Source organism: Seriola dumerili, unplaced genomic scaffold (assembly GCF_002260705.1).
Source record: "Seriola dumerili isolate Sdu_G_001 unplaced genomic scaffold, Sdu_1.0 BDQW01000138.1, whole genome shotgun sequence".
In the NCBI taxonomy this organism is placed as follows: domain Eukaryota; kingdom Metazoa; phylum Chordata; class Actinopteri; order Carangiformes; family Carangidae; genus Seriola; species Seriola dumerili.
The window spans coordinates 17,674,314-17,735,261 of NW_019174393.1; the positions used below are offsets into that span (position 1 = coordinate 17,674,314).

Genomic DNA, 60,948 nt, shown 5'->3' on the forward strand with positions numbered 1-60,948 from the left:
CATATGTCATGATTAGTGTCAGATTTTTCAGCGGATGAAGTCTTTATTTGCACTAAACCCCTTAAGAGGAAAATTACCATTTTCCTAAGTTTTAAACCTCAGATGATATCATGGATGGTGATGGTAAATGATACAGGCAGGCATGGTCTTGCTTCCAAACTTTCCCTGCTTGCCTAAGGATGTGTGTTTTGATGGTAATTTATGCATTATAAATATATATCGATATGAAACACACTGTTATGCATGTGGAAGGCTGAAAATATGCAGAGCGTGGTACACAAACATACCACAAAGAGTGTTAATGAGGAACGTTTATACTGATTTTGCATAGATTTTTTTTTTAGTCTCATGAGCCCGAAACATGATTGTACTTCATGCTAAACTAGAAATGCAGATGAATTTTATTCAGCTTTATTCTTGCATGAGTTACCATCATGGTTTGCAATGCTTTGAAAGGTGAATGGTCTTGTTGTAAAGCAGCCTTCATTATGGAAATGTGCAAATGTAATCACAGTAAACAGACTAGTTATGAGCACAACAGTAATTATGTGGTGGTTCTGTCGGCATGATTCCACTCAGACTGCACTATGTCTGACCAAACACAATACATTCTCCATTAATAATTAAGAAGTGTTGGCTGTCAGTTACCAGTTTTTAATCTCTGATGGACAATAGCAGCTACTTATGTAGTATTGAGTTGCTGGTTGTAGCCTTCATGGGGGGTATGCCCATGAGTTTGTAACGCAGTTTCTGGTAACAGCTCTTGAATGTGCTTNCCTAGACCCACCATCCAACCTTGGATCTGAGTGTTTACCTTAAATCTGCTATATTTTTAGTAGATCACTCAGAAAACAGTCAGCCAATCAGAAGAGAGGCTCAGAGCAGAATTGTAAGACAGATAAAAGTTGAGGTCCGAAGTTTGTTATTGATCCCTAGTTGCCACAGTGTCACTATCTATATATATATATATATATATATATAAACTTAGAAGGATTGTGTGTAAGTACTTAACCTTCGAATTTAAAACAAAAAATGAATACATACTTGCAAGAAAAATATTTACATTTATACGCATAGAACTAATCCATATGTCATGATTAGTGTCAGATTTTTCAGCGGATGAAGTCTTTATTTGCACTAAACCCCTTAAGAGGAAAATTACCATTTTCCTAAGTTTTAAACCTCAGATGATATCATGGATGGTGATGGTAAATGATACAGGCAGGCATGGTCTTGCTTCCAAACTTTCCCTGCTTGCCTAAGGATGTGTGTTTTGATGGTAATTTATGCATTATAAATATATATCGATATGAAACACACTGTTATGCATGTGGAAGGCTGAAAATATGCAGAGCGTGGTACACAAACATACCACAAAGAGTGTTAATGAGGAACGTTTATACTGATTTTGCATAGATTTTTTTTTTAGTCTCATGAGCCCGAAACATGATTGTACTTCATGCTAAACTAGAAATGCAGATGAATTTTATTCAGCTTTATTCTTGCATGAGTTACCATCATGGTTTGCAATGCTTTGAAAGGTGAATGGTCTTGTTGTAAAGCAGCCTTCATTATGGAAATGTGCAAATGTAATCACAGTAAACAGACTAGTTATGAGCACAACAGTAATTATGTGGTGGTTCTGTCGGCATGATTCCACTCAGACTGCACTATGTCTGACCAAACACAATACATTCTCCATTAATAATTAAGAAGTGTTGGCTGTCAGTTACCAGTTTTTAATCTCTGATGGACAATAGCAGCTACTTATGTAGTATTGAGTTGCTGGTTGTAGCCTTCATGGGGGGTATGCCCATGAGTTTGTAACGCAGTTTCTGGTAACAGCTCTTGAATGTGCTTTAGTGTCCCTTTACAGTTGAAAAGGACAGTGCACCAGTCTCATATAACCCAGTTGGTATACTTGTTATAAAGTATATATAAGTATATATGTATGGAAGAGCTATGTTTAAGTCTGAGATGTCAACAGGGTTTCTCTCAGATTGCAGCAGCAACAGCAGGACCGGCCCTTTAAATGCGAATGTCTATCCCTGAGTGACTGAGTCCAAGTATTAGAGTTTCCCCTCTTTTTGCTCTTTCAAAATCAATTGGCATGAACAGTTTCAAATACGTCATTATGGGGTATTTACAGGCAGTGTTGTCAACTTAGTGTCTTTGCTGCTAGATTTACAGTTTTTTTTCTTTTCTTTTGTCATTTTTGGGCTTTTTTGCCTTTATTATAGTCGCAGTGAGAGAGAGAGAGACAGGGAAGTTGGGGGGAGAGAGAGGGGATGATATGCAGCAAAGGGCCACAGGCTGGACTCTTACCCCGGCTGCTGCAGTATAAGGACTAAGCCTAAATAGTATGCAGTACCTCTACCAGGTGAGCCACCGGGGGTCCTGCAGAGTTACTGTCATTTCAGACACCTAGCGACTTTTTAAAAAAAAAAGCACCTCGCCACAAATCTTGCGACTTTTTGGACAAAACTACTTTCCTTCTACTTTCTGTAGAAGACAGTCGCCAGCATTGCCCTGCGAGCACAAGGTCGCCTTTCCCCTCCACAGGCACACTTCTCTATGCCTCTCATTCAATTGAGCGCAAGACAGCTGATGCAGACGTGAATGAGCTTCTAACTTTCTGTCTGAGAGATCATTTAACAAATAAATCACAGCACAGTCTTTGTCCTTAACTGATGTTTGGTGATTTTGTCACACAACGCTGTGGTTAGAAAATCAGTATTTTAGCAGTAGTAGTTTAGACAAGTAAATTGATTCTGATGACTGTAACTTCATTTTAAAAATCAGTGGAGTGCCCCTTTAAAACAGTAACATGGTAATTATGGAGAAAACTGAAAAATAAAAATAGTCCCAATCTGATTTGAAAGGTTTATGGAAATAACAATGATTAAATTAATATTTGATCCTAGAGTGACATTTTAACAATAGTGACATGAAGAAAGTATTAGTATTATTTCGGCGGCGGGGTTGGACAAAAGCAATCAGCGGTTGCTACTTGTGTGACTCTAGTGGAGACGCAGGGACTAATATAGCACCTAATCTGGCTTCCTCACAGACTGATGTGGCTGCTCCGCTGGTTATTTTTAGCCAGTAGACCAGTGATTCATCTAAGGAAAAGAACAATATTTCTCTGACCTCACACTTTCAGTGCTTCTATTAATTTAAGACGAGTGTTCTTGAAAAAAGTTTGTTTAATTACGGCCAAACTGCAGCTCTACTGAAGCTGTGAGAATTTGTCCAAATCACAGAGATGGAGCGTATTAATCTCACACTGGTGTCAGGCTGCTGGCAGTGATTTAATGAGCCAATTAATGTTAAACAGAGGATTTGCACAGATTAGGAGCAATTCATATGAAAAATTATTCCTTAATCATGTGTAACATGTAGATATACTGCACATGCTCCTCTCCCTCACTGGAATTAACAAGGAGCTGCTGCTTTGGATGGACTTGACTTGGAGATGATGCATTTAGGTACAGTCTTTATAATGCAGGAAATGGAACAAGTCTTTTTCAAAGTTTTTTTTCTCCTAGTCAAACATCAGAACAGAACAGAATTTAGTGGGATGTTACTAATTCCTACATTAAAGGTCCCAAAGTGAGATTTCCATGTCTTCTTTGATTATAAAGCAGGTCTAGGTTCTATTAATACCTAATACTTGTTTTTGTTATTATGGCTATTTTTCAGCACATTAATTTCTAAAGGTCCCATATAGTGTAAAGGTAGATGTCCATGTGTTGTTTGATTATAAAGCAGGTCTAGGTTCTATATTAACACTGTGAAAGTATCAAAGCCTCAGTCCACAGAGAAATGCACACAGCCTGTATTCAGACACTGAGCCTTAAAACCAGCCGTCAGGACTTCTGGAGCTTTGTGATGTCACAACAAAGCAGTCACCGCTCTCAGCCATGCCCCAAGCCCCGCCCACCTGGACCCACTATTCAACCTTGCAGGATTTGGTTTACCTGAAATCTGCCGTAATTCTATTGGAACACTTAGAAAACAGTCAGCCAATCACAAGAGAGAATCAGCGCCTCCACTCCAATGATTAAACCATATTTTAGTTGCTATAATCAAAATCTTTCCACAACTTTAATCATACTGTAGTCCCCATGTGCAGATTGAAGAAACACATTTACTTTTGCATTTCCACTGAACTGAAATACAAACTGTCTTCCCCTACTTAATCTACTTAATTTCACTTACACCCTCCATTAACACACTCTATGCTACGTTGACCGATAATTTTCACTTAATTTCCCAAGAATGCTTCTCTCTATTCATTGATGTCACAACTTAAAAAAGCTTAACAGAAACTCTTAGTGTTCATTTTCTTTGTGGAGCCAAAAAAAGTGTTTTTAGAGTGTAGTAGAATAAATAACATAGGTTTCCCGGCATGTGTCAAAATGATAGTTTTAATAAAATAGTCTTAACTCGAGCGCCAATTCAATTGCTTCTCAGAGCGTTCATCAGTAACCACAAACTTCATTTGCTATTGAAGGCCATGGAGCCCCATTACAACTAAACTAACTTAAGCTAGAGTACAATGTTTCAGTAGTTTAGCACATTAGCTGAAAAAGTAAAATGCTGCTGGTTCATGGTTGAAATCTGTTTCAGACCCAGAGTCAAGGTTCTGGGGGGCTTTCAAATAAAGTCAAATTGAAGAAAGGCGTTTCAAAGCCTTTCACATGCCATCTCATTCATTGTCATTGAATCATGACACACATGCTTATGGTTGTACACTCAATTAGTGTAATGGAATCTACATGTTTGATCTGAAACACAACAAAATGTTGTGTCCAAGCAAACTACGGACCAATCACGACCTTTGGACATGCCAGACAAGATTTCCCTTCTTCTCCTCTCAGCCTTTGTTCCCCAAATCTAAATCTAAAGGGTCAGGACACAACACACCCGTCTGAGCCTGATGCTTGAAAGACACCTGTAATTTAATGTCAGGATACTGTCATTTCACACATGCTTAGTGATTACAGGTGGAAACTCATGGAGGAAAATATGTGAGTCACAATGGTGCCCTTTGACGTAGTGTTATTATACAAAGGGGACCTCAGGTATAATAAACATCCTGACACCTGTGAAGATGAACTTCAACAGTACGTCCAAAAAGAGCAGGAGAAAATGTTCTTTCGGCACTCATTAGGCAGAGCGAGGGCTGTATTCATCAGTAAAAACACAGACAGTAAAAACATAATTTATTCCTGGTACTCTTTATAGACAAAATGCTGGAAATAACAATGTTGTAAACATTCATATGTCATATCACAATGACATCAAAACATGAATATCATAAAAGAAAAAAAAGAAGTCATGACAACATTGCAAGTCATTTTACTTAAAATAAAGTAGTCCGTCCAGAAGGGATAATTATGAGTTAATAACAAGGGTTTATAATCTATTTCCCCTTTTAAACCAGGATTATTAGGGCATCAAATTTAATTATACAGTAGGTTTCCCTTTGCTGTAGTTTTTCTAGGTGGTCACCCCCTCTGACGGATTGCTCAGTATGAGTACCTGAATAACGCTTTCTTTTTTATCTTCAAGAGCAATTTAAGGCTTCCTGGCTTCAATACAAGTGGGATACAATCGGCACCACGCCTCTCCTTTTATCTTTGCATCAGCTCAAATAAATCGACTTTATGCTAACTGCTAACACAGCATCAAACAATAGACGGACAAAGTTAGCAACTAGCTGGTCAACATTGAACAATTTCTGCTATTTCTTATAGGCCACATACTGTATATGTGATTTTGTGTCACTCGATTTTTTTGGTCTGACATTGTGTTCATGTTAGCCATTTCCTGTTCAGGTGGGGGGTTTGTTGTGGTTCTGTTCTGTCCTTACCAATTAGAAGTGAGTGACCTATCCATTCACCAACCACATTTTTCTGCTGACGTGTCAGTTGCTGTTGTTAAGAGTAGTTAACTTAAGAGTTGTTTAAGATTCCAGTAAGTAGTAAGTAAGTAACAACTTGCGCTGTGTTGTTGACTCATGTATGATTATTCTGTTGACTGTCCTCTGGCTCAGACACTAGAAGAAGGTAACACCTCCTTTCCTGCAAAGCCCTGATTGGCTGCGTTATTTTTCTAACCTGGGAAACAGCTGTCAATGAGTAGGAAACGAGCCCTACTGTATTTGAATCACTGAAAAAATGAGATGTGAGCAGAAATTCAGATGTCTAGCTATAGACTACACAGAGATCAAATGAATATCAATCTTCTTATTGGCGGTGGGTTTAATAGCAAACTGTATTTCCTGTATTTCCCTGTGTTGAACTTGTCCTTTAATTTTGGCAGATTGAAAAAACAAAAAGATGTTTAAAAAAAACAGGTAACCTCAACTAAAGCCATCGTTTTATATGTCATAGTCAACTCCAGACATATTAGAAGAACTTTTCTTTTCCATGCCATCTCACAGCATGCATTACCAGCGACCTATATTTTCACTGATGTAGGAGGCAAATGTGAGACAAATGTGTGTGCAGTGCCCAGAACAGGGCCACAATGGGACCAAAGCAATCCTTTTGATCTGTGAGTCTGGGCGATTACACATTGGTCGACATAATAGAAGCCCATTATTAAGTCGGCCGGCAGATTAATGGGATCGCCAACCAGTTTGAGACCGCCACTTTGTCCAAGCCAAAACTTTTAGCAGAGAGCAACCTGTAAAGAGGGATGTAAATATACTGTCAAGGGGGCCATCAGAGAAATATGTCAAAACTGCAGGAAGCTGCCATATTTACTATGTCACATATAACCCTCTACTAAACAGTTCCAAAATTAGGTGTATTATGAAACATGAACCAGTGGTTAAAATACAACTCTTGATTACACTGTTAACTTTTAGTCCTGTGTGCAATCAAGCTAATAGTTGGCAAAAAGGGTTGGTTGGCAGGCTATAGTGGCAAGCTAGTGCTAACTTGTCAATAGCTAGCTAGCATAAAATCAGTTAGCTTGCAAGGTGCATGAGCTTGACACACTAGCCCAACTAGTTACTTCTAGCACCACCTGTAGTGCGAGGACACATCCGAATATGACCAAAGTTTCTTTATCTCTCATCTCTATTCAGACAAAATCAGAGACTAACATCCTGTTAACATCCATATCATGTTTTTTACATAATACAAAATTGATTTTCATCAGAGTGGGTCCTTAGTTTAGAAAAGTTATTTCAGAAAACTGTAGTCAAAATGTATGAATAAAAATAAAACTTATGGAACAATATAGAGTTTTTTCTATTGTTACTTACCCAGGGGAGTTGCAGCTCTTTGGCTTCTTCTGCAGAGCTTTACCTCAGCCACTGAAATAATTTCTGCCTCAGAGAAACATTTATATCAATCTGTCATTTCCTTTGGATTTTTCTGTCATACAACTCCCCTGGGGCTTTGTCCTTCATGCAGAAAAAAGTGGAAACAGTGATGGAGTCTGTATTGGTGTGCTCATCCATCACTGATTTATATAGGCACACTATTTGTATGCAAATGATCCCTCATTCAGCTCTGAACGGGGCAGTTAATGGTGTTTTCAGGGCAATCTGTCACTCTGTGCACTTGACAAGGCTTCCTCATTCAATGACATGTCCTGCACTGTTGTATCCACGTGTCTCTTTCACAGAGAGGTGTGTTGTAGCTCTGATCACGGTGAGTGGTCTTTAGGTAACTGAGCAGCTCAATTACACATTCATACTCATTCACACACACTCTCCACCAGCTCTACACACACATTATAAGAGCAAAGAAAAAAAGCGAACTACAGAATGTGCAGCATGTGTGACTGGAAATCAGAGGTGTCTAGAACATCTTTCTCTTCGTGTTGTGTCAAATTATTGAATTGTAAGATGTACACAGGTAGTGTTCATTTCATGGTTACTGTGTCTAATTACATTACATCATTGTAGAGGATTTCGATTTTTATGTACAGTCCTCTTTTAAACCTTAATTCACTCTCAGGGCTTTTTTCTCTTCTCCATTATTTGGTTAATGTGAAGAAATGTATATGTATTAATCACTTTTTTATTGCCAATGAATGGATTGCAACATAACTGAAAAAATTAAGACTTCCTCCAGCTTTCTCAGTTGCGTATAACAGCCTGTGGACTGATTTACTGTATATTGAAGGGCTGAATTTTCTAAGAAAATATACAGCACCAACAGTGTGCAACGCTAGCTATCATTATCTTAGAAATGTAATTTGCTAGTATCAACAACCAGCTCCCAGCAAATCAAACTCAAAAAAACAAAACACAGTTTCATCTAGTGAAGCCCATCTGGATAAACAGGATCAACATCGGGGGAAAACAAGGGTCAACATCAATGATATTATGCTTTATAAATCCTATTTCAAAAAAACATAATGTTGATCGTCAAACTATAATTTTGCATAACCAGACTTATTTCTTCATCTTAGTGCTGTAGCAGTGCTAGAGAGTCAAATATTTTCTAAAATATAGTTTACAGTCAAACAATAATAACAGTATGATTTTAGTTACCTCATCTATCACCATGGTGTCAGTCAATCATGTTCAGTCTCATGTAGTTGGACTCGCCATCAGGACAACTGGGACAAAAAAAAAAATCTGTGTTTGCTGTTCCTCTCAGTCCCTTCACCGGCCCTCTCGGTACTCCTGTCATTTGGGGTGCACATAAGATCGTGCCACGTATGTGTTCCAGCGCATCATGCCTCGAATAGACATTCCTTTCACACACTTCACTACCACTTTAATCACCACAAGTCTCTTTTCCGGCACCAGGATACTCACTCATGCTTATGTGCGAAGTGCGAGCACGCGCACAACAGCGAGCAACAGCTCTATTAAGCGCCACTGGTGCCATTAATAACAAGAGTTTTCTGAATGTTACATATAGAAACAAAAGTAATCAACAGAAAAAAAAATGTCATGACGTGTGCTTCAACATTTTTAAATCAATCAGCTCAGATCAGTGGATTGTTCAGGTGGCCAAGATAAGCACAACACCACTTGAGGGACCATATGCCACGCTAAACCTCCAGAGGACGTTCAGCCACTGAACAACAATTGAACTGATGATCACTAACCAGCTTTTCTTTAACATGAGATATATCCATCAAAACTTTGATGTTTGACACTCAGCAAACCGAAGACGTACCACTCTAAACAACAGAGTATCCCAGCATAGAAATGTTCTGTCAACATAACCTTTGTGAGTGACAGTCACTTGATTCCACACCTGGCTGCTGGGCAGACTGACAGTAACAATGGTGGCCATGTTTTTCCCTCTTTAGCTGCCAGAGACGCTGAACTCGGGCAGCTGCCAGCCTGTTGAGGAGGCAGCCAAGGTCAGAGCCAAACCGAGCTGGGTTACCAAGCTCAGAGGCCTCATGAAACACAGAGAAAATCCTGCAGAGTATGAATTAGGAGGGATGCTGAGAAGCTTCACGGCCTGTCACCTGTTAAAGGCTCCCATCAAAACTGAGCACAACCATGCTCAACACCACCTGAATATTGAATTATAAATCATTTATGAGTCATTAATTAATCAAATCACATTGATAGTTGTTGTCCTTTAATGCTTTGACTTTGTGTGTTTGTGTCATTTCACTTATAGTGTAGTTAAAGTTGCAATCCTGATGTTTTCAGCCTGGCAGCTACTTTGTCAGAAATAGAAACAGAAGAACAATTGAGCAAATTTACATTTCAGGAAAGAAATCAGTCAAAAATAACTGCAACTACAATCTGATTTATTGCTGCAAACCACACAATAGTTTTCCTCTCCACTAGAGTCTTGCTTGTTCTATTATTTGCAAATATCAAAAATGATCTTCTAGAGGCAAAGTACTGAAAATTAGTCCCTCGCGTTCAGGTAGCCAATCTGAATCTGTTGCAGGAATGGCGGACACCACCACTAACAATGATAATGAATAGAGACATAATTACTAAATGTGAATATAGTGCAGAAATGCTGACCATAAATAGTATAAAATGGGGGTTGACTTCATGATATTCTAGTGGAATATACTTTTAAACAAGGTTAAATAATAATAGTATTAGTAATAAAAGAATGAAGTCAATACATTTTATCTGCATTACTAAAAGTCTAATTTATTATCAGATTTTTTTTTCTTTTGAAGTGGTTTTAAAGCTCAATATTTTCCTCTTCTCCTGTGTTTTATTTGAAGTGTTGATCCATAAGAAGAATTACATCTCCTCTCTCAGGCTTCTCTCTGGAGCTCTAGTAACAACAGGTCAGGCTGACTGTTTTCTGGATGATCTAATAAAAATATAGCAGATTTCAGGTAAACATTCAGAGAAACCAAATCCTGCAAGGTTGGATGGTGTGTCCAGGTGGCTTGGAGCATGGCTGAGGGCAGCAACTGCTTTGTTGTGACATCACAAAGCTCCAGAAGTCCTGACGGCTGGTTTTAAGGCTCAGTTTCTGAATCCAGGCGGACTGAGCGCTTTGATACTTTCACAGAATTAATATAGAACCTAGACCTGCTTTATAATCAAACAACACATGGACATCTACCTTTATACTATATGGGACCTTTAGAAATGAATGTGCTCAAAAATAGTCATAATAACAAAAAAAACCCACTTACATTTGGTTTAAGAGATTTCTGTTTCTATGAAATTCTAATTGAGGTCGTCCAACATCACAGGCAGCAATAGTGTTCACCCATTTGTGTCTCTGAATATCCAGGGCGAGCTTTTGATTGGAGTTACGTCACACATGCTTGACACTTTGGAAAGAAATAGTCATAAATAGTGCTGGTATAGTTCGCTGCTTATCCACAATTGAAAAAGGCCACTCACATCATGGAATTAGGAACATCACTGAAAAGAAATTGCTTCAGAAAATGCTCATTATCGTTCATCAAGGACAGTATGAGGAAACCACAAGTACTGGAGCTTTTTTTTTGACAAAGTGGTTTTGTTTCTCAGGGTGAAGCCAGAACTCCACTTAAATATGGCAAAGCAAATACCATTTTGCAATTTCTTTATTGGTTCCGGCTCACACAAAGACTCATTCTGTCCAGCTCAATCAACATCAGCCAAACCCCATTCCCTTCCTACATGGTTGACTACAGAAGAAATGTACATGAGACCCATCAGGTTTTTTATTTTATCCTCAAGTCATTTCATGTAAAGTTTAAGATAAGCAATGTAATGGGAAGATCGAAACAAGCTACAGGAGAGCAGCTACGAGGACTTTAGCTGGACCTAGGCAACAAGCAACAAGCTGTCATTTCTATGAAAAGAAGAAACACTACAAGCACTTGTCTAAAAGACGCACCAAACAGTTTGTCATCTCTAAGATGGTCACTATGACAGAACTGCATAGCATTTCACTGATGGTTAGTGATGTATTTCCATTTGCAGTAAAATAAAAAAATCGGAATCAGAATCTTAAAGCTGCACTAAATAATATTTTTATTCTTATATTCACAACAGGCTAAATATATGTCTAATGTGGAGAGTTTCACTCGAGTGACAACCCACATCTCTGAATCATTTTGTGATAATGTATGAAAAAGGAAAGAGATGGACTTTACTACTGAAGGATCTGTCATTATCTCAGCACTGTTATGGTCAAAAGGGAAGTCATCAGTTTTACATTATTATTTCCCACCTTCACCTATTTCTGGCCACTATGATCAATTTCACGCTTGGTTTGAAATGATGGCACTTTATTTGAAGTGACTGTGAGGATTTCTTGTCAGCCTATGATCAATTTCATGCTTCATTTGACTTGGCTTGTCACATCATTTAGGCTGCTTCTTCACTACAATGCAAAGTAGGAATATTTTAATAGGATTTCATTTGTTTTGTATGTAGAAGGAACACAAACATGTACAGAGGGCGTTGCTATAAGGACTTTTTGACTTCAGTTTATAGCGACACTGGAGTGGTGGTGTTGCTATAGAGATGGCAGTCCATTAAGTTTGTCAAGTCTGTTCAGTCCAGACTGAAACATCCCAGTTATCAGACTAAACTCCTATAATTTGGTCTGAGCATTTTAGGTTCTAAGTGGCTGAATGCTAACTTTGGTGAACCTTTGACTTTTCCGGCTGTTCAATCAATTTAGTTGATGAACAGGTACCTCTGTAACTAATGAGGACATTCCTTTCAGCTACTAACATGTTAGTATGCTTACATAATAACAATATAAATGTTAATTGTATGTGTGAACTAATATTAGCATATTAGCGTGCTAAGCTTAATATTCTAACATCCAGCCCAGTGCATAGTTGAGACAAAGAACAGTTTAGACAGTTGAGCCTGAAATATAGAGCTCAATCTGAAATGTTCTTAGAAACCCCATCCAATGAAAATCAAATTTTTAACCTTGATAACATGTTTTTTATATAATACAAGACATATCATGAGTATTTCCACCTTGAACTGCAGTGAACCAATGACAGTCTCATGAAAACAGATTCAGACAGCCAGGGTTTCATACGTCACAAAACTAAGGAACCAATCCTCTCAACTTGTGGGGACGGGGGGCGGGGCTAAATAAACCTGAAACCTTGTCAGTACAGAGAGAGAGAGTTAGCATTAGCACAACCACTAACACTGTGTCAGCCACTGCCAATTACAAGCTAACACACAACATAAACAAATAAAAGATGCTAACTATGCTAACCGTTCTGATAAGTCTGCTAGTCTCTCATTCTGGTCTCAACAGACTCCTCATCTGAGTCTGGGTCTGACTGAGGCTCAAACATGTTTCCTCCTCTGACCATCTTCATACTCTCTGCTCTTTCACCTGTCCAGCTGGAGCAAGCAGGTGGTGGGCGGGACACAAGGCCTGACCTAGAATCTCTCAATGAGGAAGTAAGAGGAGATGAGCTTCAGACCTAGTTTTGATTTTTTTTTTTTTTTTTTTTTTTTTTTTCACTTTTTTTGTGTGAAAACCATGTTAAACAAAAAAACATGTCTGGAGAGGAACTTCAATAATTCAGTCTTTTTTCAGTCAGTTGGGGCTCTTCAGCCAATTGCTACTTGCTTAGGTACAGCCAGCAATTTATCAGATTTCACGTGGCTCCCTATGGAAAAAGGTTTTATATAGGACAGGTTTGGGTCTCAGTTTTAGGCTTGTGTAGAACTACAATATAATTTAAATCACTGCAAAGGCTTTGGACAAATTGCATTCAGCTTTCCCTTTTTGTCTCTGTTACCATTTTAAATGAGAAGTGCCAACGAACAAACAAGCTAATACTGCAACTAATGGAAAACTCTGCAGGAGCCATTCCTCAGTATCAATAACAGGAACATGGGATAGCCTTTTGCACTGAAGTGACATCATCCCCTGAGGCCACACACTTTATGAACGTGATCCGTCATCTCTTTTCTCCTCCCAACTGCGTCGACTTTGTTTTGGTGAAAGTGATGAGTCACCGATTGTTCTCAGTAGTCCTCTGATGATGTTATCTAACTCACCTTTACTGCTGTTCTTCTGGCCACTTGCAGCAGCTCTAAGAACATGCGACTGTGAGAGAAAGAAACACTGAAAATTGCAACCTCTCTCTGCTCAGTCATGGATCTAATTGTGGTGGGGTTCTTGCCTCTGTCAACGTCTCCGAAATTAGCTCTGGGCTCTGTGGGTCAGCAGGGGTGCACCGATAAACTTAGATTGTATTTTACTTCTGCTCATGTGATCATTAGAGGAAGAAAACAGTTTTTGAACTGCCTCCTCCGATTTCCTGATTTGTGACTTACCGGGCAGTGAGCCGTTCATCCATGAAAGCTCACTGATAGTGGACAAACCTCAAAGAGCAGATGCTCGAGGAACGGTAGTGTCTGTCAAGGTAATGATAGATTTGTGGCACCCAAAGACCACATAGACATTTTTTATATTCGTTGACAACCTCTCTGGATGCTGACATCATGCACCACCTCCCCCCATCCTGTCCAAAGATACAAGTCTTTCAACCCTGGTCCTATTTGATCCAATGGAAATAAGAAACAGCGTGTTGTATCCAGGCAACAAGTTTGTTGCCAGGTGACAGATACAGAGGTCCTCAGACCAGAGACCGCGTGTAACACTTCCACATGAATAAGACAAGGCAGAACATCAGTCGCCTCCTGCAACTGGAATATCTTTGATAATCCTGCTTTGATCGCCTTTACCATTAAAGCAAACAATACAAGTCTGTTTGTCGTCATATGAACAGTAAACTACCTCCTTCTTCTTCAGTGGTAACACATGCAATAAACCCTACACATGAGCAGATGAAGTGACAGTAAAACTCAATTGCAGGAAGCTGATCTCCGCACCTTTCACCAACCTTAATCAGCTTGCCTAATTGCCGAACGGAATCATGATGTACACAGTGAAGGCTTATCAGAAAAGACATATCCGCCAGCAAATATGAAAACAGCCATAAGTGGTGGGATTATCAAACGTATTCCTGCCAGAATGCCGGGGCCTTTCATGTTGCAGCCATGAGCAGAGATAATGATCATTTCCAAGGCGCTTCAGCTGACAAATCCACTGTCACCATTAAAGGCTTTCATTCTCCCCTGGAGCTGTGGGGCGACTGTATGCTTTTATTTTGATTCAGATGCAGCTGCTTCAGTGGAAGCACATTTGTTTAAAAACGAAACTGTGTGCTAGTTTATGGACCCTGTTGTACATGGAACTTTAAAGCTGCACTAATTGAACACCAGAATTTCCCTTAACTCTTTTTTAGCTTTTTAGCCTCTTTTAGCTCATTCTTTTAGTTTTACGGCAAAAAAAACTGCTTTCATTAACCCTGTTTTCAGAAGCATCAAACAGCGGATGTTTTATTTAAGCAAAAAAAAAATGCTGATTTGTTTACTTTACGGTAATAATTGAATAAGGTGATAATATATCAAAAGTATTTACAGCTTATTCCTCTACCGGAAAAATCAGTTGATGCAGCTTTAAATAACACATTTTCTTAGTCTTCATAACACTTTATTTTACAAGTCAGTAAATCCCTAATAATTTCCTAGCAAGTTTTAAGGTAATAACCATGTAGTTTGGCACTAATTATAGGTAATTATACAGTGTTTAAATTGTGCTCTTGCAGTTATTTAATTCCAAGTAATTACTAAGCTAGGCTAACCTACAGTAGCGTGTTTTAGTGAACAGCAACAAGTTAGCAAAAATCTGCTATTTGTATACAAGAATACAATTCCACATATATGGAGAATAAAGTTACAAATAACAAATGAACGATCAATATTTACCATTTGCAGTTTTTTAGTGAAATTCCTCTGGAAATCCACAATAGCTTATAAATTTATTCCAATAAACTATCTACATTGTCTTCATTTTCTTGATAATTACTACCAAATTACACAGTTCATGCCAACAAACTTTCAATAAATTATAATAAAATAACAGAAATAATCCATAAACTAAAGCTTTATGAATAATTATGTCTGATATAAAGATTTTTTATGAACCAATTTTGTGTTTCCATTGTGTAAATTCAGTCTTGTAATGGGATGAACATGAATTAATGTTTCGGTGAAGTTCATGCTGCGCTGCCACCATAATCAGACCTTTGCTGCCATCCACCTATTGTGTCTGGTAAATGCAAGAATAAAGCTTTATTCAAAAAGATAGAGATTGTGCAAACCTGCCATGGTAGTGGTGTATCGCAGCTGATTAGAATGACTGTCATTGTACCAAAGAGCAACGTTCATCAGTGTAGACGAGTGTGAAATTAGGATCAGCCACAAACTGAATAATGAATCCACCTATCAGTACACATGCTCATGAGTTCCACAAAACACAGTCAACGATTGTCATAGGAACTATTTGTTTGGTCAGTGGATTATGCAGAGTACGCAGGACATTGTGTCTGCTACCTTTTACATCACAGTGCAGTGTCTGCTGTCACTGATGATACAATATATTGTGCTGCAATTTATTTTAAGATCAGTCAAGTGAATATCATTCTCATTCAAATGCAGTAGAACTGCAAGGGCCGCTGTCTGTACATGTTATTTCATTACCTCATTCCATCTTTTTTAAGCTTTATTTTTTTTCTTCTGATGTAAGTTTATTATTTATCTTTCTTACTTTAATTTCTGGGTCAGTCTGTTTTTGATATTAAGAGTACACTTTTGTCTGGTATATAGTAACTTCCATCACATCTGGTAAGCATTATTTTTTTCAAACATATCTAACATTTTCATCCATACCTAACATTCTATTCAACTGCTTTTTGTATTGTGTTCTTTTATTTGGTTGTACTTACTTCATCTTGTTGTTAAACTTTAGGTTGTCTGTCCGTGTAGGAAATAGTGTCTGCCATCTAGTGTACAACCTTCTGCATTACAATACCTTTTAAACTAGTATTTTGTCTTGTGGTTTTCTGACTTTATATTATGTATGAAAACAGATGTCATGATATACAGCCCCACAATTTAGTCCTGGTTCATATCCTGGCATATCAGACTGAATCTGTACCTAATGCCAAAAAGTAACTATAATAATTATTTTTCTTATGAGGAACATGAAGGAAGGCCAGTGTACAAACCACCTGTAATTTTACCCAAGTCACCTTTATTTATTTCAGACACAATTAAACGAATGAATCAAACAAGACCTTGTGATGAAAATTATAAGATTAGATTTGACAATCAACAACATATATTTTGCAACAATTTAGGTAAGTTTTTGATAGTTTTGATTTAAAGGCAAACAACATTTGCATCACAAATCAAACCAACATGTAAGTCTTACTCAGTTTATGTCTGATGAGATCTAATACATGCTGTATCAAACAAAAACAATATTTTAAATTCCCCTTTTATTGCTAAGGTAGAAAAGGACACTCAGGTTTCATTCTGTATTCATCACATATACAGTGCTTTCAGTGTTTCATGTTAACATTAGTCCAAGTCATCTCAGAGGTCAAACAGTCCTCAGAAGACCTCCAGGTCAGCAGAGTTGTAGACCACTGCTGTCTCCTCAGTCCCCACAGCAGCTTCCTCCTGCCCCTCCTCTTCCTCTTCCGCAGCCTCCTCCAATGACTCCAAGGCCTCATTGGTATCACTGGCGAAAGTCTCCCTGGAGACGTCGTCGTGCTCCTGCAAGTTAAGTGTGCCGATGGCCTGCTTCATCTTCTTGGCCACCATGTGCCGCCTCCTCTTCTGAGCAGCTTTCTTGCTCTTGTACTCTTTCTGGTGTTCCTCAAAGAATATCTTTCTGATCTGGGCCTTGGTGATGCTGGGCGTGTTTTTCAGCAGGTTGAGATACACCCCACCAGGTGTTCGTCGCCTGCTACCATCCATGGTGTATACTCCGCCATTTTCCTCCAGCGTGGCAGTCTCGCCAAGCAGTTCTATGGCTTTTTTCTTTCCAACGACTGTAACAACACGTTCTATCAGTTCTTTTTTAGGCTCTTGCAGCCTGTGTGCTATCTCATCTATCACTTTATCCTCAGGGTCATCCTCTGTGATTTCATACCGGCCCTTGATGTCCATCTCAGCTCTGGGGCCCAGTCTGTCTTTAGCTGCTCTCTTCCTTTTTGCATCACATCCTGCACTCTCCTCTGACCCCCGGCCCTTCATGTAGTCCTCCAGCTGGGAATCCAGCATGCTCACCTCTCCTTCATCCTTAGACTGCCTCTCCACCTCCCTCTCCTTCTCCATTATCTTACGTGCCAGGACAAAGTTATAAGTCTCCACATTTCTGCTGGACATGCTAACTTCACCTTCCATGCCAAATATGCCAAGCTCTGCAGTTATGGCTTCCTGGCACTGCTCCTGGACCACAGAGCCCCAAATGTTGTTCACCTTGCGGCCTGCCAGGACGCTAGGCACGGGCAGGCGCGTAGGACCTGGCCGGGTGGTGCAGGCAGGTGGCTGGGGAGCGTTGGACACTTTCTGGCGCTTCCGACGCCAGACAGCCGCCTCCTCGTCCGACGACTCCGGGTCACTGTCGCTGGACTCCACCGTGCGGTAGGCGGCTGGTGGAGGCTGGGCGGCGGCTCTGCTCTGGAAGGACTGCCCGCTGAAAGCTGGAACAATTTGAGGTCGGCCTTGTGCTGCTGCGGTTCCCATCTCAGTATCCGAGCCGGACCCGGAGATCTCCCCATCTTCCAGATCACCGTCCATTAGATCTCCGCCATCCGCCATTTCTTGTCTGGAAGCCACATCAAAGATAACGGCTGTTAACTGCTGTTTCAATGCATCACCTAAAGTCAGGGCTACTAATTAGCGATAACAGCTAACTATACACCATGAGCAGCTAACGATACAACAGAGCTTAATATTAAACCTGGCAAAGAATTGAACAACTTAAAAAAAATAAATACCGTCAGATGTCTGACACAGCAGCTCACTTTCTGCTCTGTATAAACTTCTGTTTTAGTCTTGCTCGGCTCTTCCACTCACTGTGAACTGCTATGATGAGGTTAACAATCAATAGGGAAACTTGAAAGACCCTCAGAAGAAAATTCGCGCTAGGCTAAAGTCACACTTCCGTCTTACAACTGTCACACCCTTTCAAAATAAACGTGACCAAGGAAGAATTTTCATCCAGTAGTATTTCAGGTTTTGCTTTTGTCAGTATAACGTTTGTTTATTTTAAGATTATCATTGTATTTATTTATTATATTGGCTTTTAGTCTTTAAGGTTTTTATTGTTGTAATAAAATCATCCTGCCGGATGTTGTGTACTGATTGCATCAGTGAAAAACCGCACTTGCGCAGTGTGACAGAAACAATATGGCGGCGTCCGTACAACGTCTCACGTCTGCTGGGAGATATCTCCTTCAAAGACATTTATTAAAGAAAAATTCTTTAAGTACGGTAAGATGAATGTGTTAACAGTCATATTTGTGATATGATACTCCCTCGACAGTTCCTTGACAGATGTCAGTGTACAGTTTCACGGAGCAAAACCTCCCGGCATGGCCTGTCAGGCTAAGTGTTTGCTAAAGTTAGCTAACAACTACGTCATGCTCGGCTATTCCAAGATGAATTCTTTAAGTATTGTTTGAAGTTTTTCCTATGTAATTCTGTGAAACTATTGACGAGAAAGTGAAATTATTGACCGCTGGCAGGTGACTGGTAACAACTGACGTCAGTGTCCTAAAAGCGAAGTGTCATCATGACTGTTAGTTAATTCCCATCTTTGCTCCGCCTCTCCAGCTCTCAGTTGGACCTCACAGACTCTTGGCTACCCAGGCTGCTCACCAGGTGGCTCTTAATGTTCCTGAAACCAAGGTGACCACTTTAGAGAACGGACTCCGGGTGGCTTCTGAGGACGCTGGACTTACCACCTGCACAGTAGGTTAAAGGTTACCTCCCTCATAAACAAACACGCAAGAGAAGACACGTATTTATTTATTTTGTTCAGCTGTGATAGCTATGCTATGAGGGACCTGCTTTGTGTGAATTGAAATACCTTATTATTAAGCAATATCACCCGATTGGGAGTGATGTTATACTCAATATCAGCACGACTTTTATACAATAGTTCTATGAGCGCCATATTAATTAAATAAGCAAAAACGGATAATGATTTGTTTGTTTGTTTGTTAATGGTTAATAGAATGCCTGTGAATTGGAGTGATAAATGTAGTTAAAAGTCCCAGTGCCGGTGTACTCTATATCAGCACTCATGGAATGCCTCTCTTCCAATCAAATTACGTGGTCAGAACTAACTGTTGTATAAAGATAATCATGATAGCCTTTAGTTTTTAAACCACATATTTATATTTACTCAGATGCTTTTATCCATAGCAACTTACAAGTGAGGGACAACACTGAAGCCTCAGAGCTGTAGGAGACCTTGGTGTAAGTACTAAGTACTACATCTGTTCAATAAGTGCAAGTAGAACAGGTAAAGAAGTGCCCAGAAAGTGCATAGTAAGTGCTAGTTAGGCATGTTAGGGTGTTAGAGGTGTTAGGAAGAGTTGTTCTTGAAGATAGAGAGAGATGCCCCTGCTCTGAAAGCATTCAGTATCTTGTTCCACCATTAGAGATCCACAGACAAGAACAGTATGGACTGTGATTGCTTTATTTAACTGCTAGACTAGAAATGTAACGTTAAGACCCTGTCTACCCCAAACTCCTTTCCATCATCAAATAATGAAATTCAAAACATTAGTCAATACATTAGTGCACACAGTTTTTCAAAATGCTTAGCAGGTAGGTTTTTGCAAGCATCTTGTGTCTTCTGTCTCTTCATGTAATCCCAGACTGACTCCATCATGTTGAGATAATGGCTCTGTGGGGGTTGTAGCATCTGGTCCTTGTTCTCCTTGCTGCTGAAGATAGTTCTTTATAACTCTGACTGTCTGTTTGAGTGTGTTGCCATGCTGCAGAATGAATTTGGGACCAATCATTTACATTTACTCATTGGCAGATGCTTTTATCCAAAGCGACTTACAAGTGAGGAACATCAGATTATTTAATTTGTAATTAAACTTGTATGTTGGTTTGCAAGTGTCTGCAGCATAAAAATCATCCAGCCAATTTAAAGAATAGTCTCATTCCACTGTTTGCTGGTTGGTAAATGTTGTAAACATAAAGAGAAGAAAGAATAGCAGAGACAGGTCAGGAAGTCAGACAAAATATTGTAATATTAAATATTGTAACATTTCCAGAGATGTGTGTCCATTGCAAGGTTGCATGTACAAGGTTCTCAAGAAGTTAAAGATTTAGGTGATAAACACAGTGGCTATGTCACTAAAATGTGTTACTTCCCCAAAATTTGGTAGTTCAAGTCAAGTCAAGTGCCTAAAAACATTTAGTTTCAGAGTCTAGCTCCATCAACACAAAACACATATACCTGAGGGACGCTACCTCAGGTATATGTGTGAAGTTATGGTGCGGTAACAGTGTGTGGATATAATCACTGAATATTAATCACTGACATTTCCCAGGTGGGGCTCTGGATAGATGCCGGCAGTCGCTATGAGAACGAGAGAAATAATGGCACAGCACACTTCCTGGAACACATGGCATTTAAGGTGAGATGGCAGGAGTGCAACAATATTTTACTACTGTTAACTGGACTTACTGGTTTGTCTTTAACTGTTTCTTATCAATTATAAAGAAAACAGTTAATTGTAGTTCTTAGTAAATGAATCTGTCTGTAATGATGCAAAACATATTACAAGGTTTCTTCACCTGTGTGTGTGTGTGTGTGTGTGTCAGGGCACCAGGAAACGGTCCCAGCTCGATCTGGAGCTGGAGATTGAGAACATGGGGGCTCACCTGAATGCCTACACGTCCCGGGAGCAAACTGTGTATTATGCCAAAGCTTTCTCTAAGGATCTGCCACGAGGTACAGTACAACAGAACACAGCAGAGCTGAATGTCAGAGTGAGATTAAGGCCTCACTGAGATGTAGAAATGACCATGAATGATGAGAATCCACCCATGTCAGTTCTCTTCACAGAATTGCATATTAGATTTAATATTCAGAGCATCACTTAACATGGTAGATCCCAGAATGCAATGCAGCCACAAAACATGTTGGGCTTCTGGTAAAAATGATGTCAGCAAGTTCTGGAAAAATCATTAAAAAAAATAAAATAAAACAAGGCTCTCACTCTTACCACTTTTAAGAAAAAACTAAAGAAACTAAAGAAAATTCAGACGGATCCTCTGGGGGGTTATCAGAAGGCATTCTGGGAAATGTAGGAAATCGTAGACTGAGGTTGATGAATGTTAAGTAAACCAAACAGTAAATTACACCATATTACATAATAGCACCTTGCATGTACTGAACATCATTAACAAATGTGTTTGAATAATGACAAAAAAAAAGTTTCTTTTATCCAATTCAAATATTTCCTGTGTTTTTGTCTCAAGCTGTGGAGATCCTGGCTGACATCATCCAGAACAGTACGCTGGGTGAGGCGGAGATCGAGAGGGAGCGAGGGGTCATCCTCAGAGAGATGCAGGAAGTGGAGACCAATCTACAGGAAGTGGTCTTTGACTACCTGCATGCTACAGCGTATCAGTCCACAGCTTTGGGCCGGACCATCCTGGGCCCCACCGAGAACATCAAGTAAGACCGTGCATTCATTTTTAATCCACAACTGCTTTGATTTGTGGTGATGAAGTCTGGCTTTTCTGCTGGAGACTGACTTAAGAAATGTTCTGAATATCTTTCTTTGTTTGTGCTGAAGGACCATCAACAGAGGAGACCTGGTTGAATATATCACCACTCACTACAAAGGCCCCAGAATAGTGCTGGCTGCTGCTGGAGGTCAGAGCTGTTTATCTCCTCACCTTAGGTTAATACGAGTCGATGTGTTAGTTTGATATGAACCTATAAAACAATATGAATTAGACAAATGGAAAAGATAGGAATCTTGGTGTTGGTGTGATATTCCTGTTGATTTTTCATGAACTCACAACGCAAACCACAGTCATGAATTCAAACCAAAACGAAATGTCACTTCAACATTGTACTTTCTGACCTGCTGGGTATTTCTGTGATCTGTGTTTAATTAGGAGTTTCACATGATGAGCTCATCGATTTGGCCAAGTATCACTTTGGAAAACTTCCTGGCAGGTATCAAGGTGAAGCACCTGCGCTTCCCCTCTGCCTCTTCACAGGAAGTGAGGTAAGGTCAAGTCTTCAGGCTCACACCACACATTGTTATTGTGTTCTAGGCCTCGGCTTTTAAAATTCAATCTTGTCATGTGAAATGTTTTTTAGTATTTTGAAAATTTTAAATGTATTATTTACTCTCATTGTCTATTATTAAATGAAAAAAAACATATAATAGACAATAGATAGATAGAGATAAAAGACGACTGTATTATTTGTCAGGGAAGGACAGTGTAATAATTACACCAATGACTGTGTCTTTCTGTTGCTTCAGATCCGCGTGCGTGACGACAAGATGCCCCTGGCTCACATCGCCATCGCTGTGGAGGCAGTTGGATGGTCTCACCCTGACACCATCCCCCTCATGGTGGCAAACACGCTCATTGGAAACTGGGACCGCTCGTTCGGTGGAGGCGTGGTGGGTACTGGTGAAACTGGCACAGAGTGACTCAGCTCTAATTTAACGTTCGGTTCAGATTTCTTCCTCCAAGCTGCACTAGAGAGTTTAAATACCCCAAATTAATTCTTGTAAATGATGCCACACCGTTTCTTCTTTTTTTGCTTTTTCTTTGTAGATGTATTGTGTTGTGCAAATATCTTAGGATAGGGGGGTTTTGTTTTGACAGCAAAATTTCTAGAATACAAAGACCACATCATTAAAAGGTACACACATACACACACGGTCAGCCACTGACTAAACACATAAATTGCCAGTTAAATTGACTTTTCTCTTATATCTTTGAGGATTTTTACACAGGACATAGTTTTTTTTGTTCTTGTGGTAATAATGTTACTTTGAGTTGACATAATTAGTACTGTGAGGAAAAGTAAAGTACTGACCACTTGTTATGTCAGAATTAAGATTGGAAGGAGATTGTGAAATGAGAAACTGTTTTCATCAAACAAAATAATTTTCCTATAATTCTGATAAAACATTTTATTATTTAATTTTATTGTTATTTAAATTGTATTGTGAATTCTTTTTCGACTATCTGTTCATGAATTGTTTTTAATATGTTTTTTAAGTTCGTTCAGGTCTTGCTTGAAAATGAGATTTCTATCTCAATGAGATTCACCTGAATGAATAAATAAAGGTTAATCATTTCTAATAGTGTATTTTTAAACAGACAGCACACACAGCTCAGGTCCTGCTTCAGTGTGTTCACGTCCCTGTCGGGTTCTGTCCTTTGTGAATCCAGAACCTGTCCAGTAAACTGGCTCAGATGGCCTGTCAGGGAAACCTGTGCCACAGCTTCCAGTCCTTCAACACTTGCTACACGGACACAGGCCTGTGGGGGCTCTACATGGTGTGCGAGCCCGGCACCATCAAGGACATGATGCACTTCACTCAGATGGAGTGGTAAGTACACTCACATACACTGTAGAGAGGGTTTGACCCATAAATGCTGAGTTTGTCTAACTGTAAACACACTGCTGAAAGTTTGTGTTGGGATGAAGAATGTCGTTGTTCCCTGTCAGGATGTCTCTTTGTACGAGTGTGACGGAGAGCGAGGTGGCTCGGGCAAAGAATCTGCTCAAGACCAACATGCTCCTGCATCTGGATGGTAAGACAGGGTCACGTCACTCAGCGCTGAAGATCAGTGAGGCATAAGGTCACGTGGGTTTTAATGTCGACTTATTTATTTATTCTCCAGGATCCACCCCCATCTGTGAGGACATTGGCAGACAGATGTTGTGCTACAGCCGCAGGATCCCTCTGCATGAGCTGGAGGCCAGAATTGATGTGAGTGGACACGGTTTTGTTTTATCACTCACTAAAAATACACACGGTTCCTCAATTTCAAAGCTTTTCAATGACTTCCAGTTTCATATTAGGTAAGAATCCAAGGCATTAAAATGATATTAAATGTCAAAAAGTGCTCCTCAGACTGTTTAGGAATATTGATGAATTGATGTGGAGGCTGATTATTTTGCCAATATTTTTTGCCATTTTGACGCTAAGGAACTTTTTCTACATGGGACTCTTCAATATTAAGTCCAAACCTTGTGATTTTCTTAGTCCTGCTGGTCCTGTTCAATTAAACTGCCTGATGGCTCATTGGTTTCCAGTTCACAATCATCCTCACTCAACCTTCTGGTTGGAGAGTTGTGGAGGGAAATGGTTGCAGTGTCTTACATTTTGTTGCCCCTCAACAGGCCATCGACGCCAAGACCATTAAGGACGTGTGCACCAAATACATCTACAACAAGGCTCCTGCCATCGCAGCAGTTGGTACGTTGATGATTTTTTTTTATTTTTAAATCAGAGATTTAGAGAGACATGCATTAGTTTAAATTGTACTCTGTGGCAGATGAGACAGCTTAAATTTGTCCTTTTCTGTGCACCAGTGATCATACCTTTTTTTTTTTTTTTTCTTTAAAAAAAAAAATCATACTGACCACAGATAATTTGGTCTTTTCACGACTCAGGGACAAGATGTTTTTTACCAGGTGTCAACTGTCTTTGACAGCGACTCCTGTGCTTTGAGACAGGTCATGAGTTCATTATTTGTGTGTTGCATATTATTTTGAAATGTTCCTATACACAAATAGAGAGATATACACTGACCTGACACCATATTTGAACTTTGATCATTGCCAGAAGCTCAGTGTCACTTGAAGAAGTAGTGTCATGTCTTCAAGTGGACACTTGATTTTTTGACTTGATTTTCATGTGGATTCATTAGTTTGTAGAAAACACTACACTGTTATCATGATGTATGGCAGCGGTTCCCAAAGTGGGGTCCTTGAGGGAGTTCCTGGCAGGATATTTGACTATTCTGGTCCTGGGTTTCAAATTCAAACACACAGGGGTTTAATGTGTGTCAGTTTATTGGCCCTTGATGTGAAAAAGTTTGAGAACCACTGACGTATGGTATCTATACCTGTTGTGCTGTGACTGGATTTAAAGTAAAACATTGTTTTATTACAACTTGGGTTCCTTTATTGTGGATCTGAGCATAATTTCTATCAGTTAATACTGTACTCAGTAATTCAGCATGACAGAGCTACTAAAATAAAACCTGTTTCATGTAGTTTTTGTTTCAAGTGCATTAAATACACCTCGTCTTTGTCTCAGGTCCGATTGAGCAGCTGCCAGACTACAACCAGATCCGCAGTGGGATGTTCTGGATGAGAACCTGAGCACAGATTACCTGTTACCTGTACAGAAGATAAACAGAAACACAGTATTTAAGTCTCGTCTTTAGTATTTTTTCCTCCTTTAATTTTTTATTATAAAATAAAGACCAACACAATAATGTTAAAATAACACAGATACTATTGTCTTTTGTGGTTCTTGTCATTTTTTGCTCTTGGCTGCCACTTGTTCCTGAGCAGCTTTCTTGGCTTTAACCATCTCCACCAGTTCCTGCCAGAGACACAGGGAAGAAGGTTAGAAAACCAGTACAATTATCAGTGTGTCGTTTTCAGTGCTTTTGTATTGTATTGCATTATAACATACTTTTCAGTATAAACAACAATTCAACAGCACCAAACTACCATAATATGACTGTGGAGTTTCTTCTACACTTCTTTAAATAGTTGGGACATTAGCCTTATGAAATACGACAGGACGGTAATAGTTTCATGACTGAAACATTCACAGCCTGACCAGCACATCGTCTTACCTTGTACCTCTTCATACAGTCTTTCTTGCTTCGTCCGGGGACAGCGGCGGCGATCTTCTCCCACCGCTCAGGTGTGCTGACTGGGTAGGTCTTCAGGGCCTGTTCCAGAAGTTTCTGTTCCTCTGTGGTCCAGGGAGCAGCGTTGCCATCACTCCCAGAGGCTGGGCGGAGAAACAACACAGTTACATCGCTATTTTCATAACAGCTCACAGATACTGATCAGCCTGTGAATGTACAATAAGATTTGACTTCTGATGTTGGAGGTCGAAATAATCAAAACAGCATGACATTAATGCAAAAACTGCACCTGTTCACCAAATTATTGTCTGTTGTTGTACCACATTTTATGTTTATCAAAAAACTGCCACCCCTGTGATTTGGTTGTTGCACTGGGCCTTATTGTAATTTCAATATTTGGATTAATAGTTCATACAGTTACAGACGCACTCACCGTCGAATCTCTCTGAGGGCACAGCGTTGTCTATGGAGGGCGGCACTGAAGTGTGCTCCTTCTTGAACTTCTCAAAGGCTTTTTTGTTGATCTGATCTTTCTGCAGCGGATCTGAGGAGACGACATCAACACGACACATTTTAACTCTTTAAAATTAATTTACAATCAGAATTCGTACAAAGCATGGCAAATCATACAGAGTTCAAAAGAAAGATTATATACTATATATGCTACATTATATTTTATTATTCTTTTATAGAAACTAACTACTAATATGTTTTAAATTTCCTTAAGTTTACAGGAGAAAACATTTTTTATGAATGTATGTTATCTGGTCAATGCAAAAAGAAAATGGCAGTTCCAGTTCAGATATACATGCAACCTTTTTTTCCAACGAATACTTCAAGCTCAATGAAAGGTGACTTTGTTCTGCATTCTTCAATAGCCCATCAGAAGCTCTCAATTAGCATGAATAAGCAGCAGTGTATTATGAATAAACTGAAGGAGCAGAAATGCAATACAACCCTGAAGATAATCTGCAGAAGGCCGGTTCTAAACTCACCTAGTCGTTGTAGATTCTTGGCTTTGTTGATGACGTCTTTGGCCGTCCTCTTCATGCCGCTGGTGGAGTGCAAGTTCATGTAGTTGGCAATAACTTCCCATCTGTCAGAGAAATAAAAAGGCAGGACTATTTTATTTGTCTTTTATTTACATAAACTCTGAATTCGCAGTGTATTTAAGCAGGGCTGCAGACAGCAGAAAAATCTGCTGCATCTACCGGTAAGTTACTTGTACAAATAAAAAAGACTCGTATCACAGGACAAATGAAGCAATGGGAGCAAGAAGGAAGAGTAACAGTCAAAGAAAAAGTTTTGTAGAAACATAAAACAATATGAGTATGAATGAAGGAAACCCAGTTGCTGGTGGTTGGGAGAAAATAAACTGGAGCAGCTCCGGGCCAAGTACATGCTTCTCTCTTCTATTCTACTGCGCACAACTAGCCGCTTCGACTGTGACCGTCTACCTGGCGTTGGTTCCAGCAGGAAACAGGTTGACGGCTTTGATGAGCAGCTGGAGGTCGTCCTCGTTCCAGCCCTTCCCCCCGGCTCCTCCCCCTCCGCTGGCCTGGTCGGCGCTGCGAGCCGCCTGCCTCGCCTGCACCTCGGCCTCCCGCTCCCTCTGCAGCTGAGCGTTCACCTCCTGCACCTGAGAGAACAAACACCAACATGTTTGTACACTTCTGAGCACTACACACCATCTCATCACCATGCTAGTCTATCAGTATAAAACTAAATGCAGAAAAAATATATTTAAAAACAAAAATGCTTGATTTTTTTTTTTTTACCTGCTTGTCCACGGCTGTCTTGCTGTCTTCTTTTGAGCCTGAGGCCAAGATTTCATTCAGCGACTGCAGACTGGAAACACACAGGTACCATAAAATACTGTTAAACATCTCCTCAGGGTGACCTTAAGTTTCCATAGTTACAACTAAGATAGTCTCAGATTGACGATGCGTTCGGGGCCCTGATCTACAGAAATGTATCCAAAACAATGTTTAAAGCATTAAAATTCATCTCAGCGATGATGTTGTGACTGTACCTCGTCAGCTCCAGCCTATCACAGAGCTTTTCCACTTCCTCCATCATTTTCACACTGTCAGCTTCATTGTCAGCAAAGTAATTCCAGTTCTGTGAGTGAGCAGAGAGGGTGAGACAATATTAACCAAGATTTCAGGTCTCCTGCGTCTTCACACGACTTCAGGAACGCTTCAGGTGTGACACTGATGGAGATGAACCTTGCATGTGGTCCTGAGTTTCTGCCTCTCCTTCTTGATGGCCTTCTTCTGGATCTCCTTCTCCTTCTTCGCCTGCTGGGCCGCCTGCTTGGCCTCCTCTTCCTCCTTCTCTTTTGCCAAACGAGCAACCTCCAGCTCCGCCTGCCGGGCCTGATGAACACACACAGGAAACCGACTGATGAGCGTTCACCAAAGTGATGACACAGCGTCAAAGCAAACATCAAAACCTTAACCTCAAATAATCTGAAGTTCGAACATCTGTTAAACGTCTTTCTGACGTCAAACATTTTAGCGACATTAATGATTTTGCTCCATTAACGTGTCCCAGTAAATAAATCAAAGTTTGACACAAAATATTCCCTTATCTTAAAGGATATTCAGTGATGTTTTATATTTATTAACTAACTCAACAAATTCTAGTAAAAGATCAAAACCAACAATGAATGTCTCCAACAATTAATGTGTGTGTGTTTGTGTGTGTGTGTGTGTATCAAAACCTGTTGCATCTTATTCATTATTGTCCAAATTAAAAACACGTGAATGAGGCACAGCGTTGCACTGGGTGACATCATCATCATCATCATCATCACCATGAACACACGCACGCTCTAGTTCAGGGTGTCAGCAACTAATTTCAACCATATTTGTCAGCGTTGTTCTCTGGGGGTCAGGGTTTTACAGGTGCTGTGCAAACATGCAGGTTTGTTTTGTTGACTTCCTCCAGGCCTGAGCTTGTGGTACGATGCTAAATTGTAATGTATGTAATATTTATGCTGCTTTGTGTAAAGGGAGATGCAACAGAGACAGTGGCCTGCTTTAGTTGAATGAAAACATCGCTGTTAACACAAACCTAGTACAGTCAAACAGGCTCAAGCGGTTTAAATGGGGTGAATGATTTTATATCTGTATTAACCTTATTTCAGCACTTTTGTATTTCTCTCTCTCTCCGTGTCATAATGACTGCGATTTACACTGTTTTATATTTGCAGTAGAATTTTTTTTTACACAATGTTGATGTAAACTAACTTCTGCTTTTGTCAGGGGGTCAAACATTTCTTTACTGACGGCCCACTGTTCACCTACCGCTGCTCTAGTTTATCTCCACTTAATCCCACATTCACCGTCCTGCTGCTGGAAATACTACAGAACCAAATGTGGATTAACCTGCTGCTTTAAATATCAACCAACAAGGTCAGTGTTTCCTCCTGAGGAACATTTACTAAAAGCTATAGCGTCCAGTTGTATTAAGAAATGACTGACCCTCTTTCTGAAATGATATATTTGTGAGCAGTTTTTCCAAGTTTTGGGTTTTCAACAGAAGCATAAACAAAGCCAGCCAGCCAATTAGACATCAATGTTTAACACTCCTGATGCTGATGCTGCGATTCTGATGCTGTGCACCGTCCAAACGTACACTTTGACTCCTTTGCAATCCACTGATGAAGTGCGCCACATACCTTCTACGACCATCTATTTTACTTGCATATTCATCCTTACAGAAATACATCCCATAAAACATCTCCGGCATTTTACTATTTCTATTTCTACTATTTATGTGTATAGATTTACCCACTACAGACAAACTTCATGGACATGCAGTGTTATCAGGTGTTGTGTTTTTGGATGAGACTTACCCGTTCCCTCTCCTCCTGCTCTCTCTTCTTGGCTTCAGCTTTCGCTTTCTTCTCAGATTCCTTTCTGGCTTTTTCGTCTTCTTTGAATTTCTTTATTCTAGGGTCGCAGCTGTAGGCAGTATCTGCAGGGAAGCAAAACACCTGATCGAACCGACTCATTCTCACCAGTGTGTGCACTATGTTCCATATTGGTGGTGATTTTTACTAAATACTGTTGGGTCGTGTGCAGCTTTGTGATATGCCGTGATATGAGATGTCGCTGTGTGTCGGCTCTGAAGGACTGTACCAACTAGTGTTCGTATTCTGTTCATCTCCTCCTTCTTCCTCTGAGCCCTGGAAGCTCGATTCTGCTTTTCGATCCACCTCCTCTCATCTCGACTGCGGAGGAAAAAACATGTCAGTCAGGAGGTGAAGTCAGAACACACACGCAACCTTGAATTCGCTTCAGTGCTGCGGATGGCCGTGACATGCAGTAGCTCACCATTCAGCCTTTTCCTTTTCTTCTTCATCCAAGTACGAGAATTCCCTCCATGAGTCAAAGTTATACCTTTAAAAGCAGAAAGAAGATCATCAGCTTGTCTTCTCCACTGACTTATAATTCAGTCTCTTACTAGAAAGCAAAAAAAAAAAAAAAAAAAAAAAAAAAAAAAAAATCTACCACTTACCAAAAAGAGTAAAAATTATCCACCTCTTCAAAAGACGACTCTATGGTTCCCAGTTTGGGTACGTGCTTTTTGGAAGACCATCTTGCATTTCTCTCAAAAACGGGAGCAAACACTTCGTAAAAGTTTTCTTTGCCTTCGCTCTTTGAAGGCACGGCGTTGTCGAAGGTGGGATCTACACTGTCGAAGGCTCTTCTCTTCACAGGATCAGACAGGGTTTCTATAGCTGAGGTTCAAACGGTGACAGAGTTGACGTGAGTTCACGCCCCCCCCCCCCCCCCCCCCCCCCAGAAACATTATCAGTGTTGAGAAGAGTCAGTAGCAGTGTTGCATACCTTTAGTTATACAGGTGAAGTAGTCATTGTCTCCTTCTACAATCTGCTCTCCTGCAGCTTTCCTTTTGTCAGGATGGTGCTTCAACACAATCGCTTTGTCTGGTGAGAAACAGCAGAGAAAGAGACCAAAAGACAGTTTTTTTTTTTGTTTCTTTACCAGGCAACAGGAGGGAAAATCATCCACAAAGCAGGAGGAGGAGGGGGAGGAGGAGGAGGAAGGAGACTTACGGGCAGCTTTGATCTGTTTCTGTGTGGCTTTGTACCTCAGGTGAGGGAGCCCGAGGACAGAATAGTGATCCTGATTCTGACAAGTGACAAGACAAAGAGGTTAAATCACCCTCTGTAGGTACAGACAGAAAAAAAAAAAATTAAAATGGTCAAACAATCCTGTTCCATTACATCTGGAGGAATATGATTTCTAAGCGTGGGCGTCTCTGTCGCACCACAATGGTTCATTTATGGTCTGTTGACACATTTGACTGTCTTCAAAGAATTGCAACTCCTGCCATTTGGATATTTCACTTGGCCAAATTGCGATTTTTGATTAATTGTGCAGCCTCAATACAAAGCAATAATTTTATACAATACACTGAGGAGACAACAATTTCCTAAAAATCCTGCAACAGTATCTTGACAGGAAAACAAATAACACATTGGCATGTTGGTATCAATAATCTAAAGGGATATCATCCATCTCTTGCTGACTCTTGAAACAATTAGAAGAGAAAGTCAGAATTTCACGCAGCTGTTGATCATTGAATTTTTATTACGACTAAACTGATGATGACTTTATATTTAATTCACCAGTTCATCACCCAATTTTGAGTTATACTGTTGTTAACACAATAGCTTCCTCAATCAATTAAACTGCTGGGTGGTATTAACGAGCAAGTGTTTGATGAGTGTTTCCTGTGTGCATCATCTCCACCCAGCTCTGGAAAGAAAGGAAACTTTTGTTCCTGTGGAATGAATCTCTGATTGGGACTAATACCTTCCAGTCTTTGGGGTCGAGTGTCCGGAGCATCGGGTACTCCTCCAGCTGAAACTCCTCATCCTCCGACTCCTCAGATGACACCTCCTCTTCCTCCAGCTCTTGGAAGGAGGCCGAGGCATTCCTGTTCCTCCTCTTCACATAGGCCTCAAACCATCGACCCACTGGCTCCACCTGGACCTGCACAGAGGCTGAGGGGGAGAGCGAAAACGAGCCTAGTCACGTTTGACAGGAATACAATGGGGATCGCAGGGGGAAGTGTCTCTAAATTACCTCAAATATATCTTTAACATTTCTGTTATGCAATTACTTCTGGTTTATTGGCTCATTAATGGTAGATGGACCATCGTTTTTTATACATGCTGATGCTAAAATATCTATGGTGAGCTATCAACCATGCCAATAACAATTTATGTTATTATTATCTATGCAAAACATTACAAAATGAAAATGTAAAGGTCACCCAAATTAGTTCCTTACGAGTTATACTCTGGTGCAAACCCTTTTTTTTTTTTTTTTTTAAATTCAAGCTTGACTCTGACTGTATTATAAAAATTCGTCACTTCCTGTATGTTTGTTCTATAGGGTAAAAATGGTGACAGATCTGACAATTAGAAGGTACAACAGGTGTTCACACATTATGCAACATCAAGCGCTGCCAACTAGAAGGAGTTTAGCTAATGACAGCAGCTAATAAATCAATGCAGCAAGTGCAACCATGAGTGGGCAGCAGCTAGGTGACAATATGCTAACACGATAAAACAACAGTTGGAATTAACCGAGAAATAAAGAATAAAGGGACTTTTCCGAGCTTTGAATTAGCTGATAGTATTAGCTTAGTCCTTGCTGTGTGCTTTAGCTGCATGCGAACGAGTATAGCAAGTCTTAATGTAAAACAGTGGTAGCTTAGCTAGCTACCTTCCTCTGGCCTGCATCATTCTTACCGGTAGCGGCCGTAAACACAACCGTTTCATCTCCGTCCAGCGCTTCTAACAGCATCTTCGAAAAACGGGCTACGCGAACATTCAGGTCCTGAAATCATCAAGTGAAACCTTCCTAAAGTGCTGAAGTTTGTGGCCCGCTCACTGACACACCACATGGGCCTCCCTTTACAAGTGCCAATCCGGGAACGAGCTTCGCTGTCACGCCGCTGATCAATCCGTGTTGAGTTTATGGTTCCTCATTAGTGAAGTTCCGCAATAAGCTTTTATTCAGCTGTATGTATTCACAGGAAACCTGGTGATATTAATTAAAAATGTATCCAATATTTATCGTGAAAATATATAATATAAAAGTATTGTATATATGACGAAAATATTTATCAATATATATATAGTATTTTTTATTGGTGGTACATCTTCAATAAAGTTCCGGCGTGTATTTCCGGTGACTGGCACACAGCGGCGGAAACGCAAAGCTGCTGTGTAATTGTTCAGTTTAGCTGCCGGAGCAGCTCAGTCTATCTGTGAAAAACACTTTATTCAGATTAAATATGCCGGATTATTTGGGAGATGACCAAAGGAAGACAAAGGAAGAGGAAAAGGATGACGCGCCTATCAGAGGTATGTGTAAAAATAACATTAAATTCTTAAAAACAGTCAAATGTTCTTTACTGACAAGGAGCTAACTAATATTAGCTCCGGAGCTAACGTTAGCTCAGCTCGTTGAACAAACTGCTACTGTTTACCACTAACTAAGATAACTGTTGTCGTTCAGTAAACATACATTTTAAGATGTCTTTGGTGAAAATAGTTAACGCTAACATAAAATGTGTAAACATGTATGAAATAAACTATAACGCTTAGTTCGACACCAATGCTAGCGGCCTACTGACACTGTCAGAGTGCAAAATCATTGATGTTGTTTTCATCTTTATCACAGCTTTGGATGAAGGGGACATTGCGCTGCTGAAAACCTATGTAAGTATAACCTTAGAAAGCTTTGCACCAATTCTGATCTACGTGTCTAAGCTGTAAAATTGGCCAAATATGCGTTATTATTCATTCTAAGTTGAACTAAATCGTTACTCGCTGTTTATCGCCAGGGTCAAAGCACCTACTCGAGACAGATCAAACAAGTGGAAGATGACATCCAGCAGCTGCTCAAAAAGATCAACGAGCTGACAGGTGCGTGATAGAGCCATAAATACACTTTTAATGACAACAGAGCTGATTGTTGGTGACAGTGGAAAATGTTGCCATTTTCTCAGATTTTGTGAGAAACCCACTGACTGGCTGCTTTCTGCTGTGTTTGTTTTGGCTTTGCCAGGCATTAAGGAGTCAGACACTGGCCTGGCTCCACCAGCTCTCTGGGATCTTGCTGCTGACAAGCAGACTCTGCAGAGTGAACAGCCGCTGCAGGTGGCAAGGTAAAGCAAACTGGGTTGTAACTGTAAAGCGATCACAGTATGTTTGGATATATCTGGATCTGTGCAATATTTAATGTAATATGGACTGAGAGGCATTTGCTGTTCATGTTATTCAGCAAGAATGAGCAAATAACCAGGACAAGACTACGTTCAGTCGATATTAAAATAAAGCTCAAGACAGTATCTTTTAGAACGGTGTTGCTGCTGTATCAAAACCTCTCCTAACTTCCATTTGCACAAGGTTTTGAAATTTATCATTATCTTTTTCTTTCCCCACAGATGCACAAAGATCATCAACGCAGACTCAGAGGACCCAAAATACATAATCAATGTCAAACAGTTTGCCAAGTTTGTGGTGGACCTGAGCGACCAGGTGGCTCCAACTGACATCGAGGAGGGCATGAGAGTTGGGTGAGGCACGATTATTATTATAATATAATATATTTATAAGTATCAAACATCATTAACATGTCATCACATTTATCTGTGTTAATTATCTGGTGAAACAATCTCTTCCAGTGTTGACAGAAACAAGTATCAGATCCATATTCCTCTGCCTCCAAAGATTGACCCCACTGTCACCATGATGCAGGTATGAATCCACACAAGGGCTCATATGAAAATATCACTGTTTGAGCTTGTTACATATCAAAATGGACAGAAAATTTGGAATTATTTTTCCAGGACATTTAAAATGAATATATAATGAATGCTGCAATTTCCAGATGAAAAAGAAGCTGCAGTATTTCGTGCAGGAAACCTTTTCAACTCTAATAATGACGCTTTGTCCAAATGTAGGTGGAGGAGAAGCCTGATGTGACGTACAGTGATGTTGGTGGATGTAAGGAGCAGATCGAGAAGCTGAGAGAAGTGGTTGAGACCCCTCTGCTGCATGTGAGTGTTCACAAACGCTCCTCATTGATTTATGGAAACCCAGTCCCCTTCTGGGGTTTTTTCTAACACCTGTCCAGAATAAAACGTCTCCTCTCTGCCATGTGCAAGAGACTACAGACACATACCTCCATCCTGACTGATCATTAACACTTACCTTCTTCCTCTCCTCACCAGCCTGAGAGGTTTGTCAATCTGGGTATTGAGCCCCCAAAAGGTGTGCTGCTGTTCGGGCCCCCTGGAACAGGAAAGACCCTGTGTGCCCGAGCTGTGGCCAACAGGACAGACGCCTGCTTCATCAGAGTCATCGGCTCCGAGCTGGTGCAGAAGTATGTGGGAGAGGTGAGACTGCAGAGGCTAGAGGAGCTCCCAGGTCAAAGAGTAGCAGCTCTTTAATTTGTCAATGTGGACCAAAAGATATAATATTTTTCTTTCTCCTGTCTGTGTTTGTTTGTAGGGAGCCAGGATGGTGCGTGAGCTCTTTGAGATGGCCCGCACTAAGAAGGCCTGTCTGATCTTCTTTGATGAAATTGATGCCATTGGAGGTAAAGCTCGCCCCAATGTCCCATTCTTCTATGTGTTAAAATGTTATATTTATGGTTGTTGTGTGATCCTTTGAATATGGCCGAAACAGTGCTTGTTGGTGATTCTAACCAGAGGGTGACACTGGAGTGGATTTACGCTCCTGTCCCAATCCCAGAAGAATGACTCCTGTCCCCTCCCGTCCCATTAGGGGACTCTGACTTCATTGTTGGTGATGGTATTTTTTACAGTGTTTCCCCCAGTTTGAGAATTTACTTTTGCTGGGTGACACATTGTGTGACCGATGTGCATCCACAGAATCATGCAGTTTAGAGAGGGAGAGTGTAACCCAATTTTCTGTATCTAAAGTTTACAGATGTCCCCTAAACACCTCAAGTGCAGGCAATTAGTAGACACCAGCTGGTGGCTGCACACAGAGGAGTCTCTTGTCTCCACTCAGTTACTGCAGTGCAGCTCAGACAGGTGTGTGGCTAAAACTTATTTAGTTTGAAAAGAGTGAAATAAGGTTCTAATGCCAGATGCGTTGGCTCTGCAGTGAGCAGCCTCTCTGACGCATCAGCAACCCACACGAGTCCACACGCGACTCCAATCCCACAGCAATCCTGAAAAATTGCCAGCCTCTAAGTGCCATGTTAGTTATTTAAGTTATTTTGAATTTAAATTTTTTTTTTTTATCAAAATTTCTATTATTTTACATAAAAAATGTTGTCATTTGTCCTATCATGAAATATTGATTGTTATTTTTAAAAGCAATGTAAAGAGCCAAACTGAATTGTAATAAAATTGATATAATTGTAGAATCAATTTTAAGATAAATACGATCCTCCCTCGTCCTGTGTTTGTACCTTACAGGTGCACGTTTTGATGACGGCGCCGGAGGAGACAACGAGGTGCAGAGGACCATGCTGGAGCTCATCAACCAACTGGATGGCTTCGACCCTCGTGGCAACATCAAAGTTCTGATGGCCACCAACAGACCGGACACACTGGACCCGGCCCTGATGAGACCCGGACGTCTGGACAGGAAGATCGAGTTCAGCCTGCCTGACCTGGAGGTAAGTTATATTCTTATCAATCAACGATAACACCATCATGACATTGGGTTATATCTGCTCATCTCTACTTCACATTTATGTATTTTTCTAATTCTGTAGCTGCTTACAAGAGTCATTTTCCTCTCACGAACCTCTTGACCTCACTCCTGTTCATTTTGTGTTTAAGGGTCGCACACACATCTTCAAGATCCATGCCCGCTCTATGAGTGTGGAGAGAGACATTCGCTTTGAGCTGCTGGCTCGCCTCTGTCCCAACAGCACTGGTAAGACTGACACAGCAGCATTCAGTCCCTGATCTGTCCTTCACATTCTCACTAGATCCCCCCCCCCTCCCACCTCTCTTCATCCTCACTGATTTGCTTATTAAAACAGCTTCTACTTCTGTAGCTCGTTTGGTTCATTCCAGGCTCACAGAGACATGGATAAACATTTGGAGTCTGTAATTCTTCTCAGTTGCAGCTAGTGTGCATAGGACTTCCAGTCTGCACTCAGTGTCTGTAGTACTGATGTTTGGCCACAAGGGTGAACTGTCACATAACTCTGTCACTGTCCTGTGGTATATACAAGTATCTCAACCAAAACCTGGAAATCTCCAAAATTAGAGGGTATTCTACATGAACGACTGAACTTCCTGTTCATTCTGTAAGCAAAATCTGACGTGTTTCCTTCCAGGCGCTGAGATCCGCAGCGTGTGCACAGAGGCAGGCATGTTCGCCATCAGAGCCCGCAGGAAGATCGCCACAGAGAAAGACTTCCTGGAGGCCGTTAACAAGGTCATCAAGTCCTACGCCAAGTTCAGTGCCACTCCCAGATACATGACCTACAACTGAGCATGTGTGTGTGTTTGTGAGAGTTTCCACTTTGGCTTTTTATCATCAAAGAAGCAAAAAACTGCGTTAAAACATTGTCCTTCATTGTCATTTGTTCACTTAAAAATAAAGTTTATTCCAAATATAAGTCTCAGTGCTTTGTAAAATAACCACATGGTAACTTTAAAGGCCTCCCGTGTAAGACAGTAACAACTAAAGCTTTTTTAGAAATAAGAAAACAGGTTTTATGCTAAAAATATCAACTGACAGACTGTTATATAACATTTGTGTTGGATTCAGACTCAAACAGCAGTGAAAATGTAACAAATATGATACCGCATGTGACCAGTGATGGTTATTTCTGCTGGTTTAAATACAGCTGAAACCATATTAACTATCAGTACACAACTTCTCAGTGACCATTAACATTTGATACCAGCATTATGATGATGAGAGACAGCTTCTGGACTGTTTCACAAGTTTCTTGGATAAAAGCAGCAGCAGCTTATCTTTAAATCTCAGTTCTCCCAGCAGAACAGTGACAACTTAAACACAATTACAAAAATATGTTAAAAGTGCAACCCTCCCGAGAGAGAGAGAGAGAGGATATACAGGAATAAGGCTGTAGGTTCCTCAGCTGGAAACTTAGTCCTGGATTTCTGATTGGATAAAAGCCTCAAAGCTGCCCTCTGTCTTGCTGCTTTGGGCACTTTCACAAGGTTGTCAAAATCTGGAGTGCTTCATGAGAAGGAAAACAAGCACCACTGTGCTGAATGATTGCTGATTGCCCATCACTCCTATTGTCGGGTTTGCCTCAGCTGTTTTGTGTCAGGACTGCCGCTGCGGTTCGATCTCGGTCAATGACGTCTCGTCAGGTCGTTTCATTGGCTGGAGCAGCTGCTGGGTGGGAGTTAGAGTGTTGACAGTGTAGCACGGCGTCATGGACTGTGGGGAACACCATGTCTGTGGTCATGACCCCCGTGAAGAACTGTAAGGTGTCCAGCTCAACCAGTAGGCCTCCTAGTAGATTAAATCAGAGTGAAAATAAAAAAAACTGTCAGACCAAAGGCAAACTGCAGCTATGTACATGAAATTTTGTTGTATCATGAACCATGAAGGAACCTAATCACGTGCAGGAAAAAGCAAGACAAGTTTATTTCCATAGCACCATTCAGACACAAGGCAATTCAAAGTGCTTTCCAGAGGCATGGAAATACTTTAACAATAGAACATTAAGATGACATTAAAATAGCATTGGAAAACAATAAAAACAAATTTGAATAAATATATTTGAATAAGTCATATCAAGATTGCATAAAATCAGGTAGGAAACTTAGGACACCATTTTAAAAGAAGTGCTGCAGTGATAAAAGACACTAACAACAAGCAAATGCACAAGATTAAAAAGATGTTATGTATGTGATTTATTGATGAGCTGCAGCAGATAGCGATGTTTTAAACCCTGATTTAAATGAGCTGACAGATTCAGCTGATCTCAGGTGTTCAGATAGTTTGTTCCACAGGTGAGGAGCAGAGAAAATAAAATCTGCTTCACCTTGTTTGGTTCTGATTCTGGGAACACTGAGTTAACATGTCCCAGAGGACCTCAGGTCTGGATGCTTCATATCATACAAGTAGATCAGAGATGTGTTTCGGCCAAAGACCAAAAACAATGAAAAAGATTCATCTCGACCAGATTACTCCTCTCCTGATTCTCCTGATTAGATTATACTGAGCTGGTTACTCTGTGATTCTGCTGTGGAGATCAGAGGGCCTTTCTCAAGCAACTGACACTCAGCTGTCAGTTTATTAGGAACAACTAGCTAAAACTAATGCAGTCTAATACAAGATATCCTCCTTAATGAAGGTTATTATGTTCACTTTTTATTGAAAGAGACATGCTGATTCAAATTAATGGTGGTTTTGGAGGCTGTTACACTGTTATACTAACAAGTGTTTCTAATATGCAATCTACCTGGTTTTAGCGAGGTCTATCTAATAAACCTTTCCTGACTTTAGTATGTTAATGCTAATGATAGCAGATCTTCTGATAACAGAACAGATAAACTGCACTTTCCAACAAACAGGAAACATGTTGTCATGGATACAGTGAGTTAAACCCTGTTTTTTTCAGTCCATGTTTGTTTACATTTTGTAAAATAAAGTGTAGTGAATGATCTATTTTAAGTTCCTGTTTGTTATGTACCATTGGTACTGACAACTATCACTGATCACTGACTGAGGAACTTCTTCTTTCTCTGATCTCTAATCAGATTAACAGAGGTTTATTTGCAGTGGTGTTCTCATGTCTGTGTGTTCAGGTTTGACTGAATCCTGACTCAGAATTTTGTCTGATGTGTGTTTCAGAAGTTTTTGAATGTTGATATTTAATGACTTGTTAAATAATCTTATTCATCCGATTTATTTTGGAGCTCAGTTTGAGTGTTTTGATACGATATGTGAATAAATGTGACCAGTAATATCAGACCTGAGGAGCTGTCAGCCCTTTTTATCTTGTCAAAGTAGCTCTCAGAGTAAAAAAGGTTGAAGACCCCTGATCTACTGTGTATTTGTCCTCTTTTCCCAGTAAAAGACCAAATAATGATATATCTTATTCCTCTGTGCTACTGAGCTCCATTGTTTCCAAAAACTATTAAAATACATCAGCGAGTGTCTCATAAAACTGCAGTAGCATCCACTGATACACTTATACACAAAAATCATCATGATTACTTACTGCTGCAGCCGGCTATAACCACCAGGACATCCACGGCTGCATATTCTTTAATGACCTGTTGAAACAGACACAGAATTACTGGGTGAAAATAAGATGAAGGTCTGTTTACACAACAGACTTCTACAACTGAAGAATCCTACAAGCTTTCCTGAACTGAGAGTGCAGCAGCACAGGAGCGAAAACGTAAAGATTTGAACTTGTACATGTTCTGTTGCTTGAGTGACCCTGACATTGAAAACAGCCTCCACTGAGAAAAAGGAAGGACCTGTTTGATGGCTTTGGCTCCCACAGAGTCGATGAAGTTGACGGGCGTCCAGTCCAGGATGATGAAGTGGACGGTGCTCGGGGGATTAAGGAAGATGGACTGCTCCGAGGCTGACATGCTGCATCTGTTCCCGTTTCTCTGCTCCTCCGCCATGTTGTTGTAGGACACAACCTCGTGGGTCACTTCCTCCTTCTTGTACTAGAACCAATCAAAGAGGCTGATTTTTAGCTTTGGATTTCAACAAGCCAGAAGGTAACCTGGGCTAAAACAATGTGATAAATAACAGGTTAGTTTTGTGTATTTTTGATACTAAAACTGCAAGGAGCCACAGAAATTTCCAATTCTACCTATGGGGTTTTAAGTGGGTGTAAGCTTTGCAAATATATGTCTAGCTAGCATGATGAAAATGTCTTTTTCCCCTTCACTATTACTACAAGTAACCATGCATTGGATACAATAAATGTTCTTTATATTTTACTGCCATCTCTTGACAGAATTTCTGCACTCAGTTCAATCATTGCCTTAAAAGTTCAATCATTGCCTTAAAAACTGAGTGCAGAAATTCTAAAGGGCAACTGAGGCCTGAGGAATATGGCTACTGTACATCAGTAGCCATGTCCCCAACACGATGGACACGCTAACGCAAATATGCAGCGTGCGTCATATTTACACCGTCAACAAATCTGACAGTGTACATACACACAACGTGTAACCAGAGAGAGAAGACAGGAGGAGGACGACTCACTTTGACGCAGATCTTGGATGGAGAGTTGTTGCTGCTGTTTGCCTTCTTCTCCTTCTGCTTTTTTATGGCTTTGCGAGCAGCTTGTATGTGTTCAGGGTTTACGCCTGTCTGTAAAGACATCAACAACAGTGACAGACATTGACTAGTTGAAAACCAGATCATTAGATACCGGATCCATCACCACAGTCCCTATGAATGACCATCATTTACTGCACAGTCATGTGAGTGGTACTGATTTTCTCATCTAACTGCTAAGTCAGTATCCCAGTTTGAAACACTACTCAAAACATACTTGTATAAGCAGCTTTTAATTCTTCTGTTAACTGTCAGCATTGCACTAGGAGGGTTCTTAGAAAAGACTCATGGACTAAAGAGTTATCATTATCATTATCATTATTATCATTATTATTATTATTATTATTATTAGTGTGTTCCTTGTCACTGGTATTATTTCATTCTACATTGTGCTCCACAGTGTTTTCAGTTTCAACTCTGTTATTGTTGTTAATTAACTAGTTCTTATGAGTGAATGCAGTTAGACCATCAGTGTGCATAATTACAGATTTAATCAAATAACCAAATACACTCAGTTCAGTCAGTTTATTAGGAACACCTACCAAAACAGTCCTGCAATAACTCCTCCTTCATGAAGGTTATAATGTTCAGTTTTTATTCAAACTGTTTTAAAGACGTGTTGATTCAACTGTGTGATCACTTTTGGAGGACATAGTTTGTGATGCTGTTCAACTGTTATTTATCTGTTACTTAGCCTACCCTTAACATAAAGGGGATGGACAAAATAATAGAAACACTTGTCTCTATAACACAATACAGTTCAACAGCACCACAAACTGCTGCCTCCAAAATGATCATGAAGTTGAAGCAACACCTCTAAAACAGTTTGAATAAAAACTGAAAATCATAACTTGCATGAAGGACTGTTGCTCTTAAACAATCTGCCACAAAATTGTTTTTAAATCCATATAATTACATGTCCCTGGGTAACAGTAATAACAGCCTACATGGTAACAACATTTGTAAATTGTAGATAATTTCACCTTTCAAAACCTGGTGAAAAACAGTTTAAGTCCACTGATAATAGATGTGGATAATAATAATAAAAAATGGGATAAGGTTTTTCCTCCTGTAAAGTACTCTAAAAACACACACATAAGTATATGCATGCACACACACACACACACACACACACACACACACACACACACACACACACACAGAGGATAGGATTACCTTCTCCTTGAGAGTGTTCACATAAAGGTCACTGTTGGCAAAGTAGATTGACGAGTTGGAGTGGAAAATCTTAATCCCCTCGTACTCAGCAGCCTGGGAACAAAACACAAATCACAAACGTTCAGAGCAACAGACTTGGTGGGAAACTTTTACCCTGGGTTCAGACTGATGTGGTGTGTTTTTTTTTTTTTCACAGACTCACCTCTTCATACTCTTCCACATCACAGTACAGCCCAGTACCTGGAACGTGGCCTAAGACAGCACTTTTGGGGCTGAAAGACAAAAAGAGACGTCAGAAGCACTTCAGTGTAAAAGGTATTGTGTGAACACCACATTCTTCTGCTAACATGCATGGAGCGCCACTCAAGCCTGTATTTACATACTATGATATGTGGCATTAATTTTCAGACTGAAAACAAGCAGCTGCCTATCATCAGTACCTCTGTGTTCTGTAGATGACTGTTAGTATGGCGAATGCGACTGCCACCAGGAGGCCGTAATCCAGGCCCAACAGCACAGATGCTACAAAGGCTACGAGCCAGATGGCCTGAGAGAGAAAAGAGAAGAACAGATATAAACCAACATGAGCATTAAAACAAAGGTAAAATACAAATAGCTACATCCTCTTTTCTTCCTATGAGAGGGAAAGACTGTCACACAAAGTCATGTGATGGAGGCTTCTCACGCCTCTTTTTCTTTCAGTAAGGATAGAAAGACATCACATTTGACCTGACAATGATCGACTGATGTTTAAAATGATACATTAAAGGTCCCATACAGTATAAAGGTAGACGTCCATGTGTTGTTTGATTATAAAGCAGGTCTAGGTTCTATATTAATACTGTGAAAGTATCAAAGCCTCAGTCCACAGAGAAATGCACACAGCCTGTATTCAGAAACAGAGCCTTAAAACCAGCTGTCAGGACTTCTGGAACTTTGTGATGTCACAACAAAGCAGTCATCACTCTCAGCCATGCCCCAAGAGAGGCTCAGAGTCTCCTCTCATCTGATTGGCTCTCTGACCTGTTGTTACTAGAGCTCCAGAGAGAAGCCTGAGAGAGGAGATGTAAAACTACATTGAGATGGTTTTTGGTTCTTAAAACCACAAATATATCTTCTTATGGATCAACACTTTTAATAAAACAAAGGAGAAGAGGAAAATGTGGGACCTTTAAACACCTCTAACTTGCAAATTTGTAACCCTCAGACTTTCATTTTGTTATAAAAATGTGCATATCAACTTAGAAAAGTAAAACAAAGATTAAAAATCTATGTTAAACTATGTTTAACTCTACATGGTTTTCTGTCAAGGTGGACCATGGAGTTGAACTGAACTTTGATGAGATTAGATTTCCCTTTACTGTCAAGAGTCCTTCTGAGGTTTGCCTTGCGTCACAAGCAAACTAAGTTTCTCATACTGTACATAAAAAACACTGAGTATTTCATCCTATTTTTGCTGTAAAGTAAGAGGCCTGTGTTCCACCATTTCTGCAACTTGGCCAAAATGCTTACTTATATTAGCAGACAATCTCTAATGTTTTGAAGCCACATTCACGTAAGTCGTGTTCTTATTACACACACAGGATGTGTTGCTCATGGTAACAAGATTATTACGAGATGCAGTTTAAATCACATTCATCAAGAACCACAGTGAATTAAAAAGTACAGAACAAGACCCCGATCAGCTCATTTTGCATCATCAGGTTTCTGCCATTTCTGATGTTAAGTTTGATTTCACACACTGACCAGCTCAATCTTACTGGTCCTCCATAGAGCAGGAATGTCTCTGATCTGTTTGAACATCCCCAACAAGTTCACCATGATGATGGCAGCCAGCGCAGTCTGAGAAACAGAACAGAAGATAATACAACATGAGAACAAAACTATACAGAAACCCATTAGAAAACACTGGCAGTCTTTTCTACTGTTGTAGTTATTGTTCAACAGTCTGAGAAGAAAATGAAAGTGTCTGCAGCTCTGCCTTTGACCGCGAGCTGCCAGACGAGAAGCTGGAGCTCCACAGCTTCACCCACCTGAGGGAGTGGCTGAAAGACGAAACCGATGGCCACCACCACCAGCAGCACCACGAGAGACGCCAGCAGCCCTGCGATCTGAACAAACACACAAAGTGATAACTGTGTCAGTATTATCTCTTCCTGGTTAATTATGGTTTTACAACACTAATTTAGAGTTAGATAGTGTGTGAGTGTGTGTGTGTGTGTGTGTGTGTGTGTGTGTGTGTGTGTGTGTGTGTGTGTGTGTGTGTGTGTTACCTGTGTTTTTCCTCCTGTGCTCTCTTGCACCAGGCTTCTTGACATGGAACAAGTGATGGCGAAGGTTTGGAAGAAAGAGCTGATGAGGTTACACAGACCGAGAGCAATCAGTTCCTGAAAGCAGAGCAAGTGTAGCCAAATTTAGTGGAATGAAAATGCGAACTTTTCCTGCAGATTGTTAGGCAGTGAAGAAATACTTCACTACAGTTTGCAGATAAGAAGGAGGCAGATGTTGATACTTGCAAATGATATTGGACTCCAGAGGTCAACCACGCCATCAAGGACATCAAGGACAGGATGATCAAGCTTAGCTGAAGTTAAAGTGACTTCTCTTCTACAGGCAGTCCAGTGTGCCAGATATCAGCTATTGTATGAAATTAGATTTATTCTAATTTCTTTTGTATTTTATGCCTAGTACTACTATCATACAGCGTATTAATACTGCAATAAAGTCTTCTTAATGTTGTGACCTAGTCTTGATTGTCAAAACCATGTGACTGGTGTTTATGTTGTCTAGTTTCCTTGTCTTTGGGCTGCGTGAACAAAAACACAACATGGTCATTGGTTTCCACTGCAGCTCAGACCAAACAAAACAAGAGACCTGGTTACTGAGAGATATAATACTGTAGTAACCTGTAACTAACCAGCAACATGTTTTGGTTGGAATTATTTAAAATAAAAGTGTTGCTACATTTAATGATCACTCCCTTCATACCTGCACTGTCCCTTCATTCCATAACCACATACATGGAAAGAAACCAGCTTTCTCCAGAACAAATCAAAGCTAGGTCAGGTTTCTCTAGTTCCTTACTCCAATCAAAGATAAAAGCCAAGTTTCTCTTTTACATGATCTTTAGGAAATCAGCTTACAGGAGCTTACTGTAACACACTTCATGCAAACATATTGCTCAATGGCAGACAGAGTTGTGTCAGCACCTGCAGATTGTCAGATGTCTACACTCACCTGGTTGCCGTCCACACTGTACCCGTGCTTCAGGGCAAAGATCTTGGCCAGTGACATGCCCATTGAGAATCCTACAATGGCCACAGCGAAGGAGTCTGTGACCAGACTGGGTAACAGAGAGAACTGTGGTGCAGCAGGGGGGAGAAGCCTGATAACACATAAGAAAACACTGGTAGTACATTGATCCCTGTGTGCAAATATTTATATTATATTTTATGACGGTTCCTTTTACAGAATTGACGTGGAGAACAAGGGCCCAAAGCTACAAATTTAATACAATTAATATAAAGAATAAAAATATAAATGCAACACTTCTGTTTTAGCCCCCATTTTTTATGAGTTGAAATAAAAGACTTTTTCTAAGCTCACAAAAGGTGTCTTTCTCTAAAATCTGGTTCATAAATGTGTTTAAATGTGTGTCAGTGAGCGTTTCTCCTCTGCATACCTAACAGGTGAGGCATATCCATATGCTGATAACACATCATGCTTATTGCACACATTTGCCTTAGGCTGGTCACAATAAAAAGCCCCTTTGAATGTGCAATTTTATTTTGAAAAATGATTTTGCATCAGAACCCTTGTCCTATAAATCCACAGCTCAGTGACAAATAAATGTCTTTTTTTCAAAATAAAGTGCACATTTTAGAGTGGCCTTCAATGTGAACAGCCATGGGCAGGTGGATGGATTATCTTGGCAAGTGACAAACGCTCACCAACACAGATTTCAACACATTTGTGAACAATATTAAAGAGAGTGTGTATAGAAAAAAGTCTTAGATCTTTTGTTTCAACTAATAAAAAATGGAAGCAAAAACAAAAGTGTTGCAATTATATTCATTCAGTATAGATTAACACAAGTTCTATGCTACACTCAGACCTCAAAGTCAGAAAAATCCCTTCTGAAGAACACGTCTCTAAAATTCATGACATTTCTGACAATGAGAACCTAACAACTTACCCTGTTGGTATCTTCCCCACCACGTCCACATTGTAGTCTTCTGACAAAGACAGGCCGTACGAGACGCCGGTTGACACGATGACGACGATGATCTCTCCAGGAATGGGAATGGGCAGTTTCTTTTTGAAGCGCTCGTTGATGTCTTTCACACCATACAGGAAGACGATACACACAAGGCCCAGGATGAGAGTGGTGATATTGGTGCTGGTGATGTCACTGAGCACAGCCTTGACGCTCTAGGGCATGAGAAACAGGACGGTTTGACCAATTATGATACATTTAAGCGATCTATTTTTTTTGGATTTAGCAAACATACAACAACAAAACCACACCTTCAAAAAAGGTAAAAAGCTAAGATTCCCAACTACTGATACAAGGACGCTCCTCCCACCTCCAAACTCTCCAGAGACCATTAAACTCACATAAATAGCAGAGAGGGGCCCACTAAAACGCTGTGTCTTCACCCCCAGCAGGTACTTTAACTGGGAGACGACAACATGCACAGACGCTGCTGTGGTGAAGCCTCGCACCAGGGGTTCTGTGAGGTAGATCGCCACAAAGCCAAACCTGAGAAGACCAAATATGATCTGACAGGAAGGAAAAAGAAATGAGGAAAGCAATAAGAGAGAGGCAAGGGGATAAGGACAAGTTAAATATCTTTGTTTCAAATAAAAACATGAAATCAAGCCTTGGATGCGTCAACAGTGACTCAGACGTCCTGCTACTTTGAATGAACAGTGATTTTTGAGTGAGAAGTTTGAGCAAACTGTATCACGTTACTGTGATGTTCTAACCAAACAGACGCTCTGTGGGGGTTGAAGGCAGATCGACAGCAGCTCTCAGCTGCTCACTGAGTGTGTTGGTTGTTTTGACACTGACCTGGATGATTCCCACCAGGGTCGTGAGCACTACGGCCACCTGGACCCTCCTGGCGTCACGAGCCTCCACGTCCAGAACAGCAGACATGTTGGATCCGTTTGCAGGCAGGACATAAAACATCGAGTCTGGGGCTTCTCTCACGACAACACCCCCAATCATCAGACTTATAACTGCGAAGGTGCCTGCAGATCACATAGACAAACAAAACTTACTCTGTGATTTTGTTTGACCTTGTTATTTCATTTAAGTATTTGACCTTTGAGCAGCTCAGTTCCTCCCTCTCTTCTTTTTTGTTGTACCAATTCATCAGATGGACTCATAGGTTAGAGCTGACATTTGAAATGACTTGTACCTTGTTCTAGAAAAGAAAGTAGCTTTATGGATGAGATGTTTTGGGTCACTGAAATTGACTTGTGCAACTTGTGAATCTTTAAATGACCCCCCAGTGTGTGGGACAGACAGTCGGCAGTTTGAACACCTGGATGTGTGAAAAGGCCACTGACTAAACATTAAGAAGCTTTACAGCATAAGGAGGTAATTTAAAATAAATATTGTGTGAAAGCTTGATGGTGGTACAAAATCATTAAGTCAGACTGACACTGGCAACAGATTTTCCACCACCAGTGCTAAATATACAGCCATGTGATGTGTGAACGACTGAATGAAACAAAAACATGAGCACTTAAATAAAAACCAGACAGAGAGAATGAGGAATAGAAAATGCAACAGGTATCTCTGTGTTTCAACAACAGATTCACTCCACCTCAAAACTGTGTCTACTGCTGATAAACAAGAAGCTGCTTTATCCTTAAAGTTTTTTACCCCATTTTTTTTTAAACTCCGTTAAACATTATCATCTGTTTCAACTACAACTACGGAAAGCAGAGCGTACTGTGCTAACTACAGAACACTTTTAGGTGGGGTAAAACCGAGCAGTAGCCTCCAGGGCTGAAAAATGAAGCCTACACTGAAGTGCCAAAAATTGCAGTTCCTCTAATGGCCACGGCTCCAAAAGTAAGTCATTACATTTTATCAAGACTTAAAGTTATGTATAATTGAGGGCGTGGCCGCTTTGAGTGACAGGTGGGTGAATGTATGATTGCCGCAAACTGGTATGCACCGAAGTCTTGCCTCCACACGCCCCTCCTCTTTGCCCATTTTTGGATTAGCCAAGAGCTAGGGGCAGAATCAGACACTGCCAAGGTGGCGACGGTGGAGCAGCTCACTCTGAGCTTCAAAACCGCTTTTGAAATGGAGGCTACGTCCGTCTTTATTTACAGTCTATGGGTAAAACCTTCTGGCTATTCATACTGGAGGTCTTCAGCGCAAGAAGAAGAGTGCATATAAACTCTTCTAAATGGACTTTTTTTCACAGCAGACATTTTGACTTGTCATAGTAGGAAAAGCATGTGTTACTAATAACATTAATAATGGCTTCAGTCTGTATTTAAGTGTCTCAGTTACATGTCCCACATGCATGATATCTGACATCCTGACCTGAACTATGGCATTTAGACATTTTTGCAAACTGACACTCTGCTGTCACTTTATCAGGAACATCTAGCTAAAACTAATCCAGACTAATGACAGCAATCCTGTAATAACTCCTCCTTCCTTGAAACTGTGCTAAATAGATGTTGATTCAACTGTAGCCTATGATCAATTTGGAGGCTGCAATTTGTGGTGCTGGTGAACTGCACTGTGTTATACTGACAGGTATTTCTATTATTTTTGTCCACCCCATTCAAATTAATGAGGGTTGGCTAAACAACAGACATACCTCTTTAATGCAACACAGTCCAACAGCACCACAAATTACAACCTCCAAAGTGATCATACAGTTGAGCCAACATCTCTTTAACAGTTTGAATAACTAGAATCACGACCTCATGGTTCTTTGCTCCACCAACCAGCCAAGTTGCAGGAAATATGCTCACAGTCTCTCCTTCCTGAGTTACAGTATTTGACCTTTTGGATATTAAATGTCATCACATCACAGAGTTTGTGCCAAATTTGAATAAGTTCCATTAAACATTACTGAAATATCGTGCTCACGAGAATGGAACATTCAGACAGACAACCTGAAAACATAAAGCAAGAAAATGCAGGTGCACTTGGGTCTGTGAAGTTAATAAGGAACAGAAATACCCTGAAAAGATGAAGTAAAGTCTGTGAAATCTATGCAACAATATGCTAACTGTCTTATCTAAATCAGTAACCCAGACACACAGTAGCTTATCAGTGTTGACCGTCACTGCAGGAAAATGCAAACACCAAACCAAACACCACCATCCTCAGTCAAACACCATTATGTCTGACTCATGGACATATTTCACCTTAGCCCTACTTAAGTCCAGGCTTGGTCCTGTACCGTATCATGACTTCCAGTGTAACTGTGGGGTTGTGTACTTGAGAGTGTGTGTATGTGTATCCCTTTAAGTGAAAAGGCCATCTTGCCCAGCACTTGAGCAGCAGCCCAGTTATTCCCTCGCACCCTCTGCCAGAGGTAAAGGGATCATTTCCATAGCAACCTGCTATCAGACAAAATTTGTTGAAGAGGCCATTTTACAGTGAAACCAACTGCTCCCTGTTGTGTGTCTATTGTTCAGATTAAAAGCCTGAGCAGGTTTAGTTGATTATACCCATTTGTCAGATGAACTCACAGGTTGGAGCTGACATTTGAGACCACCTAGAGCCAGTTCTAGGAGAGAAAGTAGCTGCATGGTTGAGGTGTCAGAGAGAGGGGTAATGCTCATGTCAGCTGAGGACATGGTTATCACATCTCAGTGAAAACTCCACGTGCTATCCCTAAGACAACTTCATGTTTCACGTCTGGTAGTGATGGGAATTCAGGCTCTTTTCAGTGAGCCAGATCATTTGGCTCAGCTCACCAAGAAGAGCCAGCTCTCTCGACTCCCAAACGGCTCTTCATTTTACAACTTTTGCCTTTTATAGTTCAGCCAAATTTTGTGCTGTTTTGACCTATAATTAGTACGTGTGCACATATATGACTTAAATTAGTCAATGTAATTATACTAAACCATATAATTTCCATAATATCATAATTTTACATTATGTTTGGTATAAAAAGATTAAATATAAAGACATCAAACACTATTACATGTGTATTAAACGTTTTATTTATACTGCATGTTGTAGTGTTTCGCTACAAACACTAAACAGACACATTGCATCTGGTCCTTGTACATAAATGTTTGTCACAATTCTAATGCTACTGTGATGTCCACATAAAATAATATAATAAATTAAATAATAGAGCATATACGCTTCCAAATTTCACGTTGTCTCTAGAGACGTGCTGTGTTTTTCCTGTAGACGACTTTCAATCAAGCCCCTGATCGTCCGTGTGTCATCACTGACTTACATCGAGACACTAACATTTGAAGTTATTAAATACTTGGAGGAGTTTTGCCGTTTTTCTGGCACATTGCTGCTTTGTGTCTGTATTTATTGATCAATTCTGATCTGCATTCTTTGCCAGTGCCGTTTAGCGTCACATGACTGAATCAGACATTCCTATTGGCTCCAATGGGTGAGATTGCAGCCAATCAGAGTGTCTGATTCAGAGGCTTGGCCTGCCTTAGCTTTATACCCACACAGAATGGGAGCAGCGCTGTTCTACTCTGATATCAAAGTGAGTAGAAGTTGTTTAGAGTTTATTGAAGTGACAGAAGGATGTGACAGTCACATATTTAGTGCAGCGAAGGATTTGGAGCAGATTTTTCAAGGACCAGACAAAAAACGCCCATAAATACTGCTCCAGAGAATGAGCTATCACATGAACAGATAGATAAAAAACTTCAAATCACCTCTAAAAGTACTCAAACAAATAAATAAAATTTTCTGTATTGAATTTCTTTCTTTCTTGAATAGTTTTTAGAATTTATTTTGGGTAATTTTGTTGTTATATTAATAGAGTAATTAAAAAATAGAGGGTTAAATTAATGGAAAAAATAATCGATAGCTTAATCAATAAACAAATAATCGTTAGGTGCAGCCCCTAAAAAACATACAATCACTGATCGAAGGGTTTCACACGGAGGCTCAGACACTTAAGGAGCACCACCATTTCTCACCTACTGATATGTGTCTGGATGTGCCGAAGAAGGTGTAGAGTAGGACGGGGTAGAATGAGGAGTACAGACCATAAACTGGAGGCACAGCAGCCAGCATAGCATAGGCTAGACCTGTGGACCAGAAGAGAGAGAAAGAAGACAGTTGGAAATAAACTGAACACTCCCAGTGGCAAAGTGTTTGCATCACAACCTCAGAGCTACAGTTATACCAAAACAAAGACAGCATGAAGCCAATAGCAGCCCCTCAGGAGTTGGCAGCTGGCCCTTCACACTATTTAACCCTCATGTCATTCCAGTTGACTGGCGTAGCTCATGGCTACTGTGTAACACAGCGGTGCTGCTAGGACTGCAGGGCACTGACCTTGAGGGAGCTGCACCACTCCCGTGCTGAGACCTGAGACTACATCCGAAAACAAGTACTGTTTGACTGGATAGGATGGCAGCCATGTTAGAATCGGCAGGAAGCTCAGAGCTGCTGCCTTGGCCCTCTTTGATGAACACCTACAAGATGAGACAAAAGATTTATTTTGCATGAGTTTGTAATTTAAAAAATATGAATTAATTCAGGCTTTTTGTAAACATGACAGAGAAGGCATCTGTTCAACCACAGAAACTTTTTCCTTAAATCTGCTTCATGTTTTTTTGGCTGCAGTTCTGGGTCCCTCAAAATTTGATATGATACACAATTTTTTCCCTTTAACTTAGGGGAAATAATTTTGCATGACTCACCAGACTCCCAATCACCTGTATACACATGAAATTAGCACATCTTTATAGGTAAACATCAATAAGACATTTCTTAATTCTTACATCCTGCCAAAAACAGACCATCACCATGAGTGAGATGGGAGGGTTACATTTCCCAGGGAAATAAACTTGGGAAATACAGCTATAGAGTGAATCAATCACATCAGCACAGGACAATGATGGGGCAATATACATGTTGTTTTTACTGCCTTTTACTGATTTAATGGCCGTAAAGATGGATTCAAACCAGTGACACACTGCATATTCATTGTTAGTCAAAGGCAGAGAGCACCAGCTACAGTTGGAGTCAGAAGTTTAGCTTTCTGATTCACTCAGCTGACCTGCAGCTGCGGCGTAATACAGTGGCTCCGTAGGTGCACTTGTGCGCAGGAGTACTGTAGTTCAGCGGTTGAAAAAATGTAGTGCCAAAGGAAAATGCTGTTTTCACAGGAAGATAAGCCGATGAAAATATTCTACATGATGATTCATTTAAACAGATATTGGATTGTTTTGGTGGGCATTTTTAAAAGTGTCTGAATAATTTTTTTCTCTTGACTTCATGCACAGCAACACATTGTTCTGCTAGTCTGCCAGGGCCCCCGCTTGGATCTCCTAACTGGGAGCTCGCTGCTCAGGATCTCATGCGGGTAATGTACCGACTATGCATGACTACCTCACACAACCCCAAGTCAAAAAACCCAGACTATCCCTTTAAGGACTACAACCTAACTGTGTGTAAAATTGTGACTTCAACTGTATGCTAAAAAATATGCAGAGCATTTCTTCAGAGATTCTTCTGTATTCTAATACTTAACTTTGCATTTACATGGGCCTGTTTAGTGCTAGCTATAAAACCTGGTAGAAAGCTGAAGCCATGTGTCTTCATCTGTTGGAACATTTTCCCATTTCTATTTAAATGTTTCGTAATATATCTATTCAAACACAAAGTGCTACTTGATCTGAAGAACTAGTGAGCACCTGGCTCATCAGTGCAGGAAAGGCATACCTGTTTCCTTAATAGAATAAGTCACACACCAGTGCAGAACCTGAGAAGTAGTTTGCCAAAGATATTATCTACCCTTTGCCTGTACATTGGGAGGAGGGAAATGTGACTGTATTAAAAAAGTGATCTTCTACTCTGTCCCTCCAAAATGACACACCCTCAGATGAAAGCAGACAACCTGCTCTTCAACCTTATCAGTCAATGTGTCAATTACATCAACAAACACGTTTAACAAGTTTTTACTGTTTAAACATCCATAAAAGCAAGAGGAAGGTGATCACAGGCTTTTCATTCTGAAAATGAGAAAACCATCTTCCCCCAATGTAGTTAGTGGTGGACCTATAAACTGGCACCACATTCCACTGAGCAGCTTACAGTTATGAGCAAAACTGTCAAACATTAGCCAGGTATTTTTTTTCTAATACATAATGTTTTATGTAATTATTCATTAAATATCTTTGGACTTTTAATCAGACAAAACAAGAAGTTTAAATATGTCACCTGGTGTGAAACTGTGACAGGCATTTTCACAATATCACATTTTACAGACTAAATTCAAGTTAGACAAAAACAAAATAATCAGGAGATTCAATGAAAACTATCCTAGCAAACAAGTGGATAGATTATACTACACAAACCTGCTCATACAAAATTAACTTGCTGCACCCATATTATGTATGCCTAAACTGATTCAATAAGTTGCTAAAGAGAACTTCAGCAGGTACATATCTCTATGCAAACTTACCGGAACTGCTGTGCCAGCCTCTCTCGAAGGGTGGTGGACTTTTCTTTGCGGTCGAGAACCTGCGACCGGATGGCGGCTTCATTGTAGACTGGACGCTCAATCCTGTACATCAGTTGTAAGTCTGCATCCTCCCTGGCTGCCACTTCTTCTTGCTCCATACTAGAGACAGGGTGGCTGATGATCACGTACAGTCAGAGTGTGTCTCTCCAGTGTTGATTATCTCCCCCACTCTTGTGTCTCTGTCATTGCTCTGACTGGTATATCTTCATCATTTAAACTGCTGCAACTTTAATCTGTCTGCACTTCCTCTTTTTCTGTTCAGAGGGTAAGACAACACAAGATAATCATCATTCCAACACTGACTGCTCTGCTTTTTGGTTGAATGCTTTTAAATGAAAGTAAGAGCTGGAGTCATGATAACCATTCAGAACTCTTGTGTTTTGAGCATTTTTGTAAGGGAGACTTGTTGGACTTACAAGGCAACCACATTTGAGAAAAAAAATGTTTTATTTGATATTTTGTAAATATTTAGTCTTTGGCCAGTTTATGAAAACACAAGTGTTGTGAGCTATTGGTGGGGCACAGGGTGCTATACAAACTCATATGACGTAAAGGTTCCTCTGTGAGTGACTGATAATAATGCTGCTATTGATGCTAAAGCAAACATGTTATTATGTGGACTAAGAATTATGAAACTAGGAATATTTTATCATTCTCAAACTGAAGCAGACACACTGTTAAAAAAACATAGCCCATTATATTTTCTATTATTAAATGAAGCAGGTTAATTTCCTGTAGCTTCAGAGTGAGACTTGCTGACCTATGCTCATCACTTTTCCCAATTCAATCAACTCTCTGACGCAAACAGCTGACTGCCTCGCGCTTCTTCCCGTTTCCTCTCGTTTTTGTTAGCTAGCTAACGCGTAACTGATGAAAGACTAAGAGTGACTTAAATGATTGTAAAATGTCAGACAAAATAAAAAAAATAACATTAATGTTCTGGTTACAGTTATTAACCAATATCCAACCACACTAGACTACACTCGCTGTGACAGGGGGCGGTTTTTTTCTAGCTCTCCACATTAATGCTAACACAAAGATGCTAAAGGGTTTTACCTCCGTCCTCTTCCAGCTCCTGTGAGGATGCTGTCGCTTGAAAGAGAATATGAATTCAAAGATTAACCTCTCGAGTTGAAGTTTAACAGCGGGAACGACCTTTAATGACAGCAGGGAGCAGCAACCGTTTACGATACACCAAAGACAGTCTGTCTTGAGAGGATGACTTACTCCATAGTGAAATTCCTGTCCACCTTCCGGTCTGCAAAGATGGGTGTTGATCCTCACGCATGCGCTCTCCTCTTGCGGTTAGCCCGTTATAGTCCTAACATTTGTGGCTTTCCATTGAAAGTTAACAATGTTTTGTTGCCACACAGTTTAACATATTTATATATTTATGATTATGTTATCTTTCTTTAAAGGCAGACCTACTGTATGTGTTGTAGATGTTAAAATGAGGCTGAAATGTGTGTTGAGTTGGGGATATTATCTTCATTATATTTCTTCTTTCTTTAATTTGTTTTATTCGTTATCTCTCTGTTTTTTGAACAAACAAACCCTACATCTATTTTCATTATTTATCAAAATAGTGGAAAACCTCTCCTAAAATTAAATTAAAAACACTTGTCTTGACAAAAAGATATCAGTGGACAACTCAAGGATCATGCAGACATGCTAATGGGCCCATGGACTTAGAAAAGAGCCCAAGCACTAGTAGTTTTACATTTAGCCATTTTTCAGGTTAACCACATCCATAAAGGGCTAATGTTGATTGATTGAAAAGACTAGCTCCACCCCAAATCCTCTAATTTTATATCTTATATTAATTTTCATTTCTCGTCTATTCAGTTTAATGATCAGTTATACTTTGTTTATAATGAGATTATTCTGTGATCATATGAAATCTATGGCGTAGACCTAAGAAGAGAGCAGATTCTTGTTTTAAAAACTAGAAACAGAGTGAGAGCTGTTTAGTTCTTGTGGATCTCTGTCTGTTTGGGGGCAGGCAGCTGGATGATGAAAGCAGACCACATGCCGCTACGTGTAGTAGTCATGGTGCTCCCCCCTGTGTCCTGCTTTTCTTCTCACATGGTCAAAAGAATGTGAATGAGAACATTGTTGTTTTGATAATTTGAATAAATAATTACTGCAGAAAGTTTCATGCCCCCACATTTCCACTTACTATATGTAACTTCCATTTACTGTGTAATCCACATCCCTCAAGGAAATATCCGTTTCTGCACACATGATGATAATGATAAAACGCATTTTCACACCAGCCTACTTGTTTCTCATTTACTGGTGCCTGGTTTTATATTTGATATTTGCCTGGAAGGTTTGTTTTGCTTCTGACAAAAGATAATCTGTAACTAATTATTCATAAATGCCCCAACAAAACATCTATTTACAAAAGTCCTTGATCATAATGATGACTTGGTCCTTTTGTGTTGTTCCATTTAAGATAAACTTGGACTCAACTATAGAGAAGAGGAAAATACCACATGCTGTTCATATACAGTATTTAGTGTTAAATTTACTATATGGCTTAAGGACATATTCACACAGTAGATGCACTGATGCTATCTGTCTTTCTGTATTAACACCTTGCTTCCATGAGGGGGCAATAACAGTCAAAGGGTTAACCAGCTTTACTGGAGGAGAGACTTATCAGAGTTGAATTATATGTCATGTTTTTTAATGCTTTTAACTATAGCCTCATAGGCAAATAAAAGTATTCTTTAATTCTTTTATTTATTTCTCTTTATATATTTCCACATTCTTAAAATTTACTTATTAATTATTTTATTTATTCCTGTTTATATTTCCACATTTATTTCCTTATACCTTTTTCCTCATTCTTTCTTTCTTGCAGATGTAATCTTTTTATGGCACACCTATGACTCCATATTTAACTGTCGGAATACAAACAATATATGAAAACTAATATACTGCACTGGTGTGATATAAAATATATAAAAGTTCATAATGTAATACAGCTGCTGTAAAAGTGATCTATCACAAAAACAAACACTTTGACTCATCATCTTTCATTAGCAAGCAAAACAACTATGTTAAAATGCTGGCATTGTGTCAGATGTTTGTGTGAAAAGACAAATTATGTATTTTAATTTGGAAAACTTGCACTGCAATCTTTCCTGATGATAAATAAAACAAACACCAGTTTGGGCCTTTAGTGTAGAAAATTTATTAATAAATTCTCATGTCTTTCAACCCAGCAGTCCAGACAGGGCCATAATATTTGTTGTTGGATGGATTCTCACAGTAATATGTCATTGGTTAAGCAAGAAAAGGCTGATTGATGTTTTATGCACTAATATGCATTGAAAAAAATAACACACTATTGGGTAATTAATTAATTCAGAGTGAATAAAAAGTGCAGTTATAAATAGCCCCAAATGTAATAAATAGAAGAAAAATGGGAGATTTATCAAATCAGATTTGAAAGTAGCAGAATCACCACCAGATATTACTGAGGGATCACTGGAGTGAGCTCACCTACAGTTTAGTCTTTATAAAACCAAAATCTGAATTTCCCCAGTTTATCAGGAAACTGAAAGAGAGACTGCTACTGTACCTGCTTTCATTTTCGTCAACAAGTGAAAAGGGAGCTGTTTGCTGGATGGTGTCAATGACCTCAGCCTCAGTGATAAACAACAGCCTTGTTGAACTTTGCTAAAAACCTACAGCAAACTTTGCCCCGATCACATCACACGTGCTTCACGTCACTGCTTTCTGCACAAAACTGCGACTTCACTGAACCAGCAGTGATACAAGTTATAGCTATTATATTGAGAAAGTACTTTCACACTACAAAGTGTTATAAGATCTTCTTTCAATGGTCTACAGCAATTTGTAATAAGTCATTTTATCAGCCTGCTCATTATCTACCATTAATAATTATACTGCTGGCTGCAGTGTGTGAATTATACAATGACAATCGGGGGGTGGGGGAGGGGGGGGTCAACTTTTTCTCCGAGGCAAGAGGGAACCCAGTACGGCGCAAGCACGCGGTTCAGTGAAGTGAATGTTACAGTCCGTAAGGTATCTTGCTTGTAAAACTAAAATCCATACTTGTACTGTATATACTACAAACTTTGGAATTATTTGTGAACAACACTTTACAAGCTCAAAATCTTTGTGACCCTATATTCAAGCCCATACTAATAGTCTAGCAGAACTAGTAATACCTTTGAGGATGTGCGCATTTTGAGAGGCCATAGTCAAGTCTGAATCCTCAAGCAACCCTTTATGAAGTGAAGACTGGCCAACATGGCCTCATTCTGCAAAAATGTTGTAACACCCAAGGTCTAAGACTGTAATTTGTCTCTGTAAGAATAGAAACAAGAAAAGAGCACACACATGGAGAAACTCACTGTTTGTTAGGTTTGATGTATGTGTAGTGCTTCCTCCATCGATTGGATTAGGACTCAGGTAAGAATTAGAATTAGGTTTGGGGTTCAGGTTACAGTATGGAAATGTTGTTTGGCCTTGCATAGGTATGCACACTCTGTGCCATCTAGCTTTATAATGTGATTTTATGGTTCAATATGATTTACTTGTTGCAAGATAGCAGCGCCGGGTCTATAAAATGTGACTGTCTCACTATGAATCACATGTTTCAAGGCTCATTGTAAAAAAAGTGGTTTTCTTATCTTCAAACAGCAGCACAATTAATCTTAAAGATTTCAGGGGGGAAATTTCTGTCATTAAATATTAGAACATTACAGCTGATCAAGGATTGTTGTAGAGAAAGCATCTGAACTGTACTGTATGCTTCACACTTGAATGCCGTGATCATTAAAATTCACCTGAAAGATAAAGGTTGGTGCGATCATGTGAGAGAGAAATATACCAGCATGCTACAGGTTGTTAACTCTCTGAAATGCCACCGTGATGTGAGCTGAATCAGAAAAACTACAATAAGGAGTAACTGCTGATGAAAACAGGAGCCAGAATCATACGAGAAACTGCAGTCTCCTGGTTTCATGCGCCAAAGGGCTCAGAAGAATGATCTGTAATCACAGCATCTTTTGTCGCGATCACACCTCTCTGCCTCTCTGCCTCTCTGTACTGAACACTCATGTCTTAAACAATATTTTGAATAACAGATGCAGCATTTACAATACTATCTTTACAGTCTGTTAACACACTGAATATTTGTCATATACAGAAATGTAATACATATCAAGAGTAAAGTTGCCACATATGGCACCTATAAGGGGATATACACACACATATACTTGTCATATATCCTCTGCATATATGACATATATGTATGTATATATGATATAAGCTTATAACATATATGAAATACCCATAGTAAAACATATATTAAATATATATATATATATGTTTAATTTTTATGTTTTAATATGTGGCAACTATGTTAATGATATATATTTCATTTATATATGCGAGTTTATGGAAACAGCATACATACATATATACTGTCCATAAAAATTCTATATGCTTTTATATGTTTTTCTTATTTATTTCTCATTACTTTTAGATGTGTTTATCTTCCCATTCTGTGAAAGTGGTCTCAGACTGTATATCATATCAAGATATATTGACAGGTTGGGATAGATACGGTATATATTTATGTAACGTATGCCTACAATATAAGGATACATACGTAAACATACATATTTGTATGGGCTAGACATATATGTCAATATAGGATATTGTTCCAAATTCTAATGGGTTTCATATATAATTTTTACATTTATGTTTTTATTATATACATATATTTCATGTATATGGAAGTTCAATATATGTATTATATTGCATTTGTGCATGGGAAAGATAACAAGACTTAGTTCAAGGGGAATACTGGGAAAACTGGAGAGATGCTCTTCTGAGTTTTTGGGAGTTTGTTCACTGGATTATGAACCAAACAATGATAATAGGAAGATTATGTCATTCTGATTATGTCTGATTAATCATTTACTCCACAGTCAATCTCCTTGTTGTGATGCGTCATTCAGGAAGAAACTGACTGCACTCTATCGGCATCTTTTTTATCTATCCAATCCACCTTAACATTTGACTGGATTTTAAATTTTGGATCATGATTTGAGGTAACATTTTGGAACGAAAATGGTTGGAACTACACTTACCTGTTACGTTTGTTCTTTTCAGTTATTATTGATTTTCGTGTGAATCTGTAAACTTTCCACCCCTCGCTGGCATTCACTCCTGTGTAGGTCTCTGTCCTCAAACATGACTGCTACAGCTGCTGCACAGGAACACGCTGCATGGCCGCTAACATTAGTCACAGGAGCAAAACATACTCACACACACAGCTTAACTGTACAGCACAGCAGTCTGCGGTCCTCTGGTGAAGGCTCATTTCGGTACAAACAGTTTTTGCTGTTTCTGCTGAATCTGCAAAAATTTAAAGCCAAGATGTGGAGAAATATTAGAGCAACTTTACTGACACTTGGAGGGCTGATCATGAGTTGAGTGA

At 39.8% G+C, this 60,948-nt stretch overlaps 5 protein-coding genes across 7 annotated transcripts; 2 read left to right on the forward strand and 3 right to left on the reverse strand.

The window, feature by feature from the left end:
- Positions 1-16,551: 16,551 nt before the first annotated feature.
- phax (phosphorylated adaptor for RNA export) lies at positions 16,552-18,500 on the reverse strand. 2 transcript variants are annotated; one of them, XM_022749238.1, is made up of 2 exons: positions 18,343-18,500; positions 16,552-18,143 (listed from the first exon to the last, which is right to left on the reverse strand). In XM_022749238.1, the coding sequence occupies exon 2, from the start codon at positions 18,134-18,136 to the stop codon at positions 16,922-16,924; it is 1,215 nt and encodes a 404-aa protein (XP_022604959.1). In that variant the 5' UTR covers positions 18,137-18,143; positions 18,343-18,500; the 3' UTR covers positions 16,552-16,921. The 2 variants fall into 2 exon arrangements, with proteins under 2 accessions (XP_022604959.1, XP_022604958.1); XM_022749237.1 differs by having other exon boundaries at positions 18,316-18,500.
- A 217-nt stretch (positions 18,501-18,717) lies between these two features.
- pmpcb (peptidase, mitochondrial processing beta subunit) lies at positions 18,718-26,315 on the forward strand. Of its 2 annotated transcripts, XR_002665233.1 has the most exons (15): positions 18,718-18,811; positions 19,154-19,291; positions 20,893-20,979; positions 21,167-21,296; positions 21,827-22,025; positions 22,147-22,226; positions 22,475-22,587; positions 22,849-22,992; positions 23,774-23,934; positions 24,054-24,139; positions 24,230-24,318; positions 24,732-24,807; positions 25,654-25,762; positions 25,914-25,967; positions 26,223-26,315. XR_002665233.1 is itself a non-coding variant. In XM_022749241.1 (13 exons), the coding sequence occupies exons 1-13, from the start codon at positions 18,728-18,730 to the stop codon at positions 25,716-25,718; spliced, it is 1,452 nt and encodes a 483-aa protein (XP_022604962.1). In that variant the 5' UTR covers positions 18,718-18,727; the 3' UTR covers positions 25,719-25,853. The 2 variants fall into 2 exon arrangements, 1 of the variants encoding a protein (XP_022604962.1); XM_022749241.1 differs by lacking the exons at positions 25,914-25,967; positions 26,223-26,315 and having other exon boundaries at positions 25,654-25,853.
- On the reverse strand, positions 25,856-33,229 carry dnajc2 (DnaJ heat shock protein family (Hsp40) member C2). The gene is made up of 16 exons (XM_022749240.1): positions 33,016-33,229; positions 32,072-32,262; positions 31,309-31,384; positions 31,081-31,179; positions 30,749-30,971; positions 30,565-30,630; positions 30,370-30,461; positions 30,084-30,205; positions 28,450-28,599; positions 28,254-28,342; positions 28,000-28,069; positions 27,679-27,860; positions 27,217-27,317; positions 26,655-26,765; positions 26,204-26,364; positions 25,856-25,944 (listed from the first exon to the last, which is right to left on the reverse strand). The coding sequence occupies exons 1-16, from the start codon at positions 33,068-33,070 to the stop codon at positions 25,876-25,878; spliced, it is 1,857 nt and encodes a 618-aa protein (XP_022604961.1). The 5' UTR covers positions 33,071-33,229; the 3' UTR covers positions 25,856-25,875.
- A 242-nt stretch (positions 33,230-33,471) lies between these two features.
- psmc2 (proteasome 26S subunit, ATPase 2) lies at positions 33,472-37,849 on the forward strand. Its single transcript, XM_022749243.1, has 12 exons — positions 33,472-33,633; positions 33,953-33,990; positions 34,116-34,197; positions 34,340-34,439; positions 34,719-34,850; positions 34,959-35,031; positions 35,238-35,333; positions 35,508-35,672; positions 35,788-35,875; positions 36,726-36,928; positions 37,095-37,191; positions 37,601-37,849. The coding sequence occupies exons 1-12, from the start codon at positions 33,564-33,566 to the stop codon at positions 37,756-37,758; spliced, it is 1,302 nt and encodes a 433-aa protein (XP_022604964.1). The 5' UTR covers positions 33,472-33,563; the 3' UTR covers positions 37,759-37,849.
- Positions 37,850-38,002: 153 nt separating this feature from the next.
- slc26a5 (solute carrier family 26 member 5) lies at positions 38,003-55,706 on the reverse strand. Its single transcript, XM_022749242.1, has 19 exons — positions 55,689-55,706; positions 55,518-55,553; positions 54,402-54,715; positions 52,268-52,407; positions 51,907-52,017; positions 47,810-47,991; positions 47,353-47,517; positions 46,931-47,166; positions 45,973-46,120; positions 45,009-45,122; positions 44,769-44,846; positions 44,482-44,577; positions 43,176-43,282; positions 42,938-43,007; positions 42,736-42,828; positions 41,485-41,592; positions 40,740-40,937; positions 40,475-40,529; positions 38,003-38,757 (listed from the first exon to the last, which is right to left on the reverse strand). The coding sequence occupies exons 3-19, from the start codon at positions 54,557-54,559 to the stop codon at positions 38,609-38,611; spliced, it is 2,208 nt and encodes a 735-aa protein (XP_022604963.1). The 5' UTR covers positions 54,560-54,715; positions 55,518-55,553; positions 55,689-55,706; the 3' UTR covers positions 38,003-38,608.
- Between the last annotated feature and the right edge of the window lie 5,242 nt (positions 55,707-60,948).

Excerpts from the sequence above, each read along its gene's own strand:
- phax (XM_022749238.1), bottom strand. The coding sequence starts at position 18,136 with ATGGCGGATGGCGGAGATCTAATGGACGGTGATCTGGAAGATGGGGAG.
- pmpcb (XM_022749241.1), top strand. The coding sequence starts at position 18,728 with ATGGCGGCGTCCGTACAACGTCTCACGTCTGCTGGGAGATATCTCCTT. Across the intron at positions 20,980-21,166 it reads TGGAACACATGGCATTTAAG|GGCACCAGGAAACGGTCCCA; the intron begins GTGAGATGGCAG and ends TGTGTGTGTCAG. Across the intron at positions 23,935-24,053 it reads CACTTCACTCAGATGGAGTG|GATGTCTCTTTGTACGAGTG; the intron begins GTAAGTACACTC and ends GTTCCCTGTCAG.
- dnajc2 (XM_022749240.1), bottom strand. The coding sequence starts at position 33,070 with ATGCTGTTAGAAGCGCTGGACGGAGATGAAACGGTTGTGTTTACGGCC. Across the intron at positions 31,385-32,071 it reads TCGACCCCAAAGACTGGAAG|AATCAGGATCACTATTCTGT; the intron begins GTATTAGTCCCA and ends GTCACTTGTCAG. Across the intron at positions 30,972-31,080 it reads CTTCACCTGTATAACTAAAG|CTATAGAAACCCTGTCTGAT; the intron begins GTATGCAACACT and ends TTTGAACCTCAG.
- psmc2 (XM_022749243.1), top strand. The coding sequence starts at position 33,564 with ATGCCGGATTATTTGGGAGATGACCAAAGGAAGACAAAGGAAGAGGAA. Across the intron at positions 36,929-37,094 it reads TCAGCCTGCCTGACCTGGAG|GGTCGCACACACATCTTCAA; the intron begins GTAAGTTATATT and ends TTTGTGTTTAAG. Across the intron at positions 37,192-37,600 it reads CCTCTGTCCCAACAGCACTG|GCGCTGAGATCCGCAGCGTG; the intron begins GTAAGACTGACA and ends GTTTCCTTCCAG.
- slc26a5 (XM_022749242.1), bottom strand. The coding sequence starts at position 54,559 with ATGGAGCAAGAAGAAGTGGCAGCCAGGGAGGATGCAGACTTACAACTG. Across the intron at positions 52,408-54,401 it reads AGGCTGGCACAGCAGTTCCG|GTGTTCATCAAAGAGGGCCA; the intron begins GTAAGTTTGCAT and ends CTCATCTTGTAG. Across the intron at positions 43,283-44,481 it reads GGACCAGTAAGATTGAGCTG|GCCATCTGGCTCGTAGCCTT; the intron begins GTCAGTGTGTGA and ends TTTCTCTCTCAG.